The 72089-nt window shown below is 41.9% G+C and overlaps 1 protein-coding gene across 1 annotated transcript; it reads left to right on the plus strand.

Moving 5' to 3' along the window:
• The first annotated feature begins 16472 nt into the window (after positions 1-16472).
• On the plus strand, positions 16473-40894 carry LOC128063349 (cytochrome b5 type B). The gene is made up of 5 exons (XM_052656081.1): positions 16473-16689; positions 25525-25653; positions 26189-26218; positions 34318-34346; positions 37255-40894. Exons 1-5 carry the CDS (start codon positions 16528-16530, stop codon positions 37343-37345), a joined length of 441 nt encoding a protein of 146 aa, XP_052512041.1. The 5' UTR covers positions 16473-16527; the 3' UTR covers positions 37346-40894.
• Positions 40895-72089: the final 31195 nt, after the last annotated feature.

A 72089-nucleotide genomic window follows, 5' to 3' on the forward strand; every position in this document is an offset into this window, starting at 1 on the left:
TCATGTCTGACTTTTTGTGACCCCCATGTGCTGCAGCATGCCAGGCTTCCCTGTCCTTCACCATCTCCCAGAGTTTGCTCATCCATTGAGTCGTTGTTGCCATCCAACCATCTCATCCTCTGTCGTCCCCTTCTCCTCCCTCCTTCAATCTTTCCCAGCACTAGGGTCTTTTCCAATGAGTTGGCTCTTTGCATCAGATATCTAAAGTATTGGAGCTTCAGCATCAGTCCTTGCAATGAATATTCAGTGTGATAAAGTTTAATTTCTAAATTAGGCACAGTAAGAGAATATCCAAATTGCCAGCATCACTACTCTTGAGCCTTGGGGACATTACTAAGTAAAATAAGATTTACCTGAACAGTGTGATATGATGACAGTCTGATAACCTAGTAGAATACTAAGTGACTAACTAAGGAGTTAGCATATATATTGTGGATACTTGTCACAGCCCTGGTGGGATGAAGCAGGATGGCATGAGATATCATCAAGCTACTCAGAATGGTGCACAATTTAAAACTTATAAGTTGCTTATTTCTGGAATTTTCCGTTTAATATTATTGAACCTTGGTTGACTGTGGGCGACAGAAATGGTTGAAAGCAAAACCGTGGGGAAGGGATGGGATTAGATAGAAAATGGCTGGAATGATACATTTACTGTATGAATTACTTTGTAACCTGTATGAATTGCTTTATAAAACTCAGGCATAAGAAAATGTACATTTCTCAATTTGGGGGAGACTTGAACTTAAATGCAACTCTATCTCTACCTTCCAAGGTGATGGTGGGTGACACAATGTTGCTCTTTTTTGGCCACACTGCCAACTTGGCCACCTGAGCCAAGAAATATCTGGAGTTTAGGAAATTCAGAAAAATTAAATGGTTTTTGGTCCACATGGTGGTCCCTGAGATGCTCATTGTTCTGTGTGGTTTACTTTAAGGTGAAAGGCTCAGCATAGTGTCAAGCTCAATCATCAGGAGCCTCTTGGAGGGTCCCAAGACCTAGGAGGTGTTTAGCACGCAATCTTCCTAAGGCCGCCATCCACCCACATCCTGCCACCTCTGGGGTTCCACGTGGGGCTGAGGAATGAGCCTCTGTTGTTCTGGAGCTTGCCTTCCTTTCAACCCCCAATGGGTCTGGACTTCAGAAAACTGTCCTGCAGAGGATGGCAGCACATAGAGTGGCTTTGGGGAGACCCCTTAAAGCTGGTAAATCCCCATGTTGGAGTTAGCCTCAGCTTTCATTAAATAGCAAATGGGAAAACTGGAAAAGGAGAAGGAACTTTTTTTTAAGCTTCTAAGGATTTTGCAAACAATTGAAGTAATTAAAAGTTCTCAGAAGTAGCCGATGGTGCCCTTTTCACCGAGGGAATGTGGGCCAAGCATGATATATTAAAAGAGAGGGAGCTGCTCTATTGAAGTTAAAAATAATCTTCTGTCACATGGCTAATTTGTTGGAATGCAGCAATTAAAGGGCTCTGGGCAGAGCGAGAGCTGGAAGCAGCTGGGGAGCTTGCAGGCAGAGTGCACGCCCTGGGGACTGTTGTTTGCAGAGAGAGAAAACACTGTCACAGCTGACTTAGGGCACCTTATCAGAAAGCCCACAAAGGAGCCAGGAAGAAGGAAAAGTGGGGTTGATTTTAGACCTGTGACCTGTGGGTTTATCAGACAGTGTAGGGATGGGTCAGGACTTGTCACCTGTGCTCTGGGATGGTGATTCACTCAACAAGGATGAAGGCTTTCCAGTTTCCCCTGCACTTTGAAAACGCATGCCTTTGAATCCATTTCAAAGGAACACATAACCCAAAGGAGCCCTTTGATCCTAAATCCATGGGAAAAACCAATCTATATGATCTTGAGGGGCAAAGCTCAGGCCAAGAATATAAATCCTAGATTGGGGAGTTATATTTTAAAAGTTTTTGTTTTTGTTTTCCTGAAATTTTGAGTTGAAAGAGGCTTTTTGTTTGTTTTCACTTTTTGGCTGCCCTCGGTGGCATGTGGGATCTTAGTTCCCTGACCAGGGAGCGAACCCACGCCCCCCGTTGGACCACCAGGGAAGTCCCAAAAGAGCTTTAAGGAAATGGTTATCTATCTGGTATAATATGAGTTTTCCAGGTGAGGCAACATGCTCAGAGAGGCTGATTTGCCCACCATCACTCAACAAGCCAGAGACAGAAGCTAGGGTTCTAATTCAGGTGTTTAACTTGAGAGGAGGACATGATCATTAGGAAGGGTAGGGTTCACATGACCATGATGTAGAGTCCTGGCTCCAGGGGTTGTGGAACCCTTCACAAGTGCCTAACCCCTCTCATCTCAGTTTCAGTGTGTGTAGAGTAGAAATAACAATAGTACCTACTACCCAGAATTGTTACAGTGCATGTGAAGTGCCTAATATCTCTCTTGATTAAGTGTTAAATAAAGTGTTAGCTGTTATTTTTCCATGGTTTTTTCCACACTGCCCTGCATCCTAGCACCATCTTGCAAGTTAACTTGCCCACACACAGCCTCTTCTTTTTGGTTGGGATTGTCTCTTCTTTCTACCTCCAGCTCTCAATCATTACATATAAAGGAAAAGAGAATCAGTCACTTTCTCCTAGCATTTTGTGCATTGCAACACACCCATATTACTTGTCTTCTCTCAAGCTATATAGGCCCTCCAGTCTATGCTTCCAGGTTGCTGGCAAGCAGAAATGGCACCAACAAGAAGAAGCAAGTATTGCTGCCCCAAATGAAGTAACCAGAGCTATCTGAATCTTTTAGAATACTTGATCAATTTTCAAGTTTATAAAGGGCACCATGGAGGGGCTCTGAATGTCCGATGGATGTTTGGGCTTCACAGCCTAAGCACCGTTGGAAAGTGGAGGCCAAGTTCTGTGTGTGCGCATATATTGCAAGGAAATGAAAACCTACCTGACGCTAGCTTGAGCCAGAAATGGGCAAGTTTAGTGGCTCATGTAACCACAAGACTAGATAGATTTCATTTCTGACTAGATCCAAGGGTCAACCACATCCCCAGGGCACCTTTCTGCGTTGTTGGGCTCTATTCTTTAGATTCTTGCTATTTATGCAGACAAAATAGCTGTGGAGAGCTCTGAGCTTTACTCTTTTTCCAAGTCCGGTATTCATATTAAGCAGTCTTCCTGCCTTTAGTCCTGTTTCCTGATTGGGTGCTTTAGATCAAGTGTCTCTTGCTGAAACAGTAGGGCCAGGGAAATGAACTTCTCTGATTGAACAGATTGGATCACATGTCCCAACAGCATCTGACTGGCAACACTTGCTAGCGTTGCATACACTATAGCAGGAACAGTTCTTCCTGGGAAGATGGGGTACAGAGACCAGAAGAAAGGGAAAGGCAGATAGAAACCATTGATACCAAAGCCAAGGGCACTTATGTGCACTTTTCTGAGGGGGTGGTTTATAGCTTGCTTCATATCTTCCCAATGTTCTGTAATCCAAGAAATAGTAAAACTTTGGGAGAGGAAAATGCTTTTTCCCCCACTCCAAATATTTCCTTCCTGTAGAGGGTCATCAATTAGCATTAACGCTCCCAGCTCCTCTCCATGTCTTCCTTCTCCTGCACTTAGGGAAGAAGGAGTGTTAGGAGAAGCTGGACATGAGTCTCCCAGTGTCATCCTCCTCCCGGGCTCTCAGGGTCGAGAAGCTGGGAAGCAGCATTCCTCCACCCAGGGAGGGCACCCTGGTCCAATGTTTTCTGGGACTGTGGGAAAGTCTGTTTAATTAGGATTCAAGAAAGCCTGCTGGGCACACATGCTCAGCCACATCTCTTAACATACAGCCTTATCAGAAGATAATTCATCTCCTGACCACCCAGACCCCCAACTGATTCAGAGCCTGAGTAGGGAGGAGGTGTCCTTTTTATTGAGCCCCTTCTCAAAAGTCAACATGAACCATCCACTTCGGTTATTAGGGACCCATAGATTTCGTCCTTTCATGCTCCCCTTCCTGGCCGGGTCCCCCACAGGAGAAGCTGTCCACAGAGATGGTGGAGTGCTGGGAGCAGGCTCAGAGGGTGGCCACAAAAATGATAAGAGGCAAGGAAGCTAGATTTACAACAGCAGGTGAGAGAAACAGATTATTTCACATGGGCAGGTGGGGGGAAAAGCCAGTGGAGGGGTGATTCAGGAGTAACTTGGACCTTCCCAGGCGGTCCAGTGGTTAAGACTCCATGTTCCAATGCAAGGGGTGTGGGCCTGATCCCTGGTCAGGGAACTAGGATCCTGCATGCTACATAACGTGGCCAAAAAGTAAAAATTTTTTAAATAAAATAAAAAACACAAGTTAAAAATACAGTAAAAATAGTAGCCTCGACCAAAACCATGCTAAGGGTGTGGCATCACTGGTATTTTTCCACAACCTCACTCTGACCCTGAGTGTGGTCACATGTGTGTCTCTCACCTCTCCCATCCCACTCGGGTCCTTCCAAGCCCACCTCTTTGAAAATAAATTGTTCCAATTCCACAGAGGTGCGGGAAGTTGGGGCACACAAATCAACTTTAAAAATAACACTATAATTTCTTTTTGATTACAGAAGTAATATGCAATCTGTGAAAAGAACGGAAAAAGATACAGAAAAATATAAAGATTAAAACTAAAATTCACTCTAAGCCCTCAACCCTAAGATAGCTGTCGTTAGGATTTTGGTCTGTTACTGTCCAGCCTTCTTTCTATACATATTTTTTTAATGCATTCTTCATTTCTTTAAAAAAAAAAGATTATAAAAATATTTCAAATAAAATGGCAGCATGTAGTGTAAAAGAGGAAACTATGATGCTATTTCTTATAATATTATTTCTCTTAGTATTACGATCTACGTATACTATTAAGTGAATATTTTCTATTGCTCACTGCTCCCTTTTCCCTCACTGCTCCCTTTTCCCTCTCCTGGCCTCAGCAATGGTTGGCACTGTGGCACTCAGCTGAGAGCAAAGTGAGAGTGTCATCAACACCCACTTTAGAGACAGGGATCTGTGACTTAACCACAGCCACACCCAACCCCTGCCGTGTGGCCAGGATCCCAGGGGACACAAACTATTTCCTAAGGTAATAGATACCTTTGTTGAGAAAAGTGAATGAAGAAGGTGGCTTCCATAAGCCAGGGTTCTTGACCTTCCTTCTCTATTCAGAAATACCTATCACATCTACCACAGTTGCCTCCAGAGCCCCAGGGTTTTGATTCTGATTCTGGGAGCATATAGCTGCAAATGAACAAAGAGCTGAGGGAAAGTTCTTTATCAGCAGGAGAATTATTTTATTCCATGTGTTTCCTTACATGAGTTGGTACAATAAGGGAAAAGAATGAGAAGAAATAAAAGGCTAGTTACTCAGGCTACTTTTAATGAATCACAACTGCCCCCCACCCCCCAACAGTGTCATTACCCATCCCCAGTCAGGAAAGGCTTGAGTTTTTCCATGCCAAGAAAAACAGAGGGCAGGAAGAAACAAATTATGACCTTGTTTGTGTTTTGTTTCTTAACTATTTGATTTATAGGCCCAGATCCAATGATTATGGATGAAAGAAAATATCCCAGTGTCCCAAAGCTAACCTGAACTTAACCGGGGTAGATCTCACGTCCACTGCTCAAAGTTAGCACGAAGTTAAAATGCTTTAAGAATAAAGCCTCAGGGTTTGAGGCTGCCTGAGCAGCCCAATAGCAAAGCCAGATTCCTTTCCCATCGCCCCAATTCAGATGAGTACTATGAAGAATTTAAAAATACTAAGTATTGGTGAGAATGTGGAAAAATTGGAGCCCTTGTGCACTATTGATAGGAATAGGAATGTAAAATGGTATAGCTGCTATGTGGAAAATAGTATAGCAGTTCCTCAAAGACTTAAAAATAGAATTACCATATGATCCAGCAATTTCATTTCCAGGTACTCAAAAGAATTAAAATCAGGGTCTCAAACAAATGCCTTATACCTAAATATTATTATTTTTGGTTGGTCTTTTGTTTGCCCAACCATTATTTCTTGTTCTGGGAGGCAACAACTAATACATTTGCCTTTAAATCTATCAAATGCACCCCCCGCCCCCCATAGCTGCCTCGTACTTGGAGGAATTCTGAATTAAGCAAAATGAGAGTAAAGGTTTTGAGCTGGCCCTTCAGAGAGCCACCAAACTGGTTGAAATGAACAGCCACAATTTTTAAAGAATGAGATCACTGCTACTACCTCCAGGACTAGGAACTTGTGCTAGGAAAGGGGACTGCCATGGCCGAAGCTTTCTGCTGAACTGGAGAGCAGGGGATGGAGACAGGGCAAGTTAAAACATCACAGAGTTCTCTGACTGAGATTCATCTGTTTTCTTTTTTCCTTGATTAAGCATTCACCTGGTTGTTGTAATTTTTTGCTTAGTTTCCAGAATGCCAATAAAGTTGATTTTGAGAGGGAAAAAGGAAAGAAAAATGTCATGTAGCCATGAGCTCTATAGAAAGAAAGCATAATGATGTTTTGGACGGAGTAGCCACTCAGGATGTGGTGGCTCACCGAGGCCTCACCCAGGGGTTGACATTTAACCAGAGATTAGACTGATAAATCTAAATGTGAAGTTGGGCAGAGAGAATATCCCCAAAGTAGGCTTGTGCTTGGCATATAGAAATCAAACCATCTTGACTCAAAAAAGAAATTTTTGGCCATTAGGGTTTTTTTTTTTTGGGTCAGATATGGATCTAGATGAAAGGTTGATAAACTCCTCTCTCACTCTTAACTATAGAAAAAAGATGTTTGACCTCACTCATAAGAAGAGAAATGCAGGTCAAAACCACAGTGTGATATAATTTTTAGAGTGTCTCACTGTTCTGTTTTGCTGGCTGTGCTGGGTCTTCATTGCTGTGCTCAGTTGCAGTGAGCAGTGTACAGGCTTCTCTTGTTGCAGAGCACGAGAGCTAGGGCTCGTGGGCTTCAGTATTTGCTGCTCCCAGGCTCTAGAGCCTCAGGCTCAATAGAGGTGGCACATGGGCTTAGTTGCCCCACGGCATGTGGAAATTTCCCAGACCAGGAATTGAACCTGTGTCTCCTGCATTCGCAGGTGGATTCTTTATCACCGAGTCCACCAGGGAAGTCCTAAAAATGTCTCACTGTTATAATCCAAAAACTTTGATAACACACACTCTGAGACTGTGAGGAAACCAGCACTCATGTACATCGCCAGTGAGAATATACATTGGTGCAATTGCTAACATTACAATTGCATGTGCTTTTGCCTTAGAATTCCCATTTCTTCTTATACATGTGCACAGTGATAAAAGATCAGAGTTGTATTAATTGCAGCATTATTTGCAATTCCAAAACACTGGAAACCCAAATCTCCATCAGCAGGAGACTAGTTAAATTATGATATATTCATACCAAACTCTGAATACCGAACTGTAGAAAACTAGGCAACTGTAAAAACTGTGTAAAAATAAATGAGGAGGCACTTTATGTATCATTATCTAAACATTTCTAAGATGTCATTAAGTAAAAAAGACAAGATACAGAAGGGTGGTGTTCACTACCTTTTATATGTAAAGAAAACTTAAGTATAAAAATGTTAGTTGCTCAGTTGTGTCTGACTCTTTGCGACCCCATGGACTGTAGCCTGCCAGGCTCCTCCATCCATGGGTTTTCCCAGGCAGGAATACTGGAGTGGGTAGCTATTGTAGCTATTCCCTTCTTAAAGGGATCTTCTTGATCCAGGGATTGAACCCACATTGCAGGCAGATTCTTTACTGTCTGAGCCACCAGGGAAGCCCTTAAAACTAAGTATAAATATGTGTATTTACTTGCATTTTGCATGGAGAAACTCAGGAAGAATACACAAAAAAAATTATTAAATGGTTTCTTTGGTGAGTGAGTGGAAGGGAACGGAAAGTAGGTAGAAAGGTGGTGGGCAAGATACTTTTTATTGAGATGTTTAATTTTATTTTTAGTTTGGAGCCATGTGAATATATTGACTTAAAAATTAAATTTAGAACTTGTTCCCTTTACTACCTCTTATCTTAATTTATTAATTTATCACTTAACCCATAGCCATTGTTCACTCCTCCAGCCCCTCTCCTGAGGAAGTGTTTAGTTAAAAGAATGTGGATGATGGTTATAAAAAGTACATTAGTGCATATGTATTTTTATAAAGCTGACTTAAAAAACACATTAGAGATTAATCTAATCATGAAGGAGATTTCTGTGCTTTACCCCTCATCCTCCAGAGATTAAATAAAGGTCATTGACCAAAGACATTTGGAACATTCTGAAGGCAAAAACCAGCCTAAAGGAAACTTTGTGTTTATGGAAACATTATGATTTTTCAAAGTGGCCTTTGGCTTAGTAGATTGTAGTAAAAACAATGACATCATCCAGTCTCTGAACTGGATCATCTTTATCAAAAAGAACCCTTTACTGGGTAAAGAATTTCTAAGTGTTAACATCTTTTCACATCCATTTTTTCATTGTCTCCACGTCTGGGAAGTATTGTAGTCTTTTAATGTTTTTTGATTCCCTCCTTATGCCCTTCCTCTAACCACTAAATTAACTTTGTCTGTTTTTTCCTTAACAGCTCTATAGCTCACATACTATACAAATTATCTATGAAAAGTATACAATTCAGTATCTTTTAGTGTAGTTACAGAGTTGTACAGGCATCATTGCAATCTAATTTTATAACATTGTCACCATACACAAAAGAAGCTTCATCCCCATTAGTGGTCATTCACCATTTTTCCCAGCCCTCTCAGCCATGTACAACCACTAAATGTACTTTCTGTCGCTATAGATGTGCCTTTTTAAAAAATAATTGATTAATTAAGTAGGCTGTGTGGGGTCTTAGTTGTGGCAGGTGAGCTTAGTTGCCCTGTGGCACGTGGGATCTTAAGTTTCCTTACCAGGGATCAAACCCTCACCTCCGGCAGTGGAAGTGCAGAGTCTCAACCACCAGGCCACCAGGGAGCTCTCTAGATGTGCCTTTTCGTGAAATTATATATGTATGAAGTCATCCTGTATGTGGTCTGTTGTGTCGGGCTTCTTTCACTTAGCACGATGCTTTCAGGTACATTCATGTTTTAGCATGCTCTTTTTCTTTTACTGCTGAATTATATTTCATTGTAAGGACACATACACATTTATTTATGTGCATATGGAATCCCATGGACAGAGGAGCTTGGTGGGCTACAGTCCATATGGTCGCAAAGAGTTGGGCACAACTGAAGCAACTTAGCTTAACATATCTAGATGATCATATATAATCATATAAACATCATCCTAATAGATGCAGACAAAATATTTGACAAGCTTTAGTCTCCTTTTATGATTTAAAGAGAAAAAAAAGACACCTCAGGAAACAAGGTAGGTAGGGGAATTCTATCAGATGAAGAGTATCTACTGACAAATCTACCAACATCACATTTAATTGTCAGAGGCAGAATGCTTTCCTACTAAGATTAGGAACAAGCCAGAGATGCTCATTTTACCATTTTCATTCAGTGTTCTACCAGAAATGCTAGTGTGCAATACTCCTTGCCAGTGACATAAGGCAAGGAAAAAGGCATACAGATTGGAAAGGAACAAGTGAAACCGTCTCTGTTAGCAGATATGATTGCCACGTAGAGTTTTCTAAGAAACCTACAATCACTAGAACTATAAGTGAGTTTAGCAAGATTATAAGATACTAAGTCAACGTACAAAATCAATTACATTTCTCTATTATAGCAGCAAACTATTGAAAGTGAAATAATTCCATTTGCAATAGCAGAAATCCATAAACTATTTAGAAACAATTTTGACAAAGGATGTGGAAGACCTCTATGCTGTAAACCACAAATTGAAAAAACATTCAAATAAATGGAGCCGTGTACCATGTTGGTGGATTGTGAGCCTCAGGATTATCAAGGTGTTCATTCTTTATAAATTCATCTATAAGTGCTTTTACAGAAATTAACAGGCTGATTTTTTAAAGTATCCTTATTATTTGGGGATATGTTCAGATTTACAGAAAAGTTGCAAAATAGTACAGAGTTTTTATATACCTCTCACCCCACTTCCAGTAATGTTAACATCTTGAATATACCATAGGACATTTGTCAAAACTAAGAAATCAACACTGGTACATTACTGTCACTTTAATCTGAATTTTACTGTTTGTTTTTTTTCCCCTGATATCCTTTTTCTTTTGTTCTAGGATCCAATCCAGGTTGCCACTTTGCATTTGAGTTCTGTCTCCTTAGTCAAAGTGGCTCTGTGGCAATTTCTCCTTGTTTCCTTGTTTTTATTTTTTAAATAAGTATGATGGTTTTGATTGCTATTGGTCAGGTATTTTGTAGAATGTTCCTCAGTTTGGGTTTGCCTAATGTTTTTCTCCTGTTTAGACTGAATTATGGGTTTGGGAGAAGAATGCCAGAGCGGGGAAGTGCTTTTGTAGCACATACCAGGGAGTACCTGCTATCAACATGATTTGTCCCTGGTGATGCTAACCTTTTTCCTTGCCTTGTTGAGAACAACAAGCTGATTTTAAAACTTTGGTGAAAACATAAAGGGTCTAGAGTAGCAGAAACAATTTTGACAACTCAGAAAAGCTTGACTGTCAGCCTTACAAAGCGATCATAACCAAGATAGTGTGGGACTGGTGTAAGGCTAGACAAATAACTGGAACAGAATAGCAAGTTGCGAAAAAGATCTACACTTACTTGGTCAGTCAGTTTTCGACAAACATGAAAACAATTCAGTAGGGAACTGTTTTCATCAAATAGTGTTGAAACCCTGAGTATCCACTTGGAAAAAAAGAGATTGAGAAAGCCAGCTGAGGTCACCAAGTTTGTGAGTAGCAGGGACACAGATTTCAAGCTAGACTTTCTGGCTTTCACGGGCTACCATTGTGAATATGAATTTATTTAAGCCATAGTATTTTCCTGAATCAAATTCAATTTGAAGCCATATTCTTAAAAAATGTCTATTGTCATGAAAAAAAAAAAAAAAAAAGAAGAGGCTGAAGAACCATGCCTGATTAAAGGAAACCAAGGAGACATACATAAATGGAATACATTATCCTGACTTGGATCCCTGATCCCATAGACATACCAAAATTTCACAAAGAACTGTACTATAATGATTGGGAAACAATGTGGACAGCTTGTTAGATAATAGTTTTATCTGCATGTTAAATTCTCTGAACTTGAAAATCATACAGGGGCTTTTCATAGAAGACACAGAATTATTTGGAGGTAAAGTGTCATGAGGTTTGCAACTTAACTCTGAAATGGTTTGGTTTAACAATATTAATGACAATAATAAAAATAAATATAAATTAAATAAAATATGGAAAAATAATAACCATTGGTGAATCTAAGTTAAAGTGGGAATTGATTATATTATTCTTTCAACTTCAGTTCAGTCTCTCAGTTGTGTCTGACTCTTTGCAACCCCATGGACTGCAGCACGCCAGGCTTCCCTGTGCATCACCAACTCCCAGAGTTTGCTCAAACTCATGTCCATTGAGTCGGTGATGCCATCCATCCAACCATCTCATCCTCTGTCATCCCCTTCTCCTTTTGCCTTCAATCTTTCCCAGCATCAGGATCTTTTCCAGTAAGTCAGTTCTTCGTATCAGGTGCCCAAAGTATTGGAGTTTCAGCTTCAGCATCAGTCCTTCCAATGAATATTCAGGACTGATCTCCTTTAGGATGGACTGATTGGATCTCCTTGCAGTCCAAGGGACTCTCAAGAGTCTTCTCCAACACCACAGTTCAAAAGCATCAATTCTTCGGTGCTCAGCTTTCTTTATGGTCCATCTCTCACATCCATACATGACTACTGGAAAAACCATTTGAAATTCTAAAAAAGAAATTTAAATATTAATTTTAAAAACCCACTTTAATCTGATTCTAATTCCAGTTGCCATGATGGTGGCAAATTGAGTCTCAGTCATTTATAAGCATTTCTCTCCTCTGCCCCAGGGATTTTACATAGTACAGAACATTCAGGAGGGGCCCTCTAGTCTTCAGTCCACACTGGTCACTTCCTGAAGATCAGGCAGAGCTGACAGCCTCTGCACTGATGCTCAAATATGTCTACTAGCTGGGAGCAGTGGCAACAAGGGTCCAGTCTTTCTGCATGCATTGTGTAACCCTTCCACTTCAAAATCCTGTCACTAACCTAGGTCCCTTTGGCAAAGCTTATAGGGTTCTTGCTACTGGAGGAATCCCAAACTGCTTTCTTCTTACCAGACTCAGGAAGCCCAATTTAGCTTTTGTGGTACTCCAAATATATTTGTCCAACCCCTCCCTTGGTGGAGAGTTTCTTCCATGCTAGCTTCTTCAGTTCAGTTAAGTCACTCAGTTGTGTCCAACTCTTTGCGACCCCATGAGTTGCAGCATGCCAGGCCTCCCTGTCCATCACCAACTCCCAGAGTTCACTCAAACTCACGTCCATCGAGTCAGTGATGCCATCCAGCCATCTCATCCTCTGCCAGCTTTTTAGGGTCTTCAAAAACACTATTGGACTCAGTTTCCTAGAGGTGGAGGTAGTAAAGGAAATGCCATGTGATTTTACTAATTTACTGTATGAAAGATAAACACATATTAAATATGCTTCAAAACAGACTCACAGGGAATTCCCTGGCAGTCCAGTGATTAGGACCCTGTGCTTTCACTGCCAAGGGCCAGGGTTCAATCCCTGGTTGGAGATCAAAGATCCAGCAAACCTCACGGTGTGGCCAGAAGAAAACCAAAATAGAATGGCTTTAAAAAAAAACAAAAAACAAAAACCAGACTCACAGATAATAGAGAACAGATTAGTGATTACCAGCAGGTGCAGGTGGGTGGGAGAGGGGCAGTACTGGGGGGAGTGGCAGGTACAAATAGTTGAGTGTAAGGTAGGCTACAAAGACGTATTGTACACCACAGGGAATATACCCAATATTTTGTAATAACTGTAGATGAGTGAAACCTTTAAAAATTGTGTAAAAAAGTTCAGTGTTTCCCAAAGTTACCCGTAGATCACTTGCATCAGCGTCATTCAAAATACTTGCTAAAAATGTTAATTTCTGATTCTATATCCAGACTTGCTGGACCTGAAATGGGGCTGGGAATTTGCTTTTTAAAATTTTTTGTGTCTTAAAACAATGTTTTATTATCTCATAATGCTGGGGTTGATGGGGCTGACCTGCTGATACAGCCTGAACATAGTCATGGTTTGTATTAAGTTGATTAAGGGGCAGTCTCAGCTGAGACACCCTAAGTAGCTGATCTTTGTCGACTGGGGAAAAAAAAGCACAATGTGTGAGCTGTGTTTTGCCTCATTTGGGGCAAAATAGGCCCAAAGAGCGGAGAAGGCAATGGCAACCCACTCCAGTACTCTTGCCTGGAAAATCCCATGGACGGAGGAGCCTGGTAGGCTGCAGTCCATGGGGTCGCTAAGAGTCGGGGCACGACTGAGCAACTTCACTTTCACTTTTCACTTTCATGCATTGGAGAAGGAAATGGCAACCCACTCCAGTATTCTTGCCTAGAGAATCCCAGGGACAGAGGAGCCTAGTGGGCTGCCATCTATGGGGTCACACAGAGTCAGACACGACTTAGCAGCAGCAGCAGCAGGCCCAAAGAGACAGCATTTATATAGCCCAAGAGATAGCATTTCATATAGCTCTGAGAAACTGCAACAAAGAGGTAGGGGGGAATGTCAATATATATATGTGATTTTGGTGAAGGGAGAGTGCATGCAATGAAACACATAGTTTTTGCAGATTACTGCTAGTTACGAGGAGCATGTATCACCATGAAGGATTTTAGTGCATTTCTAGATTCAAGGAGATGCAAAAATTGGGCTCATAAAATCATCTCCTGAAAGTCCCTAATTATCTGAAGACTTGTTCTGCCAGTTTTTCCCAAAGCACAGAGTGCCTCATTCCTGATCTCCACCTTAACTCCTTTCATGGGGTATTGAAGGTCTGCAGCTGAGGGGCTTATAATTTGGTCCTTATAGAGGTAGGTGGCCGGAGAAGGCAATGGCAACCCACTCCAGTACTCTTTTCTGGAAAATCCCATGGAGTCTGGTAGGCTGCAGTCCATGGGATCTCGAAGAGTCGGGCGTGATTGAGCGACTTCACTTTCACTTTTCACTTTCACGCATTGGAGAAGGAAATGGCAACCCACTCCAGTGTTCTTGCCTGGAGAATCCCAGGGGGAGCCTGGTGGGAGGCTGTCTATGGGGTCGCACAGAGTCAGACACGACTGAAGCAATTTAGCAGCGGCAGCAGCAGCAGAGGTAGGTGGCAAGTGCCAATGTATAGGTAACATCTTTAATCCCACCTTCACAGCATCATGAAGTGTTCTAAGATGGTGAAGATGGAAATTTCAAGGTCTCTTGAAGTCTAGATGTTGTTACTTGCACAGTAGCATTTCTGTCACAATCTATTGGCCAAAGTAAGTAACAAGGGAAGCCAAGATTTAAGGTGAGGAAAAGTCTTACCTTCAAGATTGAAGGTGGGAGGAGAAGGGGACGACAGAGGATGAGATGGTTGGATGGCATCACCGACTCAATGGACATGAGTTTGAGTAAACTCCCGGATTTGGTGATGGATAGGGAGGCCTGGCTTGCTGCAGTTCATGGGGTTGCAGAGTCGGACATGACTGAGCGACTGAACTGAACTGAAAGTCTCTATGTCTGGACTGGAGGGGATCCGCTTTTCTGTTGTTGTTGAGCTTCGTGACTTGTAGGATGTTAGTTCCCCCAACCAAGGATCAAACTTTCACTGCAGTAAAAGCTGAGTCCTAACCACTGGACTGCCAGGGAATTCCTGGGAATTTGCATCTTTAACATAGCCTTCTAGTTGACTCATGCACACCAAGGTTAAGTATGAATCATCATTTAACAAATATGTTTACAGAGCTGTGTCCTTTTGCATTTGCTACAAATCTCTTGCTAGTACTTAAATTTATATATATGCAAATGTTTTTGTTCCTTTCAGAAATTCCTGAAATAGTAATGTGCTTAAGTACCATATGGAGATGGGATCACTGGAGCTCAGAATGGTAGCAGAGTTTGTGATAAAGAAGGAATTCGAGGAGCTTGAAAGGTGAGTAGGCATCAGCAGGAAGAGGGTATCATAAGTGGGTGGACCTGATACGACCACAGATGTGGGCTTATACCAGTAGGTTTAGGAGTCAGGGACTGGTGCACAAGGCTTGTAAAAGGGAATGGTTGGGGGTGGATTATGGAGAGTAATGACATGACTGAAGTGACTTAGCATGCATGAATGCATGGAGAATATGGGAGAGTGACATGATGAAAATAACATCTCACCATGACCAGTTTGTCATTTGTAATGGCAGTTAAGAATGCGTAGCTCACAATATTGCATATTAACCAAACTTATAATTACAAAATGCTGGGACCTCTAACCAGCCACAGTTGAGGCGAAATTCTATTTTAGAACACGTAGAAACTGTTCACTGGTCACTTAAGATTCACTTAAAAACAGATTCCTCCCCCCACCCCGCCCTGGGCCTTATTTAGAGATAACTGACATACAAGAAAATCAGATTCTCAGTAATGGCACACACTTGGAATTCTCCATATCGTATACCCAAACACTGTCTCAAGGTGCCGGTTCACCACCTGTCGTTTATACACTGATTACTAGGCACCAAGCGCTCTGCAGGTACACGCTCTCGCGCGCGCTCTCTCTCTCTCTCTCTCAATCGGCCAAATTTCTCTATAAAGTAGAGGTTATCATGCCCGTTTTACTGGTGAAGAGGAAACTGAGCCTTAAAGAGACTGGATTCGCCAGGTCACAGCCCGGAGAGTGCAAAGTAAAAATGTATATCTGGGGCTGGAACAGAAGCTGCGCAGGAGTTGGGGTGGTGGTGGGGGCAGAACAAGTTGCTCTTGACTCAAGACGGACCCTCTACAAGGGGAAGGAAAACGGGGAAAAGGTGACTTTGCCCCGTCCTCCAGAATTCTGCAGGTCTGTAAGCTGCTTCCCTGGTGGCTCAGACGGTAAAGAATCCGCCCGCAATGCTGGAGACTTGGGTTCCATCCCTGGGTTGGTAAGATGCCCTGGAGGAGGCGGCATGGCAACCCACTCCACTATTCTTGCCTGGAGAATCCCCATGGACAGATGAGCCCGGCGGGCTATGGCCCATGGGATCGCAAAGAGTGGGACACGACTGAGCGACTAAGCACAGCACATAGGCCGATTGAAGAAGAAACCTCTTTCTCAGACGGACGTGTCTCTTAGGCGCCTTTCCAAAACCACGGTATCTGATTGGTGAGATTGCAGGGGATGGGTGATCCAGATTGGTTAGTTGGACCTCGAACCAGGCCTACGCTCCTAGGGTCTGGCGAGGAGTGTGTGGGATTTGAAATAGAATTCCTCGTTTCATTGGTGAAAAGAAAACGAACCAGAAACTATTCGTAAGCGTGATTGGCTGTTGACAGGTTGGCCCCGGTTACGGAAGCCGGTGAGGACAGAGCGGCAGGTCGACTTCCAGGAAGTTGGTAGTGGAAACCAGAATAGCGGTGGGAAAGAGGTTATCTCAGGCCCAATGGCGACTGTGGTAGCAAGCGGCGGCGATGGAAAAGAGCAAGGAGTCGAGACTTCCGTCACCTATTACCGACTGGAGGAGGTGGCGAAGCGCAACTCCTCGAAGGACATATGGCTGGTGATCCACGGGCGAGTCTACGATGTCAGCCGCTTTCTTGACGAGGTGGGGCCCAGGAGGTGGACTGCGCTGAGGGGGTGCGGGCCCCGAAACGCTGGTAGGGCGTGTGGGAGGGAAGTGAGGCCTAGCGGAGGACGAGGAGGCGTACGAAAAGGGACCGCGACCCTTCGAGACGGAGTTTGGTGGGGTGGCGGGCGAACTTTAGGTCTGCGTGCATTTCTTCCGGCACTGAGTTCTGGTACCTTCGATAATATGCTTCTGTCACATGTTGAGCACTTACTGTTTGCTTGGCTAAACTTTTGAGTCACCGGTATCACCATTTTACAGAAAGGAAAACCGAGCCTCAGTTTCTCACCTAACAGCCTAGAGTCATTCGAACCTAGGTCTGAAAGCGCCAAATCTCTACTCATTTTTTTTCACTGTGCCTTCTGAAGTAATACCACTGTTTGGTTTTAATTTTCTTGAGAAGAAGCTGAGATGTCTTCTCCCTTCCTGCCATTATGCTGCCTTTCTTTTTCTTGTTTTGAGCAGACCTTGAGGCCAGAGGTTATGAGTTGATTTGGGGTTTATTATTTTTGGCTTCTGACTCAGACTCTGTTACCTCTTTTGTAAATCAAGCATGTGTGTTAGGTTTTACAAGTTCTCCTTGAGAATGGTGCAACTGATTTTTTTTTTTTTAAGAAATACACTTAATTTAACTCTATTGAGGTGTAATTTACATACAATAAATCGTGCATGTTTAAAATGTACAGTTTGATGAGTTTTGACAAATATATTCATCCATGTATTCACAACTCCAGTTGAGAAAGAACATTTTCATTGCAGTAAAAATTTCCCTCGTGCTTTTTTGCAGTCATTCCTCTCAATCCCAATCCCTGAGGGTTTGGGATATTTTAAGTGTAAATGTGTTTGGTGATTTATTTTTGATGTGTATATTTTTATTTTGAGCAGCAGATTAATAATCTAATGGTTAATTTCTTGGGCATATTTGTATAATACAAACCTACTAACACTGAGAAAAAGTTTTATTTCTCTTAGTTCTCTTTATGAAATAAATATACTAGTAAAAATTTTGTTTCTATTAATTTGGGGCTTAGGGCATAAAGCTCTACATCCTGATTCATAAATCTCTAAAAAAAATTTTTAAACCTAAAGTTCCCCCAAAACAGCATTGATTTTAATAAATCTTTCTAGTGGCCAAGAAGTTAACATCTTACCATTTAGTAACTTCTTTTATTTGTGGGGTTTATGGCAGTTAAACGCTTTTAAAAGTGCTTTCCTGTTATTTCAGCCTCAAAGTGACTAATTGAGAGTGAGTTGGGTAGTATTGATCCTTATTTTAGCAGGGATATAAGAAATAGGTTCAGAAAGATTTTTGTCAGGCAACTGATTAGTGGCAGGATGTGTCTTAGATGAATTCCATGGTTTCTCTTGTCTACATAGCAGGACTTTGGAATTCTAGTCTTAGCTGTACTTTAGTGTATGCCTCATAAGTTTCCAGTGTGGCTTGTAGCACAGTAAAGCATAGTTCAAAATGGGTAGCCAGTATGGGGGGCTTTTGTGGTTTCATTTCCCCCCCAGTTTCTTCTTGATTGATTCAGAATAGATAATGAACCTGGAAGGAACACTCAGTGCATGTAGTGGACATTAGTTTAATCTTGAACAGTTACTAGCGTGGTTCACCACGTGCTGATGGAGCCAGAGACATCATAGGTGTGCCAGGACGGCCTTTCAAGCTTGACTTGCAGATCTTTACCTGCAGTTCACCATTCTCACTTACCCTGTTCCAGAGTCTCTGTCCCTGTGTTCTTGTTCATTCCAAGTCAAGTGCTAAGGAGAAAAATGAAGCAGAGAAGAGGACTGTGGATGTGTATGGAGTGACAGCATGAAGATGAAAGGTTGAAATTCTAGGTATGGTGGCCAGAAATGGCTTTATCAAGATTATGACTAAAGTAAAGGCCAGAGAGAAGTTAAGGGAGCTGGCCTTGTGGATATCAGCAGGAAGAGCTTGTTCAAAGCAAATTCAAAGGCCTTGAGGTGTGAGTTTGTCCAGTGTGTTTGAGGAACAGTGAGGGAGGTTATATGGTGGCTGGAGAGTAGTAGATGAGGTCAGCATGATCAAGGTGAGGAGCAGGTCAAGTACAGTTTTGCTGGTTTTAGAAAGGATTTTGACTTTTGTTCTGAGATGGGTAAGCATAGTGGGGCAGAGGACCAGTAATATGTGACTTAATGGTTTACTATTCAAGCATCACTGACGGCACTGTTGAGAAGAGACTGAAGGAACACTTGAATCCAGTTAGGAGGCTGTGGCGGTAACTCGGGCTAGAGATAGTGGCTTAGGCTAGGGTGGTGGTAGTGGGGTAGTGAGAAGTGTCAGATTTTGGATGTACTGTGACGGTAGAGCCAATAAATTTAATGATGCCTTTTTTTTTTTTTTTTTATGATGCCTTGAATTTGAGAGTCAAGGGTGACTGAGGTTTTTGTCTTGCAGGTCTGGAGGAATTGGGTTGTTGTTAGATCAGACCAGGAAGAAACATCAATTTTCATCCTTTACTTTCTAATCTGAGTTCACTCCTCCTTAGAAAAAGGTTCCTCATTTGAATATCTAGCATTTATAGATTGCTTTCTTTTTTGATTAATGAATATGGTTAAAGTGTTACTCTGGACTTTGAATGTGATAATTTAGGATTGATAATATAATTGAATTATCTTCTAATAGATTAATTTTGTAGTTTTCACTCAGTGGTATTGATTTAATTTATTGAAATCACAAATGAAAAACCAAACCATTGCAATCGTACACATCAGTATTTCTGTTACTTAGTGGTTTTGAAAAAAATCACGTAGAAATGTTTACAATATCTTATGCCATTGACTACAGAATATCGAAGTACATCTTAGCAAGGGTAAATATGATTTTGTGAACTTCGTTTCAGTTTATATTCTTATTGTATCACAAGTGGGAAAAGTTGGGAAACCATTGTCTTATGTATAATTAACCATTTCTGACAACAGTAACCTAAAATAACCCATTGCGCTGTTTTAAAGCTTTCTATATACTTTTTCAGTGACTCTTGGGGTGAGTGGGTATACTGCTTTAGGATCTGCTTCGCAGATGGACTACTAGTCCACGGGGTCGCAAAGAGTCGGACACGACTGAGCGACTTCACTTTCACTTTCACAGATGGGATAGCATTTTATTCATTCAGCAAATGTTTGTTTAGTGCTGACTCTTCTCAAGTGCTGTGGTACTAGGTCCTGGTAGTATAAAAATAGACAGATCTGCCCTCTTGAAGCTGCCCTTCTAAGGGAGACAAAGCAAAAACAGCCAAATGTTTCCTTCCTGGGAAGGAAACAGGCAAGAAGTTGAGAAAGTAAAATGGCCATGGTGGGGAAATCTACTTTAATAAGAGTGATCTGGGAAAGCTTCTGTGAAGATGACTTTTCGTTGATGAGAGGGAACTAGCTTTGGGAAGATGAAAGAAAAGAGCATTCCTACGGCATTTGCAAAGTCAAGCAAGAGTTTGGCATGTTGGTGGGACTGAAAGCAGCTGTGGCTTTAGTGTATCCAGTAAAGGTCAAGAATGGCCAAAGAACTTGGCAGGAGCCAGGAAAGGCAAGGCTGGGTAGGTGGTATGGATTTGTGAACCATACCATAAGTAAATGGAAAACCATTGATGTGTTTTAACATGGGGGTGACATTGAAGGAACTTATTTCAAATATATTATTTTTGCTGAGGTTTTCAGACTAGATTGAAGGGAAAAACAATATAGAAGGGAAGAAAGGAACTCTTTAAATCTCAAGAATTTGAATCCTCCATCTTTCATGGAGTGCTGCAGTCCATGGGTTTCCAGAGTCGGACGTGACTGAGCGACTGAACTGACTGATAAACAGAAATAGAATCATAGTATTCCTTAATCAAATTATGTTGCTGCTGCTGCTAAGTCGCTTCAGTCGTGTCCGACTCTGTGCGACCCCATAGACGGCAGCCCGCCAGGCTCCCCCGTCCCTGGGATTCTCCAGGCAAGAACACTGGAGTGGGTTGCCATTTCCTTCTCCAATGCAGGAAAGTGAAAAGTGAAAGTGAAGTGGCTCAGTTGTGTCCAACCCTCAGCGACCCCATGGACTGCAGCCTACCAGGCTCCTCCGTCCATGGGATTTTCCAGGCAAGAGTACTGGAGTGGGGTGCCATTGCCTTCTCCATAATCAAGTTATAGTGTCTATTAATTGATTCAGAATAGTAATAGATTGTGTTAGGTGCTTATTATTCTAACAGCTTGCATATAATTTCTTTTTTAATCCACTTAATAGCTCATTTTAGAGATGAGAAAACTGAGGGGTAGAGAAATAACTTTTAAAAAGTCATAATGCTAAGTGGTACAAGCAGTCTGACCAGATAGCCTGTGCCCATGACATTAGGATTTGCCTCTATTTTTTGTTTTTTCATGGCTATAGAATATAGAATTAGGTCTGTTTTACAGCCACCACCTTCCACATCTTAGATGTAATTTGGAAGGGTGGGAATGTGTTAGAGGGAAGTTAGAACTAGCACCTTTTTTCTGGAACCCAGGTAATTTTTTAATTTTTTGAGTAGGTCATATAGGTATACTGTGCAAAGCCTTCTTCCCATCTGCCCACTTCCACTTCCTCCTAAAATTAACTACTACTGTTTGTGAGTCTTTGCAGAGTTTTATTTTTGTGCCTGTAAGCAAAAGTGAATGTAGTTCCTCTGATTCTTTTTTTTCCCCCCTACCCATAAGGTAACTGATAACTTGTCTTTTTCACGTAACTATATATCTCAAGAGTCTTTCCATATCCACATCTGGAACACTTTGTTATTATTCAAGAAATTGTTGAACTGATTCTGATTTATTCAAGCAGTCTCCTATTTATAAGCATTTGGGTTGTTAGTAATATTTTGCTGTGTAGATTTTTCCCCCATCTAAGTCAACACTGTTGAGATCTAACGTCCATACAACAGAACATAGAGATTTTGTATGTGGAGTTCCATGAGCTTTGACAAAGGTCTCACCTGTATAGTCCCCATCACCATCACTGTTGAGAACATTCCTACCATCTGTGTTCTTGTGCGACCAGTGATTGATTTCTCACGCTTTGTTCTGTGTCTGACATCTTTTACTTAACGTATCTGTGAGACTCATCTATATTTTTGCTATGTGTCAGCAGCGTGTTCCTGTTTAGTGCTTATTATTTCATTGTAACTGTACTAAAATTTAGCTGTTCACCTGTTGATTGACACTGGGTTGTTTCCTCTTTTTTTTTTTTTTTTTGGCTATTATGAATAAAGCTGTGTGTAGACACATTTTCATTCCTTTTGGGGAAATACCTACAAGTGAGAGTACTGTTTGTTTGTTTGTTTTTTTCCTTTCTGACTGTACCACATGGCTTGTGGGGTCTTATTTCCCCAACCAGGGATCCCTTGGCAGTAAAAGCTGAGTCCTAACCATTGGATGCCAGGGATTTCCCATAGCTCATATTTTTTTGTTTTCTTTAGTTTTTGTTTTACATTTGAAGCAATTGGCAGACTTTTTCCCCAGAGTGGCCCCATCATTTTACAGTCACATCAGCAACGTGTCAGTCTTCCAGTTTCTCTACATCCTCACTGACACATGATGTATTGTCAGTGCTTTTAGTTTTAGCCATTCTGATAGATGTGTGCCAGTATATAATAATGGTTTTAACTTGCTTTTCCCTGATGACTAGTGATTTTGAGCATCTTCAAGGGCTGATTGGCCTTGTGTGTGTCTTATAAAGTGTGTATTCAGTCTTGCTCATTTTTAATTCTATTGTTTTCTTATTACTGACTTAAAGGCAGTCTTTACATATTCTGGATGCAAGTCCTTTCAGAAATATGTATTGTGAATATTTTCTCACAGTCTGTATTTTGCCTTTTCATTTTCTTAGGTGTCTTTTGAAGAGAATTTTGTTGAGATGTATATATATATACGTGCACACATATGTATATATATACACATTTGGTATATAAAACATTCTAATGACTGGATGTGGGCTGTGGGGTTAAAGAGTCTTGTTCAGTGTCCTACTTTACTGTAACTTTAGGGAAATGTGCTCTGTAAAGACCTTTTCCCATCTGTTCAAGGGAAATTATAGTGCCTACTCCACAGAGTTGTTGAGACAGTTAATTTAGGTAATTCATACAAAGACTTATTGTGGTACCTGGTATATAGAGCTCAGTAAGTGTTAGTGGCTGTTTTTATTAATAATTAAAAATTATGTTGTTTCCTACAGCATCTTTTGAGTGCATAGTAACTAGCACATGCCCTGAAGACGTAAAGGTGAATTAGATGCTTTGGACTTGCCAGGAAGAGGAGATCTGTGCACAAGCAATTGTTGTGCGTGGTAGAGGAGTCTTGCCTTAGGAAAGACAGAATGTGGGCTCTGCTTGGTGCCACCCCCTGAGAGCTTCAGAATTTGACTAAGCACATTTCTTACTGTCTTTCTCCAAGGCTGGTCAAATGAAAGTGCAATTCAGTCGTTATATAGCTTGTGGAATTAACAAATCTATAGAAAGTATGCTTTCTTTTCTCAAACAGGCCCATGTGGCTAGTCCTAGGGAAAGCTAGAAATAACATGAGGCAAAATTTAACCTTTAGCACTGCCCAGGTGAGCTGCCCTGATTGACATTTTGACTTTGGCTTGTGTATTTGTGCCGCATACATGCCAGAGAGGGAGAGAGGGCAGGTGGGAGAGGAGGAAGGCACCGTGAGCGCCCCCGAGATCTCACTGTATTCCAGGTTATGTTCAGGAGTATGGCCATGAGTAAGACAGCCATGGTTCCTGTTCTTGGGGAGCTTCTAGTCTAGTTCAGGAAGAAGACGTTAAATAAACAGTTGGAGTTGTGATAAACACCATGAAGATGCCTAAGGAATTGTGCGAATCTGTAGCAGTAGGACCTAACATGGTGGGGAATAAGGGTATATCATCTGGTGGGGGTGAGGTATGTTTGGATCTGCAGACCTGATATTTAGACCCTGAGCAGTTGGAACTGCCGAAGTTACACCCTTTCTGGCAGCCATCAAGTTAACCTCTCCTAGGTCACACCCCTGCCTTACTCGGTTCTTTCTCATCCAAACGCAAATACCTATGGACCTGCACCATTTCCTGCTGTTCACCACCCAGATCTCTTATCTTTCTTTGAGTTGCCAGACTATTTTTTAGGAAGTAGTTTTTATCCTCTCCAAAACTTTAACCTCCATATCTTATTTTGATGATTAGTATTCTGCTAATCTGTTTGGCTAGCCTGGCCTAATTTTGCAGCTTCCATAATCTTAATGTTTCTAGATTTCATTTTCCAAGTCAGGTGGTCTTTAGCATATCCTATTGTTACATTTTTATTACATCACTATGGAATTTCCATTCACAGAGAATTTGTGTAATTTTTTTCCCAACAAGATTTTTATTCTGTAACTGTCATTCTTCACATTCTCTTTTCTGTCGATCTGTTCCTTATCCATTCCATAGAATTAGCAATCTAGAGGTATTATTTTCTGTTAGCAATTTGTCTTCTTTCTTTTCTGTATTAAAATATAAATTTTCTGTCCTCTTTTCAATAATACTTAGTACATGAACTTAATGAAAAGCTGAAAGATTTCCCCTGCTCCCTGCCATATATTTCGTGAATTTACTAAAACCCTTCACAGAAGAACATCACAAAGTTGCCTTTGTATCTATAAAGTATTTCACTTGATTATTGCTGGACTGAAATAGAAATGAATCCATCACAGGCATTGTTTCATCAATTGAAAGTTTATGATCTTGACTGCCATATAGTTTATTTGAAATATTTGTAATGTTATTTAATTGCTTATACAATAAAAGCTAAGACAAGATCCATTAGTCTTAAAACATAAAGGCTGTCAAATTCAGAAGAATCTTTGCAGATTCATATGAAATTTAAAAGTAAAGCAGAAAAAAATGGGAAATGTGTACCACCTTATGTTAGGTCTACTTAATAAAAACAGGGAGAAATTTATGATTGTGTGATAGATTTGAATAGCACTGGTAACCAATCTAGTTCACTAACCTCCAGACTCTTTTGGTCTTACTTGTTTTATTTTGCTATGATTCAGACAAAAGTAAATTTTTGGGTTACGTTAATTATAGGTATGTAAACCAAGCTTTGTATGTGTGTGTGGTAAAGTACACATAAAATTTGCCATTGTAACCATTTTTAACTGTACCATTAGGTGCCATTAATTGCACTCACAGTTTGTACAACCAACACTGCTATCTATTTCTAAAGCTTTTTCATTACCCCAGACAAACTTCATAACCGTTCAGTTCAGTTCAGTCCAGTCTCTCAGTCATGTCCGACTCTTTGCGACCCCATGTTTCGCAGCCCGCCAAGCCTCCCTGTCCATCACCATCTCCCGGAGTTCATTCAAACTCATTAGGCAATAACTAATCTACTGAAACCTGTGGGCCTAGAGCCTGTGCTTCTCAGTAATTGCGGGCTCATCAGTTGTGGCGCATGGACTTAATTGCCCCGCAGCATGTGGAATCATCCCAGACCAGGAATACAATAATCGTCTTTCCTTGGCTTTCTTGACTTTGATATTTTTGGAGATCACAGGCAGATCATTTTGTAGAATGTCTCTCAGTTTGCGATTTTCCTAGGTTTCCTCATAATTAAACCCACAGTATGCATTTTTGGCCAGAAGACACGGGAATTATGTAGTGTTCTCGCCATTGCTCCTGTCACAGGGTATACAGTGCTGGTTCGTCCCATTGCTGCCATTTAAAGGAGAAAAACGGAAAGAGGAGGGCAGCGGGGGAGGAGCTCTTATCAGTTAGCTTTTTAGAGAGCCCTTTCTTTAATAAATATCTTTTTCTTGTAGCATCCTGGTGGAGAAGAGGTTCTGATGGAACAAGCTGGAAGAGATGCAACTGAAAGCTTTGAAGATGTAGGCCACTCCTCAGATGCCAGAGAAATGCTCAAGCAGTACTACATTGGTGACGTGCACCCGGTAAGAACCAGCCGAGCTAGGCGTGCTTGTAGAGAGAGGAAGCTAGCAGCCACAGGTCGTGATGAGGGAATGAGTGACTAAAATGGAGATTCATTCAGCCCAGCCATCAGGCTAAATTTTCTCCAAAATCATCCAGCCTTACTGTGCTAAGCTGGAGCTTCTTGTTTGTAAATCAGCACATAGAGTATCTCTGAAAAGGAACTGATTTTGGAAGTGGGTTTTTAGTTGATTAATTTCTTGGTAATGAGGTTAATATCATGATCTAAAATATAGTGCTTTGATTGTTCTTGCAGATTCTTTGCTAAAAGTGGTGACTGTGGGCCATGCCACTCTAACAAGGGACTGTGATGTGCTCAGAGTCAGGGGTGCAGCGAAGAGGCTGGGGGTAGTGGGCAGGACCTTTTTGCAAACCCTGACATGTCCTAGGGAACTGCTACCAGAAGGCAGGCTCATGTCCCAAAGTTAAAAATAAGTGCGTAATGAGAGTTTGTTTGGATGTGTCTTAAATTATTATAAATGTTTCCTCTTTAAACAGAATGACCTTAAACCTGGAGGTGGTAGCAAGGTAAGAAGTCCTCTATTACTCTTGTGTGTTTCAAGTGTTTATATTTCTATTTACTCAAATGGAATTGTCTTTTTTTTTTTTTTTTTAAGTATTTTAACAAGAAATGTTTACTTTTCCCTTCAAGCAAAAATCCCTTTTTTCAGGAATTTGCATCCAGTACCATCTCAGAAAAAAGTAGCGGAGTCTTGAACAATAGGAACATTTCGTTCAGGCCCCTATTCAGTTTTTTAAAAAATTGAAACTCTAAAGCTATGACTCGTGTTCTTACATTCAATAGTATAGGTGATAATTGCTTCTGTGTTGGCAAAAGAATTGGAAAGTTGATTTATTCTTGCAAGTCTTATAACAAGTTGTAGACTGGAATAATTGAGTAATTAACTAGAACAGGCCTTTCTGTCCCCATTACCCTGTTGTCTGGGCTCAAATAGGTCTACACACCCTTCCCATTGACTCAGTGATACCACAAAAGTAAAAGATTAAATATTTGAAAACTTTAATGTGCACTGCATAATGTACCAGGAAGAAAATTTGAATGCCTTTTTGTTTCCCGCAAGCTGGATGCCTCACTTCCCTTATTCCCTCATTTCTTTTTCTGTTTTCCTTGACTCTTCTACTTTCTTAATTTAAAGACACAGCAGTTGGTTGTCATCAGAACTTCATAGAGGCAATGCTCCTTCCCCCTTCCTCCTTCTAGCTTCTCTTTCCGCATTGAGCTGGAATTCTGAGCCTGTGTGACAGCAAAGTTGGCCAAGACACACAGATTCTTTCAGCTCTAGAGGTTGCTTGACAGATTCTGCCACCTGTTCTCCCACCATCCAGTGTTTGTGTAAATTAACTCTTCCATCTTGTTGCACTCTGCTACTCTGAACTGTTGAATTGTTTATGAAGGGGATGTGAAGTGGTTCCTTAAAGGCTTTGCGAGCACTGGTAGTTTGTCTTCCCCTCCTAACACGTGTGCTATCCATTCTTGAATCTTCACTTGTGTAATTAAGGTAAAATTTGAACTAAGCATGGCTTGTTTGGTATATTGAACATGTCCAGAAACCATTGCTCTCAGAGGTCAACATCTGATTTGAGGGATATGCCTGTTTGTACAGGAGATGTACCTTAATTCAGGAACCATAACCCACTTGTTCATAGCACCCTGAGAGCACTTTTTATATTAAAACAAACAAAATCTGTGTGTGGGGGGTGAGTTCCAGTGTCCGTAAGTCTTACAAATTGCTTCTTGTTGCCACTCTCTTCCTTGGTGGTGTAGTATGTCGTTAGGACCATTCTTAGGGATGGAGAGCAGTGTTCTTCCAGTTCTGCTCCTTGCACCGCCTGTATTGGAATCTCTTGGCATGTTTTCCAAAGTGCGTATTCCCTGGGCTTCCATTACTACTACTGATTCATGCTCTCTGCAGGTGGGAGTTTGCATTTAAAGTAACCCAGGTAGCCAAGCGCCAGACATTTGGCTGAATGACATGCCCATCTTTTCATGTGAAAACTTTTAGGGAGCTTTTAATTCTGTTCTGTGGAAAGCACTGTCTGCCTTCTGTAGACCAAAAAAGTAACTAGAGATGTCTCAGATAAATTAAAACTGTTGAGCCTTGAACTTTTTATAAGAAATAAACCCTTTTAGCTGGTGAGATTTGATGAAATTTGGTAAGAATTTAGAAGTCTCCAAATGTAGTTTGGCCCCAGCCTGGCTTAAACTAAACAGTGATTAAGGGCAGTGTTTTCGAGGCTCTGTTTTCCTCATGTCTGCTCTACTCAAAGGACAGTCTCCTTTAAATAGAGAGTCTGATTATTGAGTGTTTCCAAGTCACATTGCTGTACTTCAGGCAGACCAGCCAAGGGGCACCTTTAGGAAAATTTTCAAGACCACCTACATAGGTTGTCATAGAGCTTATATAGTCCAGCCTGATTTTAGTTCCAGAAAGAAATTCTTGAGCCTTCAGATTTATTTGTTACATAGGTTTTAAATAAGCCCTTCTGCATCTAGGCTGCAGCTATCTCTTTTGTTAATTTTTTTTACATTTACCATGAAGAAATAAATGTCAAATTCATTTCATTACTATGCTTTCGGTTAAGGTTTCAGAACCTCTGTAAAGAGGTTTCTTCCGCCTTATGGACAAAGTTTTCATTTCCCTTCTTCCTTTATTTCTCTGCTTTTCTCTTCCCTCCACAACTCCTGAAACTACCCCCACACCCCTGCCAAAACAAAACAAAACAAAACTTTTTTTAAAACACCTAAAACATTCTATTCCCAAGTGCGAATCAGGAACTTTTCCCCAGTTTTTTAGAAACTACTTTTCATACTACTTTTGCTTTGACACTAATGGTCACCATTGTTTCCTTATAATGCCTGAGGTTCAGGACCTTGAAGTGTTTGTTACAATACCAGAGCTTAAAAGCTTAGAGACTGCGGATGTTTTTCTTACCTGCTTCAGTTGAAGATAACTAGAATTAAAAACATTTTTATCTCTTAAATCTCTTCTCAGCTGAATTATTCCCCATGCTATCAGTCTTCTATTCACATTTGAGTTAACTTTTTTCTGGTCTGCTTTTGAGTTATGGAAACTCACCTTAGAAACTGTTTTCTGTGCCCATTTGCCTGTCTACTGTGCTGCAAGTAACCAAGATACATTTGTGGTCAGTGACGTCTCTTGATTACGCCTTTAATTCTTGGTTAGAATCTTTATCAGTCAGTTCAGGAGATAAGGTAACATACAGATCCAACCTGACCAAAAAATGTGGTACTGTTTCATTCATTTATTCAGAAGGTATTTTCTAGTACCAGCTGCTTCACTAGTCAAGTCTCATTGTAGTGAATAGACCCAATAACTTAACCATTCTTCCATTTAAATTTTTTGAATGGGAAGTTTGTGGTGTACATGGTTAAAAATTCATAGTACAAAAAAGTGTACTATAAAAATGATTCCCATCGCCAGCTCTGTCTCCCAGGTCCCCTTCTCCTGAGGTAGCCAGCTGCCATTTGCCCGTTTACTCTTCTGAAGAGATTCTGTGCATACATAAATGTAAGTGGATGGGTGGAAGGCAGATGGATTGACCAACAGACTAACTTAACTACCCCATCCTTTAAAAATCTCGCACATGATGTTCTGACCCTTGCTTCTTTCTACTAAAGCATTTTACCTTAGTGACTGTTCCCTATCAATTTATTAACATCTTTTTAAGCAAGTAAGGTTGTCTCTATAAAAGCTTAGCATGTTTCTTAAACTTCATTTTTCAGCTTAAGAAATTTAACTTGAAATCTAGTCAGTTCCATCTATGTTAGAAGTAATTTGTAAATTACATTTAAAGGCAAGCACATTTTTCTCTCCCTGGTGTTACAGACTTTTGTTTGTTATACGGAGTTTTCTATTATAGTTACATACAGGAACATACATAATGTTCCGTTTACCTTCTCTTTTATGAGAGGGAAACTAAAAAGAACGCATACTTCATAGTTTTGTGATGTAGTTGGTTGCATCATACTGAAAATTTCCTTCTAAGAATTGTTAAATATTCCTATCATACCTACAACCCAGTTTATTAATATTTGAAATGGATATGCCTTAGGATGAGTAGTGCTTGCTATTTACCAAAGAATTTTGTGTGATTCTTTCATTGTTGACTGTTTGTTTTTTTACCTAACATTTGTATTTTGTAACATAATCTTTTGAAATAAAGCAGACTATAATGGCAAGGTCACTTTTGAAAGACAAAACACCCTTCTTGAGAAATCTCAAGGGTTAGTGTCTCTCCTTGTAATGTTTTATTTAGGAATGACGGGTAGTTTTGCAAAACAAGATGTCAGAAGGACAGGGGTAACATCTTTTTCAAATCAGCCCTCCAGTGTGGTGATAAGTAGAATAGTCTCTGAGTGTTTTAATTTTTTCCTTCCATGTTATCTTCTATATCTTGTCACAGTGGGTGAGAAAGTCATGTAGAAATTTGTCTCAGCAGGTGTTTTTCATGTTTGCATTTGCCCTTACGTACAGGGAACTATGTTTTGTATGACTGGGCTGACCAGCCATTAGTGCTTTACAAGACAGTAGTTGTTAAAACTGTATTCTTATCTAGAAAGAAATCTTAGTACATTGGAGCTTCATGAGAAGGCTGTCCTCAAGATCCACACCCCCATGGCCCTGAATATATTGACATGTACTTTCAAAACTCAGACTTCCTAGATTGTACAATGAACCTAACATTAGAATTCATATAGTGATAGCTAGTTTCTGGCCACATACAAACCAAACTATTCTAAATAAAAAGCTACAAAAACTACCAGGCCACCCAGATACTCCTTAAATTTGTTGAAGGTGTCCTGTGGCTTAAAATCCACTTCTTCCAATTTTAAATACTTGGAATCCTCTGCTGCTAAGTCGCTTCAGTCGTGTGCGACTCTGTGCGACCCCATAGAAAGCAGCCCACCAGGCTCCGCTGTCCCTGGGATTCTCCATTTCCTTCTCCAATGCATGAAAGTGAAAAGTGAAAGTGAAGTCACTGAGTCGTGTCCAACTCTCAGCAACCCCATGGACTGCAGCCCACCAGGCTTCTCCATCCATGGAATTTTCCAGGCAAGAGTGCTGGAGTGGGGTGCCATTGCCTTCTCTGTGGAATCCTCTAGGAATGGCAAATATTCAATTTAGGAATTAACACATAAGCTTCTTACATACCTTATGTTTCCCTTTTATTTAAATCTCTGAAAGTCTAAATATAAGCTATTTAGGCTTGAAGTATACGTATAATGCCATGTCTGTATATTTGAATGCCTCATAACCATAATTTTGACTCATTGCTTCCTATGTTTATATTCTGGTGACAGAGTACACCATTCCTTAAGAATGTGTTCTCCTATGTTTTTTTCCCTAAACAGGGTTCATAGTGAAATCACCCCCCCCCCCACTGATCCCTAAATCCTTCCCCATATGTTTGCCAGTTACGAGATTTCTTTATCATTGTTTTAACCACGTGAAAGCATATCAGAAGAGGATCTGTGAGATAGAAGCATCTCTTTGTGGTTGTGCTTCTTCAGTCTTCCTGAACGTGGGAGCATGGTATTAACATCTCTCTGATCTTCAGAAGTCTGCTCTTATAGGTTTTGCTACAATGCCCTGGGGTCAGAGAAATGTGTTGAGTTAATCGAATATGACTTTAGAATTCAGGTTCATCTGACAAGCTTTTCAGTTCACAAGTAAGGAAACTGATTTAGCATGGAGCCCAAAGATACCAGATGTAATTTCAGTTATAATCAGCATTAATAAAAAGGTTACTCAAAAATCATGAACTATTTCCTTTGTTTAGTATTTATATGTATGTGCATGTATTTATTTACACATTTATTTTATGAGGGAATTAAAGCCTTAGTGAATCTTGAACTTGAGGAACCACCTTGTTTAAACAGTTAATTTCTGTTAATTTTGAATTAAAGTTAGAGTAGACTTAGAACGATGTGGTTGTTTGGGAGTGTATTCCAGACTTGTTGGGGGAGAAAGAAGCATGGATGTTAATTACTTGAGAAAGCTTTTGGTAGAAGGTCTCTGGATTTGAACTGCTCTTTTGTAACTAAAATCATAGGGTATTATAGTTACTACTGTCTGTGCCAAAGATGGAGACCAGTGCCTTCTCCTGACCAATCTTGCATGTAAATTAACATGTGGGCAAGAACATAAGCAGCCAAGATATGCCTGAACACCCACAGGGGTAAATTAAAGTCAATCATAAACTGTAGGAATTTCACCTGAGCATCTGTTAGACTCAGCACAGAGCTCTGGAGTGGAAATGAGAACTATGCACAGTGAGAACAGAAAGGTAGACTCGAAGAAAGGTTCTCTGTTAATAGAACTTTTTTCTTTTTAATTTTGTTAAATTAAAAATAACTTTTTTGGCTTCTTTCCGAAGGTGGCTGAGGCACTTGGCTACCGTGAGCAGTGCCTTAAACAACTCTTTCATTTATAGTTGATTAAAAGCAGAATAACTGTACTTTGGCATTTATTTGGCTGTCAGTATTCTAAAGAGGATTTGCTGCTTTCTCTCCTCTTTCCTCCAGTGTTAGGGTGGTCGTTCTTTTTGCCTTCAGGGAAAGCTTGATCTTAAAACGGGTTGAGGTACTTGGTTAAAAGGAGGAATGAGCAGTAGGAAGGAAGGATGGAAACCATATATATTTAAATTTTAAAAAATTGCTTGTTAGGAACTATTACCATTTCAGTATATTATGGTCTCGATATGTCTCCTCTGTTCCCCTGCTCTTTCTTCTCTGGGTTGCTTACTGCATTGTCTGAGGTTCACTCAAGTTAGCACACACCCAGTGCCGGTGGTTGTAAAAGAAGCTAAAAACTTCTAGAGATAGTCCTTTATATGAACTAATGGCTTTTAATGTTTTTATTGATTGGTTAAGCAAAGTGATACATATATTATTCATGATGCTCTCATGTAAGCCTTTCACATTACCTTCTTTTTAAAAAAAATGCCAATTCTCCATTTTTTGTGTTATAAATCATTGGTATATTTGTGGATAGTGAAAGCATAAAAGACCGTGGACATTTTATTCATAGAATTCAATCATTTTTTGGTTACTGTAGTGGAATATTGTGAAAGGCAGTGTAATAAATGAGATGCAGACACAACCGTCAGTACACTCCCACCTTTCAACTCTGCAAAACATTTGCTGTGTTTCTCAAAGATTGACAGTAACTTGTTTTAACTAGCCTGACTCATTCTACTCAAGGAGAAATGTCCCAGATTGTTATCATCGGGATCCGAAAGAAATGTAATAGTAAAGTAATAAATTTATCTAAAACTTCTTAGAGGTTTTACTTGGCTGTAGGTGAAGTTCTTTCAGGTTTGAGGCATGGTCTCATTTGAATTACAGTGTTGTGGATAGAGGAAGCTAAAACTCACCTCATGGTCTGCTCTAAAGTATCTAGGCCAGTATGTATGTAGGGTTGTTGGAATTCTTGGAGATCACTGAGAACTGTAATTATGTGTTCATGCCCTGGCATACTGCTGACTATTGGCAGAGATGATCTTTTGGGCAGCAGTAACCTATGCTAATGAGTTACTGTCCTCTGGCAGTAAGTTAGCATGCTTTTTTTGTACTCTACAACTAATTAATGAAATCATAAGTTCATTTGATATTTATATAAATTGAATTTAAAATTTTGGTATCAGCTTTATTAAGATGTAATTCACATTTCATCTAATTCACCTATTGAAGTACAGGTCAAGGGTATTTAGTATATTTAGAGTTGTTCAACCATAATCACAAATCGATTTTTTAACATTTTCATCACTCTAAAAAGAAACCTGATAACCTTCAGCAGTCATTTTCCATGTCCCTCCAGATCCTCCTCTCCCTGCCCTAGGAAACCACTGATCTACTTTCTTGCCTCTTGGTTGCCTGTTCTGAACATTTCATGTAAATGGACTTATGTAATACATGGTCTTTTTGTCTGGTTTTGTCAAGTAACATTTTCAGGGTTCATCTGTGTTGTCACTGATATATCAGTACCTCTTGATTAGTTGCTGCCACTTTTTTTTTTTTTTGGTATTTTAACTCTAACCCCATTTTTCCTGTTTTTGGTGTGAAATAAGCCCTAAGATCTCTAATCTTAATTATTATGATTTCAGAGAATAAACCAGTTTGCTTCTCTAAGTCACGGAGCAGTTATCTGCATGCTTTTAAGCATTTCCCAGTTGATCTCTATGTTACAAGAGAGGAGTTTTTATTTTTTAAATATGTTTTCAGGAAATGTGATTTTAACTACTGCCAGTGGCAAGCCCAGCTAAACTAGGCATATCATTGTGACTGCAAATTAGTTCATTATTGTAATATAGTTTGTATCAGTGGCATTTTTTTTCCGATAAATAGAGTTTTGGTCATTTCTGTATGCTTTCATAGTGGTGCTTTACTAGAGAATGCCAGTATATTATCAGAAAAAGAATTGCCCATCTTCCCACTACATATGGATACTTGCAAACATCAAATTACATGAAAGATGAAGTTGTTATTTAGTTGCATAGTTTACATGAATATTCATGAGAAGTTTTATATACTCTGTGTTAATCTTTTTTTGTTTTGTTTGTTTTTAAATATGCGTCTTTTTCAGGAACCTCCGAAAAGCAATACGTGCAAAAGGTTGGTATTCCCTTAATAGACTTTCTTATGCTCCAACATACTATGTGGCAAAGAGGTTCCTTCCATAAATATACATATGTACATAACTTTAGAGTATAGTTTGACAGCTCATTCTTTTTTTTGGTCAAAATTATTGCAAGTCAGTAATCTCTTAGCTTTAGCAAAATTAATTTTTCCCGTTTCAGTCATCTTGAATAATCTCAAAAAAGTTCTTGCCTTGAGTAATTCTTAAATCTCGTTGAGACATAAATCAGTCATATGTGGTAAGAGGCAAGAGTGCGTGTACAGGTATTACTCCTAAGTCAGACCCACAGTCTCTGCAGCTCAGCCCAGCTATGCAGTTTCCACTAAAAACTTATTCTCTTTTAATCCTCACAACACACCTACAATATGGGTGCTATTATTGCATTTTACAAAAGAAAACAATTGTGTATTGCAGTCATATTCAGGAGTTTGAGTTTTCTCAAAGGTTTACCTAGTAACATCCCTTGCAGTAATGTTGCTAATACAGTAGTGGTAGCCCTGAAAAGTATGCATTTGTCATCCCTTAAATAGTGTCTCTGCTTGAGATAATTGTAGAATCCTTGGCTTATAAAAATTCACAGAGATTATATAGAGCTGTTCTGAGATCTCACTTAAGGCATTTCATAGAAAGAGAAATTGTCTTCCCCCACCCCGCCCCTATAAAAGTACCATGTCTTTTTTGTTTGATATGATAGAATATTTTTAGAAAGTGGAAATTAAACTGTTAGTAAATTCAGCTGATTTATACTCAGCCCAAAGTCCCATAAAGAATTTGAAAATACAGGCCATAAACTTGTTGTAGACTTTTACAACACTTAAAATTGGTTAAGAATTATTGTGTAGAATACATAAAGAATTTTTACAAATCAGTTAAAAAATAACTTTGTAGAATATGAGAAAAAGATTTAAGCACCTTACAGAAGAGGAAGCACAAATATGAGCATATTAAAAAAAAATTTGATTTCATTTGTCATCAGAGAGATGTAAATTAAAATCAGAGTATATTTCACACCTATTGGCCAAAATTAAAAATTCTAAAAATAAGAGGAGTTGTTTAGGAAGTGAATTACCAATATTCTTAGGCCCTGTTAGGATCTTGAGGAAATGCAAATGGGTACAATCACTGTGGAAAACAGTTTATGCATTATCAAGTAAACTTGATAATATACTAACTTTTGATCCAGCGATTCCATTTCTAGGGATATATATATATGTATATATACACTCAAGAAAAATGTGTATATTTATATACTAGTGAACACATTACAGGAATGCTCGTAGCAACATTATTCAAGATATTAAAATATTGGAAACAACCCAAATAACCATTCATTAGTAAAATGAATGAATTCGTTCTGGGATATTCACAGAGTGGAATACTACAAACCAATAAAAATAGCAGTCACAGCTACAGACAATAACCTGGATAAATCTGAATGAACAGAGTTCTGTCTTATAGGCAAGAGGTTGTTGTTGAGCCTGATTCTCCTTTGCTGCGGTATGGATGCATTTCCTCTACTTCTGTTCTCAGCAGTCATAAAGTTACAGAGGGTTGTCTGAGGATTGATGGTTGACCATTCTTAGGCTTTTGCACTGAAGGCTTTATCTTCTGTGTTTTGTCAAGGGTCCTGTTTTTGATCTCTTTTGCCTCTTGGGCTACCCTGGAAGGTACCTGAAATCATTACTCTTTTGAGGAGATTACTTTTATGTTTCCCTGTGCCACATAGCTAGTGTACATATTGACCAACTTGCTTGTGTCTTTAAGCAATGCTCCCTGGCTGACATTCTAAACTTGTCCAGAACAGCTTTCTGCCATACTTTAATGTACAAAGTACTTGGCATGTTCAGGCAAAAAGAATCATTTTTATTATTAAACTGCAGCTGGTTTTTGTGGACTTCAAAGCCTTTTAATACTAAGACTGCATATGTCTTAAGTGGAGGGGCAGCCAGGTCATTTGGATTAGAACTAGCAGTGTTAATTAAGTTCTAATAGAGAAGAACGATTTTTTTTTTCTTTTTTTGACTGTGCCATGTGACTTGCAAGATCTTAGTTCCCCAACCAGTGATTGAACCCAGGGGCCACCGCAGTGAAAGTGAGTCATCTTAACCACTGGGCCACCAGGGAATTCTCTCTATTTTGAGGAGAATAATGACTGTCTTTAAACTGAGGAAGGTTTCTTTGTAGGACTTCTTAAGCCAGCTACCATTTCCCTGATGTTATTAGCGCTGTCAGTATGTTCTGTGTGTGTTTGTGTGTTTTTCCTTATTAGTGTCCAAACGAGGATAGGAATCAAGCTGTTTGACCAACTTCCCTTTGTGATTTTGGGTGCAGAGCTTGTGTTTTCTGTGTGTAAAATGAGAATAATAATAGTACTCATTTCATAGGATTGTTGTGAGGATTAAATTTAAAAATATATTTGGGGCAGATATAATATCATCAGCAATTGTATTAGATATCATTGGTTCTACACTGATAATTATATACATAAAATGGTGGCCTTTTCCTGTTTAAGGATGTTAATTGTAGAATATGTGAAAAGGCTTGAAGAAAAATTTAAACTATCTGTAATCCCATAACTCAGAAATAACCATTTATGTCTTTGTGAAAACACGTACTGAGTGGGGGGGTGGTGTGTGTGTGTGTATTATCTTTTTTTGGTATCATGCTATATGTTCCATTTTTAGTCCTTTTAAAATTATTGTTGGAATTTTCACTTTAATTGAAATCTTTAATTTCTCCAAATCAAAATTCTTTGATTTTGAGAATATTAAATGTGAAAGTATTTAAATACTTTTAGTATTAAAATGTGAATGTTGAATGATAGGGAACGTTTGGTATGAAATGTTCACGATTTTATTGCTTTTTTCCCCCTTGAACATCTAGCTACTGGTCGTATTGGATCTTCCCCATCGTGGGTGCTATTCTCTTAGGTTTTCTGTATCGTTACTACATGGCGGAGAGCAAGTCCTCCTGAGGAGACCTTGTTGAAGTCTGGAAAGCATTTCCACTTGGGAGCAAGAACTAGAGACTTATTTGGAGCCTGCAGCGGTGCCCTCTTCTCGAGTCCTGCCATTTGTATTCTTACCCGTTGGAACCCACATGGTTGGCCAGACATCCACCTCAGCTCCACGGCCATGTCCAAGTCATTTCTCAGAGCCTTACTCTTAAAGCATCTGCTCTTTTTTCTGTATCCTTGCCTTTGTTTCCTCTCTTTACTCTTTTCCATGAGCGCCTTTATGTTTCAGAACTGCCTTCTGTGATTACAGTCCACATGTCACTGTGGCATTCCCTTTGGTAAAATTGCCTGCTTTCCAGTGCTTTGAACGCACGTTAGACGTATTTAACAGCGTGTCACGTTCTGGTTTTGAAGCTTTTCTTTTTCCCTTTTTAAGTAAATGTTCCTATTTTTTAAATTATGACTTAATTTTATTATTTATCATAAGAGGTTTTAATTCATAGCATGAGGTTGCACATCTGTGACTTAAAACACAACTGCAGAATTATCGTGTTCCTTGTTTGTATTTGTTAAAACTGGCCAAGTGTAGCAAGGAGCCCTTGCCACCCTCTAAGGCATCAGATGGTGGTGCTGGGCAGAACTCTGCTTCCCTTTTGTTCATTGGGAGTGGAGAGAAAACAGGGAGAGGGAGAGATGAATTAGGATGATAGAGTGAATTCAGAGTAATCTTTGTTTTGAAAAATATTGAAAAACACTAAGGGCAAGAGTTCAGAAGAAGCGCTAAAATTTTCATCCTTTATTTTGATTTGGCACCAGTTCCTAACCATCTTTTTTCTTCTTTTAAAGTTACCACCTTTTATTGGTAAAATGCAAGTAAGTATATCTTTAGAGCTTTACAGTTTTGTAAAGGATTTTGCTGTTTTTTTAATCAATTGGCAATTTTTTATTCCCCATTTTATAGAAGTAAGAGACTCCAGATTGATCAGAGGTGCAGTATTTGACCTTCTGTTTGCCCCGGTAAAGTAGCTCGCATGGCAAAGCGGCATTTGGAAGCAGGAGAGTGGGACAGGAGCGTTTTCCGCTTCATCTGCGTTTTACCTCCATGGCTCCAATGTGTGGTTTTGCTGTTTTTCCATTGAGGGGGGAGAAAAACTGGTGGTTACTTTTTTTTCCCCTGGGTAGCTGTTTCCGTGAGGAGTCGGTTGTTATTCAGAATTATGTTGCTGTTTCTCCTCAGTTGAGGCGTTTCTCCGGCGTGTTTGGCTGCTCTGTTCCTCTCTGGAAGCACCTGAGGAGGCCGTCACTGGCAGTTTCTGCTGACAGCTGTGGGGACTCTTCCTCCCTGTCCCTTGAGGGTGGCCACTCTGCTCTGAGCCGCTGTCACGCACAGCAGGGAACTGCGTGGCTCAGGGAGGACCGCGGCCACTGCTCAGCATCTCCTCCCCTCTTCCTGCTTGCCAGAGACTTGACAGGACAGGAAGCTACACAGCAGCCCAGTGTCTGCCCCTGCAAACTGCTTAAGAAAAAGTTCACCCCAGGTCTTGTATCCTGTGATTTAGCAGTTGAGTGAATTCAGAATTCATAAAAATAACATTAACCTGGTAACTGTGCACTTGGTTATGACATTATGGAGTAATCTTAGGGGATTTCTGGCCAGCTTTTATATGTCAGGGATGTGGGTTTAACTTTAAAATTTTTATCTTTAGATAATATTTTGTATGCGTTATAAGATGCCACTTTAAGACAATTTACTGAAAGAAAAATCTTTGATGATTATGTAACAGAGGTGGTGTGACTTGATTACTCCTCAATTTGAAGGCAAAGAAGGGTTGCCTTGAATAAGGATTGATATTTAATTGCTGTAATCATTTAAGTCACCTGATGACATGGGCCCACACTGGGGTAGAAATGAAGAACAAAGAAGTATTGAGGAGCTGGAAAAGGGAACATTCAAGCTAAAACTAAGCCAGAAGATAACTTGGATCAATTAAAAATGTGTTGGCAGTCCCCAAAATTGAATGGAAAACATCTGGTTTAGAAGAAATGTTAAAGAATATTCTTCAGTAAAATTTGTGGGTTTTGGTGTTTTTTAAGGTAAAGACCACTGCAAAAGGTATGTTTTTCTGTTTCATATTGGTTGTCGTTTCCTGTTTACATCTGGACTTGTTTTTATTCAGAGCCAGAGGAAAAGATTTTCAGACTTTGTCTCAGCCAGCCATGAAATCCATCCAATACCCAGGGCTCTCTTTTGATCTGCTAATGTGATGTCACTTTATGTTATAAAAACCACTTTTGGGTCCACTTATTATTCTGCTGCCTATAAACAGCCAGGTGAAAGGTAGAGCTTGTGTGAGAGCTTACAGACGTTTTTTTCTAAACAATAAAGTAATACAGTATATTAGCCAAATCTATGAAAAAGGACTTTTGTTTTAAGACATAGATGGGAATTCTTGAAACAGCCTCGACATTGATGGGTTGTGAAAAACCCCTCTGCAGAGCCAGTGGAGCCAGTCCCTGTTGTCCCGAGCCCCCTGGGGTGTTTCTGGAGCGTTGGGTTGTTTATTCCCAAGGAAGACTTAACCGCCGGCGCCCACCATACTGTCAGCATAATGGCTGGAGATCACAGGAGAGGAGATGAGGGGAAATTAGTGCCCCCAAATAAGGATGTTAGTGCCGGGTCCCAAGATTTCCTGCCTCTGTCTCTCAGGAGTTGGTTTTGGTTTCCAAATGACTTACGTTTTGTAAAGACAGGAAAGTGGTGGGGACAAAGTTTATACTGTGTTTAGTTCTCATGTGACCACTTAAGCTGCAACAAAAATTCATTGGAACCTATCATTTGACCCTGTAAAGTTCTTTCAGCAATTGTCATAAATGCACATGTTGTGAAATAAGAACATTGTGTGTTTACACTCACTCAGTTCCCATGTGGAGCAATGAAAAATGCTTTTCAGGCCAGATATATCATTACTTAGAGAGTATCTCATGTTTAAAATCTCAAGTGATACCCCTCTGATTAAATTCCATTTGAGAAACACAGAACAGTAATGTTGGTTACTTCCTTCCCCAGGAGAAATGGATTCACATGTCTTGTGTCAACAGAGACTGCTTTTTTTTCTTCTTTCTTTCAACCATCTTGTTCTTTTGCCAAATATCATGAAACTAATGAGGAGTTTAGTCCCATCTGGCGGCTGTGCTCGGAGAGAGCTGGGTTTGTAATTTGTTGGGGGTGATCTCAGAGGGGAGGTTCCAAGAAGCAGAGAGGTATACCTGCTCCACACCTAGCTTCTCACTCATGAACTTGAGGGGCCAATTTGCACCTGCACTTATATTCTCCATTTGCTGTTTAAGCAAAGCACAATGATTTCCCTTTCTTTCTTTTGATTTTACCCTCCACTCTGAGCAAGTAATATTAACTTTCCTTTTGTGTATTCAATAAATGGAGTTTGTTTACCTATTTTATTTTGGCATATTTTGAACAAAGATCTTTGTCTGCTGGAATGTGCACACAGTGAATGTTTGTTTAGAACTACACACAATAAAGATACTGTTTTCCATTTCTTGCCCTGACTACAGTTGTGTTGTTTTGTTTTTTTAATTTCTTTTTTTAGGAGAAATTTTGGTTCTGTAGTTCTCAGGTGTTCTGGAAGAAAAGAATTGGAGAGCATAAAAGCCACCTGCATCTGTGCTAATAGTGGGTTAGGTGTAACTGGAGAGAGTTCTGCGGTTCTCCAAGATTCTTGCTCCTGTTGCTCTTTTCTTGATGTGTGCTGCTCGTTTGATAATCACAAGAGGCACAAACCAAGACTTTGCTGTATTAACAGATACGATATGGCAACGAGGTAGACAGGTTTTCACTGAAACCATCAGATTAAGAGAAGCCAGTTCAAGGTAATAATATTTGTTATCTGTAATGCCAGTCTTCAAATGGTTGTTTTTCTTGGAAATAGCTAAACTGTTGGGAGAAATTAAGCATTGAGATCAAAGTTCTAGTGACTGTTAATAAAACAAGGTAAATAAGCCATTTTTACAATTACCTTTTAAAACACACTGATAGCCTTCTAACATTACCAGTGAGACATCGTTCTTTAGGGTGTAGTTATTTCACTATCATATGAATTGAGGATTACTAATAGAAAAGTCCCGTTCTTGGTGCTAGAGTTTGAGTCTAATGTTTAGTCTTCAGTCCTAATAATTCACTGTTCCTGATGCTGAGTGTTTGGCAAGTATTTGACAAATCCTGGTTGATTCCTGAAAACCTGAGATGGAAGATTGTGATTTCAGTTGTGTAAATTTAAGGGACCAAGCACCCACACAGTCTGCTAAGTGATTGGTAATTGCAGGTAACATAGGTGACCTAACATTAATTAGCTTAATAGATATCTGTATACTCTGCAGGTTTTCCTCCATTTATGAGATGGTTACGTCCAAGTAGTGAATATCGTACTGGATATTGCTGGCCCAGGTAAAGATCAAAATTCAAAAGTATGATTTTTACTGAATGCATATCACTTCCACTGTCATAAAGTAGAGGAATTATAAGTTAAACCACACTAACCCTGGAACTGTAGTTTCAGGGCCAGTCAGCTTAATCACAAACTTAATATTTTAGAAAACAATTCTTGTATGAAGCATTCAGGAGAGACTAGGGTTGGAGTTCAGGCAAAACGTGAGGACACAGTTGCAACACTCATTTATGTGCCACCTATTCTGCCACGCAGTATCTTAGACGACTTCCACACATTTCTGATTCTGCAGGGTCTTTACATGGAAATCGAGGCTATCCAAACTTTACCAATGACTTGAGGCCACACAGCTGAGAGGTGAGCCAGACTTTAAACCCGAATCTAGCCCTACAGCTCTCAATTTCTAGTGTTGGTTGTTCCCATATGAAAACGAAGCTCTAGAGTCTTCCCTGTTGGTTCAGTGGTTCAGACTCTGCTTGCGCGTTCCACTGCAGGGGGAACAAGTTCAATCCCAGCCACAGGCCATGCATTATGGCCAAAAAGACCCCAAAACAGCTCTAGCTGTACCAAAATAATATGCCTGGTATTCTACTACTGATTATCATTTATGTATATATAGATAGGTATTTCTGTGTATGGTCAATAAAATAGAATCATGAGTAATACAATCATTTTTCTTAATGGATAGATACTAGAAAGTAGGTACTATCTTAGTCCACCCCCAAAGTCTTCATTGTTGAAGAGAATCCTGTTGATTCAGTGTGAACGATTTAAAATGACCCTCACTCCCTTCCTTGCGAAACATCCTTTCTTGATGCTAGTTAATGAGAATTTAGATTTGAACAGTATTATTAGAGTCAACTTTGGAGAAAAGGTAGTCTGTAAAACAGTTAAAGACTATTGACATCCTTAGGCAGCAGAGATGAGAAGTTCTTATAGAACTGCTTCCATCCTATAATCCAGTCTAGGGTTCTGGATGAGATTAACTTGGAAATATACATATGTGTAAACTGACAATTATTAATGTGAGTAATTGTTAATAGGTTGGCTTGACCTTTGCCTCTTCTGAACCTATCTCTATAAATCATGAGGAAATCCGAAAAATGAAAGTCTTCCACTTCATGCCGTGAAGCACACAAGACTTGGAAACTGTTATTTCTGGCTTTTTTTCTTATATCATTGCAAAAGATGATTCATGGGAGGAAGCACAACATAATGCAGATACAAATACTGTTTGTTACAAGTGTGACAAGTGGCATTTTTGATCCATCAGTGCCAGTCTCAGAGCAGTTCCCTATTGTTTGCTCCTGGTCCTAAGCTCTGTGCCTGAGACATCAATGTGATGTTAACTTCAGAACCACGTGGATCTGGGAAGAGAAAAATTTTAAGAACCGAGGAGCCTGAATTTCTTCCTCGAGAAGCTTACTTTGGGGATCTCCCCCCCCCCCCCCCCCCCCCGCCCCGGCCGTTTCCTCATTTAAGCTTTTCAGGAAGGAAGGTAGCATTACCTTGTAAAACAATAGGGAGATGTCCACAATAAAAAGAAATCCTCTCACACACATGTCCACTCTGATTTAATTATCCAAGAAATCTAATCAAGAGCAGTCCAGGAAAATGAGTTTTCCAAGATTCCCAATCTGACACACACACACCCCACCCCTATTTTTTTCCCCTGAATCTTTCTTTTTTTTTTTTTAAGGCTTTTTAGTTTTTAGACTTTTTCTGCACTTCATTCTGCTCCATCTGGCTCCCTTAAACTACAGTACTCTGGCTCATGTTTTGCTACTAAGTGAAAAGGTTACACCTCAGCTACATATCCCTTCATTTTTAAGTATGGTCCAAAAATATACCCACTAGCCTGTCTTAGAAAACATTTGGAAGAAATAAAGCTGATTTGTTTATAAGCTGGGCCATCCATGTAAACTAGTGCAGTCCTGTTGGAACATCTTTATTGACCTCGCTCAGGGTTAAATTCTACCTCTGGACCTTTCATGTATGAGTCAATACGTTTGGGTTTTGCTTCAAGCTAGTTCAAACTTGGTTTCTAAAACATCCTAAATACAGTGGCCTCTGCAGCTTACCTGACCTTAAAGTGCCTGCCTCGGTGGCATCTTTGAAAAGGTTCAGCCTCTGCAAGTATACCTAGCTCCTGTAGGGTAGACTCATTTTCTTATTCTATGCCAAGTCTTAAGTATCTTTGCAAAGAAGAACTATTCATTATTTTAAAAAGATACACACTCAAAAAGTGTGTGTGTACACAAGTTTATTTTTGTCATAGAATAAGATACGTAAATGTATTCAAGATAACAGTTGCAAAGGGAACTTCGCTTGTTATGAATCAGTTATGAATGAGCATCTGATGGGACCTAGGGGTAAGGAGCACAACTGAACCTCATGTATGCTAGAACCAGTAGGAATCAAGGTGGCTGCATTGGTTTCCAGTCCAAACCTGTGAGGGAGACTAACTCTTAGAAATGAGAATGTAATTAGCCAGATAGTATCAGAGTGTCCATTTCTGGTGCCATCAAAGACAATGGGACACATTCCTCAGGTTTGAATGGGAGAAAGGTCAGGGGGAAGCAGATAGCCAAGGCAGGTACTGGTATCATATACTTTGTGTATTTTGTCTGAGTGCCTTCATTAATAGACTATATGCCCCCTGAAGGAAGCATCTTCTGCATCCTTCAAGTTGTCCCGCTTTATATTGGACCATAGGAAGGACTAAGCAGATTCTGTATGGTTTATCATGCTGTGTCTAAATGAGCAACCTATCCAAATATGTTGCAGAAGTATCTAGGACTCCCAAGTAGAATTTTGAGATGAATTCTAATTCTTCACACATCACTAACAACCAAGAACCCCATTCACTCCTGCGTCCCTACAAATCCATTCTGTCTTCTCTAAATAAATCCAGCTGCCAGCATTTGTTGGTTTCATAGATATAGTTTAACTGAACTTTATTTTTTAGAGCAGTTTTAAATTTAGAAAAATTGCAAAGATAAAACGAAGAGTTGATATAAACTCAGCACCCGGTTTCCCCTGTTCAGTTCAGTTGCTCAGTCGTGTCTGACTCTTTGCAACCCCATGAACCACTGCACGCCAGGCCTCCCTGTCCATTACCCAACTCCCAGAGTTCATTCAGACTCATATCCATTGAGTCAGTGATGCCATCCAGCCATCTCATCCTCTGTCGTCCCCTTCTCCTCCTGCCCCCAATCCCTCCCAGCATCAGAGTCTTTTCCAATGAGTCAGCTCTTCGCATGAGGTGGACAAAGTACTGGAGTTTCAGCTTTAGCATCATTCTTTCCAAAGAAATCCCAGGGTTGATCTCCTTACAGTCCAAGGGACTCTGAAGAGTTCTCTCACACCACAGTTCAAACACATCAATTCTTCGGCGCTCAGCTTTCTTCACAGTCCAACTCTCACATCCATACATGACCACTGGGAAAGCCATAGCCTTGACTAGATGGACCTTTTTTGGCAAAGTAATGTCTCTGCTTTTGAATATGCTATCTAGGTTGGTCATAACTTTCCTTCCAAGGAGTAAGCATCTTTTAATTTCATGGCTGCAGTCACCATCTGCAGTGATTTTGGAGCCCCCAAAAATAAAGTCTGACACTGTTTCCCTATCTATTTCCCATGAAGTGATGGAACCAGACGCCATGATCTTCGTTTTCTGAATGTTGAGTTTTAAGCCAACTTTTTCACTCTCCTCTTTCACTTTCATCAAGAAGCTTTTTAGTTCCTCTTCACTTTCTGCCATAAGGGTGGTGTCATCTGTGTATCTGAGGTTATTGATATTTCTCCTGGCAATCTTGATTCCAGCTTGTGCTTCTTCCACCCCAGCGTTTCTCATGATGTACTCTGCATATAAGTTAAATAAGCGGGGTGACAATATTCAGCCTTGACATACTCCTTTTCCTATTTGGAACCAGTCTGTTGTTTCATGTCCAGTTCTAACTGTTGCTTCCTGACCTGCATACAGGTTTCTCAATAGGCAGGTCAAAGCCTTTGACTGTGTGGATCACAATAAACTGTTTCGCCTGTTACTAAGCATCTTAAACATTAATATGGTACATTGGTTACAGTTAATGAACCACTATCAATACGTTATTATCAAAGTCTGCAATTTATTCATACTTCCTATTTTTACATAATTTTTTTTCTGTTCCACTGTTAAATTTAGTCATCATTTCTTCTTTGCCTCTGCTTGACTGTGACAATTTCTCAGACTTATTTTTGATGACCTTCAAAGTTTTGAGGAGTGTTGACTAGGTACACTGAAGGTTGCCCTGAATTGGAACTTGATGTTTTTCTTATAATTAGATTGGGGTTATAGGTCAGGGAAGGGGCCCAGGGAAGCTCTAGATGTAATTTGTTATTATCGTGTCATGTCATACTATCAATATGATGTATGATTGATGAGGTTGTCATTGAGCACCAGGTCAGCCTTGATTACCTATATAAGTCCTGCCTGCCATCAGGAGATCTGTAAAGAGGTAGGATTTGTCCTAAGAGTATACTGAAGCATCATGTTCTGTGCTCAGCGTAACTGCTAACAGGCACCATCCCAGTAACTTCAAAAAATGTTAATGACTCAGTGCCCAAATGGGCAATTCCGAGAGGAAGGCTCATTGACATTCAGAGCAGAGGGAGAGAGGGCAGAAGGCCGCTGTGTTTATTTTGCCACGATCAATTTATTCTCTCCTCCCAGAGAGGTACTTACCTCTAACCTTGAATCTCTTTAACATTAGATTCAGCCACAGGTCTCCCCTGTTTATGACCCTTGCTACCACTGATCAATATAAAGCATGTGTATACATGAGTGGAGGCAGGCATCTTCCGCTTTCATTCTGTGGCTTGCCAGGGAGCACTGGCATGGGCTTCTCAACATCCATCACACCCGAGCTGATAAGTCTAGGACAGTTGGGCCTGTCTTCTGTCCCGCATGTTTCTACATATGACCCAGTTCTCACCAGTGGGATGAAACTTGGGGAAGAAATTTTCTCTCCAAAGACAAGGGTCACAGAAAGAACTGCTGTGGCTGTTTTGCCACCATCTTGAGAAGAAAGCAACACACCAGGATGGCTGAGTGAAGAAGGAGGACAGGAGACTGTTGCCAGCTGCCGGCACAGTGAACTCTGAAGCACACCCTGAAGCAAGACTTCCATTTAGGCGGAGACTGTAACTTCTCTTACTGTTTAAGCCATTTGAGTTGGGGTTTCTATTACTTGCAGCTGGAAGCATCCTCACTGATAAACCGTCCCTAAGAGGAATGACTCATGGGGAAACAGTCCTCCCAGCTTCTGATTAACTCTGGCCTCCAGAGATAATTATCTGGGCCATCAGATACACAAAAAGTATGGAGGTCATAAGACTAAAAGGAGAGTGGTTACATTTAAGGAGAGGGTGAAGACAGTGGCTGGGAGGGGACCTCAGAGGGGCTTCTGGAATGTTGGTAATTTCTTGATCTGGGTGGTGGTTTGGTGAGTGTGTTTACTTTGGGATAAATTCATTGCACTGTAGACTTATGGTTTGTGTACTTTTTGGCATGGAGGTTATACTTCAATTTTTAAAAGAAAGTTTTAGTAAACTTTTAGTAGAGATATTACCTTGTAACCAGACCTCTACACAAACTGTTTATATCTTGAGTGGAAGGATATGAATGCCATATTGTGGTCATTTTATTAGGCAACCAAACTCAGCTACAGCGATGTGCTTTTTTTGATAGCCTTCTGGAATCTCATGTGAAGACCCCCTGTCACTAGTGTGTGGCCAGCCTTCTCTAATCTCAGCCAGAATGCTTTCCCATAGGGTTTGGATGGGAGGGCGTCACATCCTTACAGATGAAGTACTTCATCGTTTTTAGAGTTCAGTCAATGACAATTAAAAACTAAATGAAAGCTAACAGGCTGGTGCCTGTCCACATAAGAATGGTCTTTCTCAGAGAGGCGTTCTAGTTACAGGAGGGTCCACTCCAGAGAAACCACAGGGTTTGAAGACTGCAGCCAGCAACCTCATGCAGCCTAGGTTGGGACCTCTGGTTCACAAAGGAAGGGATGGAAGATGTTGAGTTAGCTGTGGAAGAAGAATACATAGGCTTTGGGGACCAAATTATCTGGAAAAAGATTTAGCACCACCGGAGGAAAACCAGGTAAGAAAAGTTACCACAGGGACTTCCTTGGCAGTCCAGTGGTTAAGACTTTGCCTTCCAGTGCAGGGGGTGCCGCTTCGATCCTTGGTGAAAGGGCTAAGATCCAACATGCCTCTCAACCAAAAAAAACAAAAGCATAATAAATGGAAACCATATTGTTAAAAGTTCAATAAAAACTTTAAAAATGGTTCACATTAAAAAAATTGTTTTTAAGATGATAAAAGTTACCATAAATCGTAGGTTGGAGAATGGAACTGGACCTGGGGTAGCAAGCTGCTGCTGGTAATATAAATCCTCATGAGGGAGTGGATTTGGAGAGTGATTACATCATGATACTAAATGGGGAATCTGGTTGGTGGTCAGATCCATGGAATTCAAATTCCTTAGCTCCTTATAGCCCTGTCCTAATTGAGGAGTTATGCTCACCTGCAGAACTGGAAGCTCATCAGAATGTGGAGACATCTTAATTTCTGTCCCACCTAACTCATCAAGGTGCTTACACATCCAGTATATCCTTGCTGAGCCTTGTGAGGTAGGTAATTTAGATATGATCATAAAAGAGACAGTGACGAAGAGAACAGACCGTAGAGTCTAAGACTGTGTTTGAATCCTGTCTCTGTCTTACCAGTGGCACTGTGTTGTGACATGTACTCAAGCTGAGTGGTCGGTTGTTCTTACCACCATATGGCAACCTAGGAAGACATTTTTGATAGTCGCAACTGGAGGAGCATCCCACGGATGCTGTTAAACATCCCATGACACACAGGACAGCTCCCTACCATAAAGGACTGTGCAGCCCAAAATGGCAGCAGTGCTGCTGCTGGGAAACCCCTGGCCATTCTCAGAGCCTCCCTCTTTGGAACAGGCATCTCTCCAGAGTTAGATTTCCATGGGCTGAACTGCCGACTGTCCATAGTTCCCATTTGGTTTCATGATGTTTGTCCCTGGCAGGTGTTTTGCGTGGTGTGTTTCTGCCCTGTGCCACAGTTGATTGGATCAAGGCAGAGGCTGGATCCAAACTAAAGCAGAAAGAGTTCTTTCCCCAAGGAACTGTGTAATCTGTATTGAGAGATGCTGAGGCTCTGTCTGGTGTCTTGAATCAGTTCAGTTCAGTTCAGTTGCTCAGTCACATGCGACCCCATGGACTGTAGCATGCCAGGCCTCCCTGTCCATTACCAACTTCCGGAGTTTACCCAAACTCATGTCCATCGAGTAGGTGATGCCATCCAGCCATCTCATCCTCTGTTGTCCCCTTCTCCCACCTTCAGTCTCCCACATTCTAATGAATATTCAGGACTGATTTCCTTTAGGATTGACTGGAGTCTCTCACAGTCCAAGAGACTCCCAAGAGTCTTCTCTAACACCACAATTCAAAAGCATCAATTCTTCAGCTCTTAGCTTTCTTTATAGTCCAACTCTCCCATCCATACATGACTACTGGAAAAACCATAGCTTTGACTAGATGGAACTTTGTTGGCAAAGTAATGTCTCTGCTTTTTAATATGCTTTCTTCCAAGGAGCAAGCATCTTTTAATTTCATGGCTGCAGTCACCATCTGCAGTGATTTTGGAGCCCCCAAAAATAAAGTCTCTTACTGTATGGAGAAGTTATATCCCTGGCAGCTGTGGGTGGTCATTTTCTCACATGTGAGCAGAGTGCAAAAACAACCAGTTTACACACAGCAAAAGAGAAGAATGCGACAGTTCCAGAGAGAAAAGCTGCAATAAGAGACGGCTTCTGTTCTCTGCTGCACCCTGCCCCTAGGTGATGGAGGCCATTTCTGTAACCATGTCGTGCTTCTTGCCCGAGCTGGTTTCAGTTATGTTTGTTGTGCTCTTGGGACATATGTAAAAACATTTAGCATGGTGCCTGGGAATAGTCCTAAGTAAGTGTCAATTATTATCATTGTTCCCATTTTAGAGATGAAGAAGTCAAGGCACAGAGATTAAAGAATTGGTCTTATGTCACTTGGCTCTTTAGGGATAACCCAATCTAAATCCAGGTGTCCTGACCCCTCGATGTGGGTTCTGTTCCATCTGTCCTTTGAATTGTGAAATAAAACTTTTAAGAATAGTGCATGAGTAAGTAAGTACCTATGTACAGTTAAAAATAATTCACAGTGAACCCTGGTGTGTCCATCACCCAGGACAAGAACTCGAAAATTGGCTGCCACTCAGAGGACCTTCCTGTGTCCCTCCCTGACACGTCGTCTCCTGCTCTCCCTGCCAGAGGTAACCAATATCCTGTTTTTTGGTTGAAGTAATTTTTAATAGTTTTTCCACCCGCATTTGCATCCCTACACCACATGATTTCACTTTCTTTGTTTTGGAACTTTATATAAATGAAACTGTACTATATATATTCTCTGTGACTTGTTTCTTTCAACACCATGTTTGTAAGGCTCATCCATGCTGTGATGTGTAGCTGTAGTTCATTTATTTTCTTTGATGTATAGTCCACAATGTGTTTGTGCAAGGTACTGTGAATGGGCACTGGATTATTTCTGATTTTTGGCCAACAGTACGACTGGAAGCATCCTTGTTTGTATGCTGGTGCACATGTGCAAGGCTGTCTCGTGGGTGTGTAAGTAGGAGACAGCCTGCTGGGTGTGACTTGCTTTGCTCCACATCCTTGTCAGTTTGGGTTCTCTTTCATGCAGATGCCTGTACCTGGGGCCACAGGACAAGGAAATTACTGTGTAGTGCTGTGGGACATACAGATTTAAAACACAGACTCCTGGGACTTCCCAACGGTCCCATCATTAAGACTCCAAGCTTCCAGTGCAGGAGGCATGGGTTCAATCCCTGGTGGGGAAACTACATTCCCATGTGCAGGCAAAAAAAAAAAAGAGAATAAAACAGAATCCTTCCTCAAAAAGTTACACATAGAATTACCATGTGACCTAGCAATTCCACATCTAGGTATATACCCAAGAGAACTGAAAATGCGTTCACACAAAACTTGGGCATGAATTCTTGTAGCAGCATTATTCACAATAGCCAAAATGTGAAAATAGGCCAAGTGTCCATGAACTGATCAGTGAGATGTGGTCTGTACCCAGATGGGATATTATTCAGCATAAAAAGGAATGAAACGCTGATTATACTTCAACTTTGTGGTAAGTGAAAGAAGTCCAGATACAGAAAGTCACATATCATTCTGCTTATATGAAATGTCCAGAATAGGCAAATTCATAGAAGCAGATTACTGATTGCCAGGAGCAAGGGGGCAGGGAAAACGGAGAGTGACATTGATGGGTACAGGGTTCTTTTTTGAGGTGATGAATATGTTCTGGTTGGTTTTCCTGGTGGCTCAGATGGTAAAGAATCTGCCTGCAATGCAGGAAACCAGGGTTCGATCCCTGGTTCAGGAAGATCCCATGGATAAGGAAATGGCAACCCCTCCAGTATTCTTGCCTAGAGAATCCCATGGACAAGGAGCTTGGGAGGCTACAGTCATGGAGTCGCAAAGAGCTGGACACTGCTGAGCGACTAACAGTTTACACTTGACACTATGTGTTCTGGAATTAGCGGTGATAGTCTGACCAATTTGTGAATATACTGAAAAAACCACTAAATCGTATGCCTTAGGGGGAATTTAACGGTATGTGAATTATACATACATATATATGTTTGGGGGTATTTTATTATTCAGCAGTAGATAAACAGACTTTCAACTAAACAAAAAAGTTTCAAATGTTGCTTAATTAAAAGTATAAATTAAAATAAATTCTTTCTGCTATACTGCCATTTCCCTCAACTTATGATAACCTGTGATTAATTTGTGATGGAATTCTATGTGAGGAGTCCTTCATTGGGGTTTCCTATGAGACATTTAGGCTGCAAACCTTAAAACAGGTGTGTTTCTAACCTGTTCAACCTTCTGAGGTATTAGTCTTAGCTGGACATTCCCCCTCTTTGATAAAGTCCTGATGTTGAACCTCAGACAATGGTCATGGCAATGGAAGCTTTTTTTTTTTTTAACAACTTTATTTTCCTATTTATTTTTGGCTGTGATGGGTCTTCATTGCTGAGGCAGGCTCCTCTCTAGGAGCGTCACACAGGCGTATTGCTGTGGCTTCTCTCGTTGTCAAACTTGGGCTCTAGGGCACATGGACTCAGTAGTTCTGTGGCCCACGGGCTTAGTTGTCCTGAGGCATGTGGAATCTTCTTTGACTAGAGATCAAACCCATGTCCCTAGTGTTGGCAAGCAGATTCTTATCCGCTGGACCATCAGGCAAATCCTAAGGCGAAGCATTTTTCTTTTACTTGGATCACCAACTTTTCTAATTCTCTTTAACTTTTCTTTACTTATCAGAGATTTATTTAGTGTTTCCCTCAGGCCCTCCATCATTCTTTGATTCCTACACTTTCTATGGCACACTAAGTATTACAAGCATGTTCCCTTTAATCAGTGGTATGGGAATTATATCTGAACAGAAATGTCAATACAAACACAGTTTCCTTATTGTTCATTAATTTATTCAAAACACATGTATTGAATACCCAGGACATGCCAGATGTTCCTTAGCACATTGTTGGCAAAACTGTGGTCAGGGAGTTAGATATGGACCTTGTTTTGGTCAGAACCACCGTTCGGTAGCCAATGCACATTCAGGTGGGGTCACCAAGTTTAACGCAGGGACAGTTTGTAGAAGTGCGGGCAGGGCTAAGATACCTGGTGAAGGAATGGTGGTGAGGCACCTTGGGGTGGCAACAGCTGGCAGCCAATGCCACCTGGGCCGGGGAAGACAACAGGGTTAGGAGAACCCAGCAAGACCTGAGGGAAGAGGCTGGACAGCGGCCCTGCAGAGGCAAATGGGGAACTGCCTAGGAGCCCCTGTTGTCACAAACTTCAGGTTTTGAGTGGGGAGACAAAGAGAAAAAACAATTACAGCACGTGATCAACACACAGGATGACATGAAGGAGGGCATCCTGGGGTATGGGTGGCTGTCTGGGAAGGTCTTTCCAGGTAGGAGATGCTGTTGAGCTGGGACCTGAAGAGTTGAGCCCCACGGTGACGAAGGCACTGCTGGCCGAGATGGGGAAGCTCAGAGGAGAGTCAGCTTTAGGGGAGGAAATTCAGAAACCTTGGCACAGGGACGTATTAAAGATAGAACCTATACAAACGCAGAAGAATAACAAATCAAGGCCAAGCAAGAGTCCGTGGGGTTCACAGAGAGGCAAAGGAGGAGAGGCGATGGCTGAGAGCTGACACCCAGTGCCTGCCTCGGAAGCCAGGACGTGTGTGGACTGCACCCTCCCTGGAGGTTACACCAAGTGCTGGCACAGCACTCTGGCTCCCAGCCCGCCCGCCTGCTCGTGGGGCTCCTTCCAGTGTTTATTGGGCCTTCTGCCACGTCTGAGGTCCTCCCCTTACAAAGGCAAGAAGGGCCAGGGGAAGGGAGTGTCCCTTCTGAACACCAGATGGGACACATAGCCTTAAATAGGCAGTAGCCACAGGGAGAAAAGTGGGCTTGCTAACTATGAAGGGTCCAAAGTTTGCTTAGAAATAGGCACCCAGGCCTCTGATGAGTACCATGATGCCCAGAGCACCTGGAGGAAACAGCAGGCCTGACATCATGGCTGGAGCCAAAGCAAGGCATCAGAAGAGAACTGAGTCTGAACCGACACCTTTTTCCTCACCTGGTGGGTCTCATGGCAGCAGCCAGAGCCCACCTTCAGGTGCTTCTAGCCAACACAATTTGGCACATCTCTATATTTTCTTCCATCAAGGTCTCTGCCCTCTGGCTGTCTGCCCAACCAGTTGCCCACAGGCTGGAAAACAAAGGCTCGAAGCCTTCCCTGGAGACCTGGGCTTAAGGGATGGGCCTTGGGCAGGCTGGGCGGATGCTCTGTTGATTTTTTTTTCCAAGTGCAGAGAATGTGACAGCCAATTCCTGTTGGAAATAGCTTTTGTTTTCTTTGGAGCACGAAGCACTTTTCCTTTCTCGTGATTGTCTCAGTTCAGGTCATGTTTAGGATGATGATTTGCTAACCTAATTGCCTGCCTTCCAGATCCAGAGTTCTTAACCTTTTAGGGTAGAGACCCTATTGCAACTCTGATAAGAACTATGGACCCTGTCCCCTAAATGTATATACACACAGATACCCCCAGTTTCACATTTAATATCAATCCTAGGAGGTTAAAATCCCCTGGGTGAAGAAGAGTGTGTTCTTCCTACCCCACACCCCGGCTCCCACCCCCAACTTTTTTTTCCCATCTGGGTCTTAAAGTCCTCCAGCACTTCTTGCCTGGCTCTTGCCTGAACTAATCACCCCTGCTGAGGAGCAGGGACACTGGCTGGATTTGGGCTGCCTCTGGTTTCAAGACTCCAGGTTCGTGGTGCTTCAGTTTTTCAGGCAGCAGGATATTCCACTGGGGTTTGTAAAATCTCTGTCTCATCTGCGCCTGGTTATTATGGAGGAGCTGGGCAGCCAGAGTCTCGGAGATTCTAGAAGAGGTAACACAGCTTTGGGTGAGACTAGGGAGACAGGCGTTGTCTGGTTTTGTTAAATTCCAGAAGCAAGTCATTTTGCCAAAAATGCCAAAAATAAAAGGGCTGTCTAGACACACACTAGAAGCTCTCCTATGAAGAGAGACCTTCCTGAAGATCATTGATTTATGCTTAAATGGCGAGACTAGAGTGTTCATTTATTTATTTTTTTGCCACACTGGGCAACTTGTGGGATCTTAGTTCCCTGACTAGGGATTGAACCCCAGGCCATTGACAGTGAGAGCTGATAATCTCTGGACTGCCAGGGAATTCCCTGGGTTCATTTATTTAACAGGCATGGTTTGTGTCTCTGGGGTGCACTGTGAATCAGACAGACAACGAACCAGAGAGTTTTAAAGGTAGTGACAAGGGCAAAGATGAAAATAAAATAGGGTGAAGTGGTAGACGTGAACTGAGATGGTGCATTGGAGCCAAAACCTACATATTGCAAAAGAAGCTTCCATCTGGAGAAGAGCTCCAGGTGGAGTGAGCAGCTGCTGAAAAGGCCCTGAGGCTGAAACAAATTGTGCTGCTTAAGGAAAAGGAAAAACACCTGTGGCTGGTGCAGCTTCCGGGAGAAGGAAGGTCCAGCTTCCAGGAGAGGGGGGTCCAGCTTCAGGGAGAGAGGAGGCCGGGACGGGGACAGGGGTGGTAGGCAGCGGGTGGGCCGCGTTGGGGTTTACAGGAAAGACGATGGAGAGGGCAGAGCAGGCGTCTGTGACTGGATTTGCAGATTTGCATTTTGAGATTTGGCCTCCGCGGAAGAAGTGTCTTACGGAGGGCAAGAGCGGAAGACGGACCGAAGCGAGGCTGACTAGTGGCCCAGGTGAGTGGGAGATGCGAGCTCTGAGCTCTTGGTGGCCATACAGATGGCAAGACAGAACCATTTTTCAATGGACGCGCGTGGTTCATATCATGTAATATACGCCAACTCCAGGCGGGTGCGGCTCTGGGAACCTTTTCTTACTGCACAGAAGGACCGGAGTGAAGGTGCTCTTGCCAGTCTAAGGGTTCCCGTTAGCGCCCTTCCAGGAAAAACGTGAGCAGAGAAACGAATCCTCTTTTAGAGAAAGTTGCTTGGCTGTTCTTGTCTCTGCAGAATGTTAATCACCTTGGCAGGCAGGAGGAGGGGGAAGAGAGCTGGTATGTATTAGGTACCAACTGCATACCTTGATTTCATCTAATCCCACAGTAACCCTACAAGGCTCATAGTTTTTTGTTTTGTTTTGCTTTGGTGTTTTCTTTCATTTCCTTTTTTTTTTTTTTTTTTTTGAGATAAGGAAATGAGTTCAGAGAGATTAGGCCAAGGCCACAAAGATAACAAGTGATAAACTGGGACCCAAACCCAGGCCAGTGTGGTTCCAAAGCTTTGCACACCATCCCAGCTGAGCACATTGAGGAGGACTTAGTAGCCTCAAAGCTCGCAGGGTTTTAGCTACTCCTTGGATGAAAACTGGCCTCTATTGGGGAGTCCCCTAACTGTTCCAGAACATGGGGTGTGCTGAGCGCAGTGATGTCCAAGATTTGCATTTAGAGATGTTCCCTAATGTTTAGAAGATTTAATGATGCCAGAGAATCTAAGGGAGAAAGAAGGATTTGAGTCTTCATGTAAACAGGCTCATTAACTAGCAACAACTCAGTAAGGGTGAACTCAATTAGGGCTTACTGGAAGGCAGAATTTATGCCACCTGGCTTGACTCTTGAAATGAGAGACTGATGGTGGCTACGAGTTTATCATGGAGGTGTAACTCAGGGACAGAGGCTCTGCTGAGAAACTCTGTGTTTTAAATCCTTCCCCTGCTGCTCTGAAGCCAGTTGCATGGCAGGAGGACTCTGGAGGGTTCTGGAGGACTCCAGTGTTTCCAGCAGGACCTCTGGCCCAGGGTCCTTGGAGCCTCAGGACCCTGTGTATCATGAGGACCCCTTTTGTCCTTGCAGAACAACCCGGAAGGGAGTTGGCCTCGCAGGGTCCACCTTGTCTGACTGCCTGGGATTGTCTCAGAAAAAGACTGGGGCAACATTCCCAGCAACTGGACACAGGAAAAGCCAGCCCATCACACCCAGGGTTACACCCAGGGTTACAAAGAGAAACAGGACACTGTGGTGCTGTCTGTGGTGTTCCAGGCTCTCTGGGGGGTGTGCACACCTGTGACTAGACTGCAGGCTCCATGGAGGGAGGTCTGTGTCGTCTTCTCTTTATTGCTTTTGCTGTGCTTGAATGAATGAATGGAGGTTGACAGACACTGTCTTCATCCTCTAGGATTTGACATTTCAGCTGGAATTAAAAGCCCACAGAGAAAACAGAGGCTTCCCTGGTGGCTCATTGGTAAAGAGACCATCTGCCATGCAGGATATATGGGTTCGATCCCCAGGTCAGGAAGAGTCCCCAGAAAAGGAAATGGCTACCCACTCCAGTGTTCTTGCCAAAAGAATCCCATGGACAGAGGAGCCTGGCAAGCTACAGTCTGTTGGGTCGTAAAAGAAGAGTCTGGCACAACTTAGCGACGGAAAAACAAACGAGAAAGAACTGAGGTATTAAGGGCAGTATGTTTTGAAATCAGATCTAGCTTCCAGCAAAGATCGTCAAGTCTTGGTTTCCTCATCTGCAGAAAGAGATGACGAGGCACATCATAGAAAGTGGCTGTGAGTATCGACTGGAATCTTGCATTTATGTGCTGAGCAGACAGCTCCGCCCATAGCAACCTCAGAGCAAGTGCATAACATTTCTGCCACGACCCCCTACACCTTCGATGGTACTTCTGTTTCAGCAGGAACTTTCAGATCTTTTTGCTGTGATTCACATCACAACCCTATAATGTGTGTGTATATATACCTTTAAATATAAGTAAAATGTTAATTTTATGAATTAACACCCTTTACTATGTGTGATGGATTCTGATAGTTTCTATGCTGTGAAATTTTGTGGGAAAAAATAATGCGAAAGGGGCACAGAAGAACTTTGGGGTGATGGACATGTCCTATATTTTGATTAGGGTGGTGGTGGTGTGGGTGTCTTCGTCAAAAATCATTGAACTGTACATTAAGATAGGTGCATTTTCAGTTCAGTTCAGTTGCTCAGTCATGTCCAACTCTTTGCAACCCCATGAATCGCAGCATGCTGGGCCTCCCTGTCCATCACCAACTCCCGGAGTTCATTCAGACTCACGTCCATCGAGTCTGTGATGCCATCCAGCCATCTCATCCTCTGTCGTCCCCTTCTCTTCCTGCCCCCAATCCCCTCCAGCATCAGAGTCTTTTCCAATGAGTCAACTCTTCGCATGAGGTGGCCAAAGTACTGGAGTTTCAGCTTTAGCATCATTCCTTCCAAAGAACACCCAGGACTGATCTCCTTCAGAATGGACTGGTTGGATCTCCTTGCAGTCCAAGGGACTCTCAAGAGTCTTCTCCAACACCACAGTTCAAAAGCATCAATTCTTCAGCGCTCAGCTTTCTTCGCAGTCACTCTCACGTCCATACATGACCACTGGGAAAACCATAGCCTTGACTAGATGGACCTTTGTTGGCAAAGTAATGTCTCTGCTTTTGAATATGCTATCTAGGTTGGTCATCACTTACCTTCCAAGGAGTAAGCATCTTTTAATTTCATGGCTGCAGTCACCATCTGCAGTGATTTTGGAGCCCCCAAAAATAAAGTCTGACACTGTTTCCCTATCTATTTGCCATGAAGTGATGGGACCAGATGCCATGATCTTAGTTTTCTGAATGTTGAGCTTTAAGCCAACTTTTTCACTCTCCTCTTTCACTTTCATCAAGAGGCTTTTTAGCTCCTCTTCACTTTCTGCCATAAGGGTGGTGTCATCTGCATATCTGAGGTTATTGATATTTCTCCTGGCAATCTTGATTCCAGCTTGTGCTTCTTCCAGCCCAGCGTTTCTCATGATGTACTCTACATAGAAGTTAAATAAGCAGGGCGACAATATACAGCCTTGACGTACTCCTTTTCGGTGCATTTTAGTGCTTGTCAATTATATCTCAATAGATTGGCAACCCTCCAAGTTCCTTTTTTATTGAGACACAAATTAACCTTCCATGAAATTCATCCTTTTAAAGTGTGCAATTCAGTGATTTGTAGCATATTCACAGAGCAATCATCACCACTAGCCAGAACATTTTCATCACCGTGAAAAGTAACCCTGTACCCACTGACAGTTTCGCATTCCCCCAGTTCTAGCTTCTGGCAACCATTAATCGACTTTCTGTCTCTGTGGACTTGCTGGTTCCAGACCTGCGGGGCCAGGATCAGAGTCTTTGAAGCTGGGCTGGTTACTGGGTCTCCTGGGGAAGGGGCACACTCACCCCCCAGAACTGAGATTTCTCTTTTTGGTCCAGGTTTTGGGTGACTTTCAAGGGCACCAGTGACTCCTGTAGGTGACTCACCCTTTGCCTCTACTTCTTTCTTTAAAAATATTTTTATTTATTCATTTGGCTGTACCAAGTGTTAGTGTGGCACACGGGATCTTTCGCCGTGGGCCCCCAGGCCTACCCAGTCCTCTGGAAATGCCCCTACCTCTCCTGTGGAAGATGACGAACAAGGATGCACCCAAGCAGGGGTAGGGGAGGGATTCTCCAAGGTCAGTGTGGGAAACCCATCACAGAAATGCAGAAAAAGATGCATGTTCAGGCACAAGTCCAGCAAGACAGCGTCTGGCAATGGGTATGAAATGGGGCTGTTGTTGGCTGCCTGAAGGAGGAGAGGGGGCACCTGGAGGTGACTCGTACCCCCGTGTCCCTGCCTCTCTCCTGCCCTGACACTCCACCTTGAAGTGCTCTGAGTCCCTTCACTCCCACTGCCTGGGAGAGGTGTGGACCAGGAGACACCTGAGGAAGGGAGAGGGCTGTAGGGGGAGCTGACCTGGACCAACTGACGCCAGTTCTGCCGTCATCTAGAAACGGGTCTGACAGACGGGCTTTCCAGAGAGAGATGTGGAGGTGTTGTCAAGGGCCACCTGGGTAAGAGAAAAAGTCCCTAGAGCTCTAAGCGCGCACTTTTTCCAGCTGTCAGGAAGGAAAGGGAAGGCTCTGGTGATGTCTAAGGAGTCAATCACACTGACAAGATAAAATTTTAGAGAAGTGTTAAGCACGCTGAAGAGCATAATTGCCCATGACCCTATTTATATTAAAAAAGGGTATCATGTATGATTGTTCATAATAGACCCAAATCTGAAAGAAGTTTCACCAACCTCCCATTAATAATCTTCAGTGAAAGGAATTTCGCTGTCTACTATTAATTTTGTTTTTACAGTTGTATGCTCTTTGTGTAATAAGACATATTTTAAATTTATTTTTAATCTGTTTTTAAATCGGTGATACATTCACATGGAAAATCTCCTTCCCATTCTTGTCTTCATCTGCTAAGACAGGCGCTCTGCATGCCATGGAGAATGTGAGTTACGTTCCTAAGGCTTTTTTTGCATCCTTCCAGAATTTCCTCATGTGTATGTAAGTAAATTTGGATAGAGATTCTGTGTGTGCATGTTTGGCGTCACTGGGTTTCACTGCTGCGCACAGGCTTCTCACCGTGGCGGCTTCTCTTGCTGCGGCTCTCGGGCTCAGGCGTGGTGGTGCACGGGCTTAGTTACTCTCTCCGCCCGGATCAGGGGTAGAACCATGTCCCCTGCACTGGCAGGCGGATTAGTTGCCACTGGACCACCAGGGAAGTCCCTGGATGGAGATTATTAATGCAACTCTTTCGGAGCTCTGTCTCTAGGAAGAAAATCAGAGTTTAAACCCAATGATCAGATGTAAGGGGGTTTTCCCATAGTTATACATCTACAGGGGACCAGTGAGCAGAAGGCACACCTTTCCAAAGAGGAGAAAGCTTTTAAACATGATATATGTAAAACAATAATTGGTAAATGCTCGTTATAAAGGGACCAAGAGGGAGTTCCCTGGTTGGTCCAGTGATTAGGACTTGGTGCTTTCACTGTCAGGGCTCAGGTTCAATCCCTGGTTGGGGAACTAAGATCCCACAAGCCTCATGGCCAAATAAAAGGACCAAGAAATGCAATAAAAAGGAAAATCTCCAGAAAATCCCCCCAAATCTCTGTACCTCAAACTGACAATAATTGACATCAATAAAACCTCTCATCTGGACCAGTGATGTCCAGTAGAACTTTCTGCAATAATGGAAATGTTTTCTGTGCTGTCACAGTAACACTACATATGCCCATGGAGTGCTTGAAATGGGGCTAGTGCAACTGAGGACCTGAATTCTTTATTTTAATTAGTTTTAACTTAACTATCCACAGCCTTGTGTGTCTCATGTTTGCTGTAATGGGTAGCAGGGTAGCAGTAAACCATTTAAATGCAGATGTTTGAGTGGAAGGATATAAAGAGAGTCTAGGGAGGCTGACTTTTGGCTTCACCTGCCAGAGGCTTCATAAGGGTGATTACTAATTACTCTAAGATCTCTACGTGTGGGAATTATCTTAAAGTAACAGCTATGAATTTGTTCAAAATCTTAACTCTGAGAGTGTTCATTAACGTGAGAAACTGGAACGTTGTAGGAAAATATTTACTGACGTGAGACTATGTTCACAACTGTCTATTAAGTGAAAGGCAGGTTATAAAGCAGGACGATTTCATTAAAATATGAATCTCCTAGAAAGATATATTTCGTATGCTGCTTGGTACATGGCAAGCGCTCAGTGAATATGTGTTAATGAATGAGTGAAGGTTAATAATGGTTAGCACTGGGTGACAAAACGATGAGCGATTTTATTTTTATTTTTTATTATTTATCTTTTTTGGCTGTGCTGGGTCTTCGTCGCTGCCCACAGGTTTTCTCTAGTTGTGGAGAGCAGGGCTTCTCGCCAGCTGTGGTGCGAGGGCGTCTCATTGCGCTGGCTTCACTTGTTGCCGAGCATGGGCTCTAGAGCGCAAGCTCAGTAGCTGTGGCTCACAAAACTAGTTGCCCCACAGCATATGGACTCTTCCTGGACCAGAGATCAAACCCACATCCCCTGCACTGGCAGGTGGATTCTTAACCATTGGACTACCGGGGAAGTCCAATGAGTGATTTTATATTTTCTTTGACTCTCTTATTTATGTTTTCTAACTATTTATGGTGAATACATGTACCTTTGTAATAAGAAGCAGCATGAATTGAAAAAAGAAGTATAGTTGCTGGGTCATGATACTTCAGAGCTGGAAGGAGCTTTGAAGACAAAGGCACACATGGCTAGTTAATGGCAGAAGCTCAGGTTTCCCAACTATACACAAACATCTCCCCACGCCAAAGAGGAAAAATTGCTGGATGGTCTCTTATTCTGGTGTGGCAGTTCAGGAGTGGATTTAGAAAGGAAAAACAAAGGGTAACAATGATCTTCAACAAGACATAATAAAACATCATGAAAAATCTCACTAACAAACTCTGGGCATTGATTTTGCTCCAGCTGCATCTGCCCCACCCAAACTGTCCTGCTTTGGGACACCCTGCTGGTCTCCCAGTCCAGCCAATGTTTTGGAGAGAAGTCTCTGTCCCTTGCAGAGGAAGTCTCCTGGTTGTCTTTACATATTGGCTCTTCTTCACAGCCTGTTCTTTTTCAAAATTCTTGACTGAATCACTCAGTCCCTACTTCAGATGTCCTTTTTACCCAGGCTTTGCTGTTGGCATTTGTGCTTAACTTTGGAACTTAGTGGAATGCACTTTACTATATGAAACGATTATTGCCACCTAGCAGCTCTTACAGGGAAGGCGATGGCAACCCACTCCAGTGTTCTTGCCTGAAGAATCCAGGGATGGGGGAGCCTGGTGGGCTTCTGTCTCTGGGATTGCACAGAGTCGGACACAACTGAAGCGAGGCAGCAGCAGCAGCTCTTTAGTTCCACCACTCAGTTCGTTTTATCACACATTTTTTTCGAGTAGTGACTAGCTCGTAAACATTGGTGGCTACAGAAACATATAAAAAGGTATTTATCCACAAGAAATGAGAACATACACCCCAAAGTGTACAAAAATGTTCATAGCAGCTTTATTCATAGCAGCCCAAGCTGTTAACCATCCAAATGCCCATTAACAGGGGAATAGATAAAAAGTTGCAGCAAATGCATTCAATGCAATGCCACTGAGTAACAAAAAGGGATACAATTCTGACACACACACAACAGTGTGGGGAAACCTCAGAGACATCATGCTCAGTGCAAGAAGCCTGAAGAGGGGGCATAAAAAAAAAGGGGAGGTGTGGGCTATAAGAAAATAGTAATAAATAGAGTAGAAGTGGGTAGAGATATAGATGAAACAAGAACGACAGAATATTGATAATTGTAGTATAGCTCAATATCCCTGTTGAACATAGATGCAAAAGTCCTCAGCAGAATATTAACAAACCAAGTTCAACAACACATTAAAAGAACTGAACACCATGATCAAGTGGGATTTATTCTAGGGATGCAAAATGAAGGATAAAAGCCACATGATCATCTCAATAGATGTAGGAAAAACATTTGACAAAATTCAGCATCCATTTATGGATGAAAACTCTCAACAAAGTTTATAACAAAGTTATAAAGGGAATGTACTTCAACATAATAAGGCCATAGATGACAAGCCCACCACTAACTTTGTCTTCAACGGTGAAAAGCTGAAAAATTTTCCTCTAAGATCAGGAACAAGAAAAGGATGCCCACTCTTGCAACTTTTATTTAACATAGTATTGAGAGTCCTAGCAAGAACAGTTAGGAAACTCTGTATTTTCTTCATAGTTTTTCTGTATATCTAAAACCATTCTCCCTGGAGAAGGAAATGGCAACCCACTCCAATATTCTTGCCTGGAGAATCCCATGGACAGAGGAGCCTGGTGGGCTACAGTCCAAGGGGTTGCAAAGAGTCATTGTACAAAATAAGATGTACTAAAACGTTAATAACCTAGGCTGTGCTCTCATGGAATGTAGTGGCTGGGGGCATGAATTCCTAGTTGATCACCTGGGTCCAAACCTTGACTCCACCATGACCTTGAAAGAGCCCTTTTGGAGGACAGTTTCGACTTCCAAAAAGTGGATATAATACTCAGACCTACCTCATGGGGGCACTGTGAGGAGCAAATGAGACACTTGATACAAAGTGCTCAGCACCACCGCTGCCTCCAGTTAGAAATCAATGCAAATAAAATAAAAGTGATTGAGAGAGAGTGCATTTCTGGGCCAGGCAGTCTATATTCAAATCCTGATTCCTCCAAGGCCTTTTCATAAAACTGTGGGCCTGTCCCTTGAACTGAGCCTCAGTTTCCTTAGCTATAAAATGGGGTAAATAGCATCCACCGGAAGGGGGCGGGGGATTGAAGGATTGACTGGGCACCTATAGGTTCAAAGCCCCAGCACTGTGCACAGGGTAGGCACTCCATCAGTGTGAGCTGTGGGAGGAAAGTATTCAGAGCAATAAAACTGCCTGAGCATCCAAGAAGGCTTCCCCAGGAGGCTGCAGAAAGGGGCCCTGCTCTGGCTTCTGCACTGAGACATCTGATTGGCTGGCTTCATGATCCTCCAAGGTCCTGTGTGACCTCCTTGTCCACCCTGTGAGGTCCTCCCAGGTCTTGAGCTTTGGAACAAAGCCTCTGCCTGCTGTTCCGCTACTGTTCTCTGTCTGAACTCTGATTAGGTCCTTATCTCAGCCGGCTTTGCCCTGCTTGGCTGCCTGTCACATTCAATTCCACTCCAGGGCTTTCATTCTGCCTTGGCCTGAGTGTCTCCAAGCATGAGGCTCTGGGACACAGGGCCTGGGCTCCATTGCCCTTGGTTCCCACAAGCCTGAGCACTGTGTCTGGAACACAGCAGTGGAACAGAATAAAATTATCTCAAAGCCAACTTTTGGGTCTTGATGTAGTTGGATTTCAAGGCCGCTGAGATGCACCAGCACACTTCCCCCGTCACAAAATACTTCTGTCTCTAGACTCCCTCTGGCCCCAGGTTACACGATCAGAACTTCATTGCTTTGGCTTAAGCCAAGTTAGGACCTTGTACCTGATAAAAAATGCAACATTCTGTCCTAGCAGGGAACAGATGGTCCACTCAAAGGGTTTAACTGAAAAATAAAATCAAGTAAGGTAATTGGTGACAGGACTCCATCCAGTGAAGTGGGGAGGACAGAAAGAAACAGCAGGGATGGCGAGGTGCCTTGGGACTTGTGACAACAGACAGCTGTTAGCATCCTGGGGTGGCAAGGCCAAAGGGAGCCCAGTGAGAGCTGAGCTGTGGAGGAGTCACCTTGAGGGGGATGAGGCTGTAGAGATGCAACACTGCCCAGGTGTGTGAGTCTGCACCGAGGATGAAATATCTCCATGTTTTTCTCTCTTTTTTTAAAATATTTTATTTTTTTGGCTACACCAGATCTTAGGAGGGGAAGGGGATGACAGAGGATGAGATGGTTGGATGGCATCACTAACTCTATGGACATGAGTTTGAGCAAGCTCCAGGAGTTTATGATGGACAGGGAAACCTGGCGTGCTGCAGTCCATGGGGTAACCCAAGAGTCAGACACGACTGAGCGACTGAACTGAACTGAGATCTTAGTTGCAGCACGTGGGATCTTTTCATTTGAGGCATGAAGGATCTCAGTCCCCTGATCAGGGACTGAACCCCGGCCCCCTCCATTGGGAGCGCAGAGTCACTGGATTACCAGGGAAGTCCCTCCATGTTCTTTTCTTGCTCTCAGCTCTCCTAGCGGTGACCGCATTGGCCAAAACCAAATGGAAACCACAGGCTGAGGGGCTGAGGCAGTGTGAAGGGCCTTAGGAGAAGCACAAGGGCAAAGGAAGGGAGTCCTAGGGTGGAATGAGGTTCTCTTGGGGCTGGGAGGGGCCAGAGATCATCAAGGGCCCCATAACTCAAAGTGAGGTCCAGGGACCAGCAGTATCCACATTATCCACATTAACAGCAAGACCGTAGGAAAGGAAGACTCTCAGGTTGCACCCCATACCTGCTGAGTCAGGATTTGCATTTTCACAAGATCCCTAGGTGATTCTCATGTGCCCACATGTTGAGAAACACTGCTCAAACCCACCCTGCTCAGATGAGCCTGCTTGCCCATTTTCCCTCAGTACCCTTATGGGCTTCTTTTTCCCCCTCACAAATACGTTTGTGCCTTCTTCATTCAGAAAGTCATTCGACAAATACTGAGTAATCCCTCGCACAAGGGATACAGAAATTAATAGCGAGCAGGAAAGCAGATAGGCAACTTCAACTCGGGGTGGGAAATGCTAAAATCAGGATAGTGAGTGTGGGTGGATACAGATGGACTTTAAAAGGGTCCCCCGCTCCACCGGTGGGGGCGGTGGTGGCAGTCAGGGAAACACTTCCAAGACTTGGGCCGCTGCAGTTGGCCCAGATTTCCTTTCCCAATCCCACCCTGCTCCTGACGTCAGCACCACTCACTCTGCCTCAAATCCTCCTTCCCTGATTATTTCACTATTTGTGTGCCCAGGTTTCATTTCATTAACTAAAGTGGACTCCTCTTGTTTCCTCCCACGTAATGTCTAGTAGGTCCTGAATGCTAAGTATGAGGGAGTGAGTGGTAATGAATTGGCAGATGGGTGGTTCAGTACAGATGACGAGTGTACTGGGGAATGGTGAGACCCACTCCCTTTTTCCTATCCCCTATCGACTTGCTTTGCAGACCCCTTATCCCTCTCTTCCTGTCTGTATATGATTTTTGAAATATGAGTGTGTATTTCCTCACTTATGGGTTCCTTAGAAGCAGCTCGCAGAACAAGCCAGGAGGCCTCATGTAAGGAAGTGGCTAGAAGTACAAATGCAAGCCAGACCCCAGAGTTCAAATTTTGGCTTCATTATTTACTAGGTCAGTGACTTGGGGCATGTTGCTTTACTTCTCTGTGCCTCAGTTTCCACAGCTGCCAAATGGGGGTAATAAGAGAGTACCCTGTTCATAGGGTTACTGGGAGATTACACGAGGTGTTGTCCATAAAGTGACTTGGACAGCGCCTGGCGCTTGGTAAGTGCTATGACAGTGTTTGCCGTTGCTGAGAAATTGTGTGTTGGACCTGTGATTCATTTGCCACGTCTCAGGTGGTCAGGAAGGCTGAGAACATCCTGGAGACTGGTGACTAGACAGAGGCTGAACTTTTCCACACACACAGCAGAGAATTCAAGCTGGAGGTGACAGGCCTTTGTCCCCAGCAGGTGGCCACTGGGCTGTGGGCTCACTGGGGGCCATCACAGTCTAGTAACCACTTTTATTTTTAATTAAAACAATTAAAAAAAAATTTTTTTTAATCTTTTTTTTTTAGCCACACTGTGCAGCATGTGGGATTTTAATTCCCTGACCAGAGATTTAACCCTAGTCCCTGCATTGGAAGCATGGAAACTTGATCACTGGACTGCCAGGGAAAATCCCAGTAGCCACTTTCCTGGGAACTGGAAATGCCATATTGTCCTGTCCTCATGGTGGGTGTTGTGACTGAGTCTTGTCAGGGAGCTCCCTGACCTCCTTCTCTCTGAAAGCCTTTGGAACTGATGAGCATTCCGCTTCCTCTCACTGCTCACTGGAAGTCAGTGGGTTGGCTTTGGCAGGTAGATGGTGGTGCTTGGATGTGGCTGGTGTTTAGAGTATTTGGTAGAATTAGGATTTAGTGAGTTTGCCAGGCCAGAGGGCCAATCCGTTTCACTTGGTCATCCTCTGCTGCATGATTGAATCTGTTTCTTCTGAGTCACTGGAGCTGCCGGCTGCCTCCTACCCACCTAGTAGAATGGGAATCAGAGTGTGCGCCCTACATCTGACACTGAGCATTTCTGACTCTGGGCCAGCTCAGAGACATTTGGCTAACTCTGTGGCTCTGAGATGTTTTTAGAAACTTGGGGGATTCTGCACTATGGCTTTCTGGCTAGGCTGCCTCTGATGTGGAGGGAACGGGAAAGATTTCTGTCTTTCAACTCAGGGCTCAATACACTGATTCTTATGGAGCAAGGGGTCAGGTGGTGCCGTTGGCCGGCCTAGGACATGATGGAGGAGAAGTAGAGATGGCTGTCAGACCAGAGATCAGGGATGGAGTGAGTCGAAACCACCACTTCCAGGGGCTCAGGGTGGGGTCACAAACACCGAGCAAAGTTGTGGTAATGCTCAGGTTCCTAATAACTGTCAGGAGATGCCCACTCAGGCAGAAGTCCCCTCCAGCACCCTAGCCACAGTGTCGGCTGGGTCATGTGGGGAGTTGACACCTATCTGACCTCAATTTGTCTTTGTATATTCCTTGAAGGAGCAGTGGTACCCCAGTAATCCTGTTCTTCACAGAAGACCCTCAGGAGCTTCCTTTTCTTTTAAAAAACTTTTTATTTTGAAATAATTTCAGACTTAGAAAAAGTTCCAAACATACTACAAAGAATTCCTGCATATCTTTCAGTCTGTTTGCTGCATATATTCTGTATCTTTCCATGTTTTTTAGTTGCTCAATTGTGTCCGACTCTTTGCGACCCCATGGACAGTAGCCCACCAGGCTCCCCTGTCCATGGGATTTCCCAGGCAAGAATACTGAAGTGGGTTGCCATTTCCTTTTCCAGGGGATCTTCCCACCCCAGGTATCGAACCTGGGTCTCCTGCATTGGCAGGCAGATGCTTTACGTGTGTGTGTGTGTGTACAGAATTTTTTTTCAGAACCACTTGAAAGTATACTGTAGACATACTTGCCCCTTAATACTTAAGTTGGTGTTTCCTAAGAGCAAATGTATTTTATTACATAATCACAATATGATCATAAAATTCAGAAAAGAGAGCATTGATCTAACACTGTTATCTACTCTGCAGTTTGAATTCCAGTTGCACCAATTTCCGATTATGTATTTTATAGCGATTTTCCCTTTGTCCAGTATCTCATCCAGGATAAGCATTTAATTTTGGAGATAGGTGTCTTTAACTTCTTTACTCTAGAATCCTTCCCCAATCTTTCTTTCTTTTTCATGTCCTTGGGAGTTTTCTAAGCAAATTTAAATCTAAAAGCATTTTCATGACTGTGACTTCTCTAAATGTTAACTCAAAGGAAAAAAAAAAAAAACCCTTTTCAATTCCTTGCCTCTGAATCCTCAAGACAGGTGGGTTTGACAACAATCTATTTTGGTCATGCCTGGGCATTTTTTTGGCTTCACCATCTACACTGGTCTCAAATGATCCTGAAGTTTGCTCTTGGGTACACTGGGGATGCTAGTAAGTACTTGTTGATTTGCCAGGAAAGAAAGTGGATTTGACTTCTGGATTAAATAACCCAAATGACATTCCAGGAAGGTTTTGCTGGTGTGGATAGAGAGACAAAGTGTTGGCACTTCCAGAGGTAAATACCTAGAGCATTAACCCAAGGTCAGCAGCAGGCTTGGAGTTCTTTATCTTATTTCCACCAGGCACTAAGCATACTAAGGTTCTCCTCCTCAAATTCCCCTGCAGGGGAGTCGGGAAGCTCCACTGCAGGTTAAATGCATCACATAGAAGGAGTGAATCACAGAGCTGTTAGGATCCTACAGGTTTTGATGTGTACTTTTTTTGACCTCCTGCCTGGAGTCTGTAAGTTTGGACCATCTTCTTAGGAGCAACAGAGAACAGATCTTCAAAGTCATCCTGTCCAAGATGATAGCCAACTTCCAAGACTGTCTCCAACCTTGCCTCCTCTGGTATCCCCTTTTATGGAACTAGTCCCCTCCCTTGTGGATTTGGGCTGGCCTATGTAGAATATGGTGAAAGCAACACAGTCTAACTTAGGAGGCTAAGTCGTAAAAGATAAGGCAGCCTCTACCTTGGTCTGCTGGCTAGCTTGTTTTAGAGGAAGCCAGCTATTAATATTTTGAGGACACTCAGTCATCCTGGTGGGGAAGCCCAGAGAGAGGAACTGAGTGCCTCCCCCTACCCCAGCCAAGAACCAGCACTAACTTGCCAGTTATGTGAGTGTCATCTCAGTGGATCTTCTGGCTTCAGCCAAGCCTTCAGACGACTGCCATGTTGACCAGCATCCAACTGCAACCTTATGAGAGACCTGGAGCCAAAACCTCGTATTCTAGGTGCTCCCAAGTTTCAGACTCGCGTAAACTGAGAGATAAGAAATTACTATTATTTCAATGCATGAAGCTTTCGGAGTTACTTCCTGTGCAGGAACGCATAATTGGTACATTATTCCATTGAAAAGTATAGAGAGGCACCCGGTCCAGCGATCCCACTCCCAGATATATGCCCAAGAGAACTGGGAACATATTCCAACATGTTCATTGCAGTATTACAGCAGCCAAAACAATGTTCACTGATCCATAGGTACATGAGATGTGGTGTATTTATTCTGTGGAATATTATTTGGCCATAAAGTGGAATGAAGTGCTGATACGTACTGTAACATGGATGAACCTTGGCTAAAGTGAAAGAAGCCAGTCACAAAAGACCACATATTGTAAGATTCATTTATATGCCATATCCAGAACAGGCAAATCTATAGACAGGAAGTGGATTAGTGGCTGCCTAGTACTGTGGGGCATTGGAGAATGAGTGGTGAGCACCTGTGGATACAGGGTTTCTTTTTGGTGAGATGATGAAACTGTTCTACATTTGATTGTAGTGATGGTTGCAGAACCCTATGAATATAGTAAAAGCCATTGAATTGTATACTTCGAATAGGTAACTTGTATATGTGAATTACATCCCAATAAGGTTGTTATAAAAAATTATAAAGAGACAAGCTATCCTAGAAACCTCGTAGGGGTTTAGTTCCTGTTCTTTTTGATGCCAGTGTTAATGTCTCTCATGCCAGGTGCGTGGAAAAGGTCCTAAGAGATTTACCTGGCTGCCTGGTAGAAAAGAACTTCTGGAATTGGAAGCAAGGAGCAGATATATGTTCTGCTAAAATCATTAAAGAGTAATTCTAACCTACCAAATGCTGTACAATGAGAATCATGAACTCTAACCCTGACAAGATTAGACTTTGGGGAAGAGATTAATAATAGAACCTGGATTCCTAATTAAGACCTGGTGAGAATGTGGTTTCCACCCTCTGTGACAGTCAGCCACTGTCAAAAGCAGTTTTCTTACTCTGCTGGAGCTTTAGCCCAGATGTTAAGTGCCCCTCCCATTTTTTTTTAAACATCAGATCACTGATGTTTTAGCCCAGCACATCTACTCTCAACTCTCTGAAGTTTCAGATTAGAAGTCGTCATGGGACTTCCCTGTTGGTCCAGTGGGTAAGACTCTGAGCTTCCAATGTAGGGGACGCAGGTTCCATCCCTGGTCTGGGAACCAAGATCCCGCATGCCCCATGGCAAATAAAAAAGTGGTCTCTGCTTCGCATCTGACATATGCAGACCAATATGTTGGGCCCCCAAAAGTTTTGAAATTATTCAGTCACTCAGTCGTGTCCAACTCTTTGCGACCCCATGGACTGCAGCATGCCAGGCTTCCCTGTCCATCACCAACTCCCGGAGCTTGCTCAAACTCACGTCCATCGAGTCGGTGATGTCATCCAACCATCTCATCCTCAGTTGTTCCCTTCTCCTGCCTTCAATCTTTCCCAGCATCAGGGTCTTTTCCAATGAGTCAGTTCTTCACATCAGGTGTCCAAAGTATTGGAGCTTCAGCATCAGTCCTTCCAATGAACATCCAGGACTGATTTCCTTTAGGACTGACTGGTTTGATCTCCTTGCAGTCCAAGGGGCTCTCAAGAGTCTTCTCCAACACCACAGTTCAAAAGCATCAATTCTTTGGCCCTCAGCTTTCTTTGTGGTTCAGCTCTCACACATATCATACATGTGTACAGTAGTCATACATGACTGCTGGAAAAACCATTGAAATTATTACTTTTATTTATTTGCATATGTTTATTTTTGGCCATGTCTCATGATTTTCAGGATCTGAATTCCCCGACCAGGGATTAAACCTGGGCCCTTGGCAGTGAGAACACGAAGTCCTAACCACTGAACCACCAAGGAACTCTCGTTACATTTATTTTTTAATGATTTTATTTATTTATTTTTGGTTTACTGTATCTTCGTTGCTGAGAGGGCTTTTCTCTAGTTGTGGTGTGAGGGCTTCTCATTGCAGAGGCTTCTCTTGTTGCAGAGCATGGGCTCTAGAACATGCAGGCTTGAGTAGTTGTGACCCATGGACTTAGTTGCTCCACAGCATGTGGGATCTTCCTGACCTAGCGATGGAGCCTGTGTCTCCTGCATTGGCAGGCAAATTCTTTACCACTGAGCCACCAGGGAAGCCCTTCTTCTTACTTTTAAAACAGTATCTGACTCTGCTTAATCCTGTCTCCTTTTTCAAAATGTTCTCTTAGAAATAATTTTTGTTTTTCAGAGCTTTATAATTTTTATAAAATTTTGAGATCTCTTTTTATATTTTTTATAAAATTATACTTTTTGAGATCAAGCATAATTAAGATGGTCTATAGTTATTTAGCATAAATAAAGAACAGGGCAATTATAGTTTCTTTTTTCACACTCTTGTAGAGATTTTTTTTGTTTAGATGTCATTAACATTCAGATGACAATTTTTTTTCTGGTTTATTGAGATATAATTAACATAGAGCACTATATAAGTTAAAAGTGTACAGCATAATGATTTGACTTGCACATTTTGTGAAATAATGACAATAAGTTAATGTTAATCATCTCATATAGATAAGTATCATTGTTGAATTATGTTTTGTGTGTGTGTG

Source organism: Budorcas taxicolor, chromosome 18 (assembly GCF_023091745.1).
Source record: "Budorcas taxicolor isolate Tak-1 chromosome 18, Takin1.1, whole genome shotgun sequence".
Classification (NCBI taxonomy): domain Eukaryota; kingdom Metazoa; phylum Chordata; class Mammalia; order Artiodactyla; family Bovidae; genus Budorcas; species Budorcas taxicolor.

Bases quoted from the DNA above. Each gene is read 5' to 3' on its own strand.
- LOC128063349 (XM_052656081.1), top strand. From the start codon at position 16,528: ATGGCGACTGTGGTAGCAAGCGGCGGCGATGGAAAAGAGCAAGGAGTC. The intron at 25,654-26,188 runs GTAAGAACCAGC...CTCTTTAAACAG, and splicing joins ACATTGGTGACGTGCACCCG to AATGACCTTAAACCTGGAGG. The intron at 26,219-34,317 runs GTAAGAAGTCCT...CGTCTTTTTCAG, and splicing joins AACCTGGAGGTGGTAGCAAG to GAACCTCCGAAAAGCAATAC.